At 32.5% G+C, this 62,791-nt stretch overlaps 2 protein-coding genes across 2 annotated transcripts; both read right to left on the bottom strand.

Annotated features, from left to right (window-relative positions):
• Nucleotides 1-9,841: 9,841 nt before the first annotated feature.
• Nucleotides 9,842-12,454, bottom strand: LOC149571663 (rust resistance kinase Lr10-like). Its single transcript, XM_089809581.1, has 3 exons — nt 11,842-12,454; nt 11,643-11,687; nt 9,842-11,315 (listed from the first exon to the last, which is right to left on the bottom strand). Exons 1-3 carry the CDS (start codon nt 12,440-12,442, stop codon nt 10,150-10,152), a joined length of 1,812 nt encoding a protein of 603 aa, XP_089665707.1. The 5' UTR covers nt 12,443-12,454; the 3' UTR covers nt 9,842-10,149.
• Nucleotides 12,455-16,415: 3,961 nt separating this feature from the next.
• Nucleotides 16,416-18,997, bottom strand: LOC149571662 (rust resistance kinase Lr10-like). The gene is made up of 3 exons (XM_089813098.1): nt 18,138-18,997; nt 17,975-18,004; nt 16,416-17,838 (listed from the first exon to the last, which is right to left on the bottom strand). The coding sequence occupies exons 1-3, from the start codon at nt 18,874-18,876 to the stop codon at nt 16,715-16,717; spliced, it is 1,893 nt and encodes a 630-aa protein (XP_089669224.1). The 5' UTR covers nt 18,877-18,997; the 3' UTR covers nt 16,416-16,714.
• Nucleotides 18,998-62,791: the final 43,794 nt, after the last annotated feature.

The raw sequence follows: 62,791 nt of genomic DNA, 5'->3' as shown, positions 1-62,791 counted from the left end.
TCAAGAAGGTTCAAATAAGGCACCTTCAAAGAGAAATTTTGAGCCCCAATCTGTATTTCCATAGAATCCTTAAGATCCTCGGAAAGATCAACCTCAATGCAAATGTGTCTCTAAGGGTGTGCATTAAAAAATTTCTCATGTTCCTTTGTGATAACTTTGCCAATGGTATTGGCAATAGACTCAATAAAAGGCAAACATGGCAATGGTAAACCTAGGAACTCAACCCACATAGGAACCCTAAGCTTTTTGTCATCAAAGATTGTGAAGTCTCGCAACCATTTTTAAAAAACAAGCAAGGAAGAATGCACATACCAAGGACCATTGTTAAAAACCACATTTTCTTGCAACAAGTTAGCGAAGTGAAATAAAAAAAACTCTTAGTAAGGTTTTGCATAGTGTCAAGGCAGACTCCATGAGTAGTCCAACTCTTGTTAACCCATTCTCAGAGCATAGCTTCAGGAGGAGTCCTACCCACAAAATACCTTATTAAAGTATGTTGTTCTAACCAATCACAAGTAGCATCAAGTTCTTCTAAAGGAAGGATAATATCAGGATTACCTCATGAAAAACCTTCAGGAAAAATTTGCAAGGGTATTTGTTTTGAGGAGGCGCCATGGCTATTTAAAGTAGTAGCATGAATACCACTAACTACAACTAGGTCACCACTAGTCAGGGCCATTAAAACCTAGCCTAAAAGCTCTGGTAGTAAATGCAGTCTGACAAGTGGTAATAATAGAAGGAAAGCTTAGACAAAGAGTCGTATGCAAGAAAATTGAAAGTTTGCATCACTATTGAGATGTTTCATAAAGACTACTAGAATATTTGCCAAAGTACTAACATTTTTTAGGGATAAATATTGGTGCAAGAACATAATAGCTATTAGACAATACTTTTCAAATGCAAAAAGATTCATGAATACCCAAAAGCCAAAACCTTTGCATTAAGATCTTAACTCATCTATTGAGATACCCTAAAAACAACAGTGAAATATGACTTACAATTTAGGAGTTCTATGTGCATGAAGTTAGCTTGGGTGATTAATAAGTCACCTCCCCTACATTATATGTGATATCTTTTCGAATCTCATAAAGAACAACTTGCCACCACACTTATTTTTTCTTCAAAATCTATTTGAAATACATTAATTTATGTTAATTTTTTCAAACATACATATTTATAAATATGAATAATTTATTAGTAGATGATAATAATATAAATAAATTAATTACACAAAGCTTAAAACTAGTGTATTAGTGATATAAAGGTTCTATTGGATGAGCTAATTCAAACATCAAATGGTTTTATTTATGAGAAATTACCCAAGAATATTTCTTGATTATTCAACTAAAAGAAAATCCTATAAATGTTATAACTAGTAGTTGCACTTGAAGGAGCAAAGGGTACACCAATAGCCTCTACATATATTTTTACCAAATATTCAATACAACATGAAAGGTATATAAACAAAGAAAAATAAATTAAACATTGTTAAATTGACATAGCCAATTTATAAATATTATAATAATCAATTTCATTCTTGATATAAACACAATGTAATACACATTAGATACAATATAAATATGGTAAACACCATCAATAATAAATTGACATTGGATATATGTTAATATGCATCAATAAGAGAAAATTGCATCACATCACCACAAGGGGCATCTTTTCACCATACCTATCACACAACAACTTTTATACATTAGGGAAAGATGATATTGAATTGCTTAAATGTAACCAATTTAAAAATCAATGAAGTAAATGTACATAGAATCACATATATTAAGGGAAAGTATAAACCACATCACATCACCACAAGAGGCATCTTTTCACTGTACCTATTACACAACAATTGTATACATTAGGGAGAGATGATATTGAATTGCTTAAATGTGACCAAGTAAGAAATAAGCGAATTTAACATACATAGAGTTACATACATTAAGGGAAAGTATGATACTTTGTACTTCTCCGCTCTATAGTGAGATTTGTTGCAATCACGATTCTTCCTTTATTTGGATAATGGTATATATGGATTATTTTTCATTCAAGAATATTTTTCAAAGGAGAATGGTGGCTCTATAAGTTAACTCTTGATATAGTTATAAAAGTCAAACCTTGTCGTTTTGTTATACCAATATCAACTGTTGTTTAATGAAGTGTTAGTTCTTGGGATTTATGTATTGTAAGTGCCCATGACATGGATAGTGGTATTTTCCTATGATTAACCAAGGTTATAGGTGTAATAGGTAAAATTGTTGGGTCATCTTGGTCCCAAGGTAGGCCACTATAATTATCAAACCAAAGAACCACATATAGAGGTAGTTTTGGGGGTTTACAACCTAATGTATACAAAATGTCTACCACCACCCCAAGTAGTCCATTTACCAAGCATGTTTGAATTCAAGGTTTGTTGTTAGCATTTTTCATTAGTCTTTACATAGCAAGAGTTTATTTGGAAGTCAATCAACATCAATATTGGGGTTTGGTTGAAGGTGTGTTTTTACTGCAATACTAAGTGCAACGAGACAATTAAGCAATTTCAACATTTTTTTAATTGTGTAGCCCAACTAAATTTTTTTTAGAATAAAGGTGAATCGACTGGTGAACTAAATTTTTTTCAAAAACACAAAGTGTTTTTTTTGTATGTTGCATTAGTAATTCCCAAACATGTTCATTTGATTAAGCATTGTGCATGTTTTGCAACATGTGACAAAAAGAAATTTGTATTTGAGTGTCACCTTGTTGACAAAATATGATAGTCAATGTGATAACCATTGTGAATAGCTCACAAAGGTATTTGGCATTTGAGTGTGATGCATAGATTGGTTTATCCATGATAGGGGGTAATTGGGCTAAGTCAATAACAAGAATTATAGATGTACCTCCAAAGAACATGTTTTGTTGATGGGGGAAAGCTTCTCATAACCTACTATCTATTTTAAAAAGAAGTTATGGTCCTAGATGCTAAACTCATCAATAAGGAGGTCTTTCACATCTCTCATCTCTTCTTGAAAGAATAATAGAGATTGTCCATGTAGTGGGTACACACCCAGAAGGTAGGTGGCAGGTTCGTCAAAAGAAATAACCCAAAATGTGCCTATATGATCCTCTAGTTTTAGCTACAATATGTAATTATAAATACAATCTACAAATGTGTCTTTGCACTTTGCACAAGTCCATGTTTCATCAACATTTTGAACAACCTTCTTTTTACATTGTTTACCATTTGAGCAAAGGTGGCAAGACGGATAGTAAACTTAATTTATTTTTATGAATTGAATCATTTCCTTTACAATGTAGTGAAAAGGTTGGGAGACATTCATAGATTGTTCCTCAATTTGGGCTATTTTTTTCCTTGGGATTTGTAGGGGCACATCTATAGCTTGTGTTGACAATGATAAAATGTCATTCCCATTTAGATCAAACCATAACCTTAGTTTTGTTTCCTCTTATATGTGTGGGTTTATGAAGAGTTAAGTACTAGCCAAAGTGCTTATGACCTTTCCATTGTATTTAGTGACAATTTTATAAGGTAGTTGTGAAGCATTATCCTTTTTAAGGAGATTTGTTGATGGAGAACCTAAGTTTATTGCATGTAATTCTAGGCTTTGTTCCCTGCATACATAGATGGGTTCACTAATAATATCATGATGCAAGCAAGTGATGTCCATTTCAAAAACAACAATTCACATGCAAGAGCATGTTGAGTTCAAGTATTATATATCATAACATATCAAAATAGGTGGACCAAAAACTTGATTTTGTTATTAGAAGTAGACATTATCGTATAAGATTATAGAACAATGTACCTAGATTTACAAATAGTAGGGTAACTATACCCCTTAAGTAACACTGTGGACCCCTTTATGACTTCTTTCGAGCCCACATAATCACTAAATTTCTTTGGAATTGTTGTTTTTTATTTAAAAACTCCACCAAAGAGGTCCATTCTATATCATGACATCACTTTTCAATTATCAAATGTATTACGATTATCATCTTACAAATGTATGACCTTACCTTGAATTATTCATTTTAAATTTTACACATCATACTATGTTTGTTATTGTGTTCATATATGCACACTAGAGATTCATCTTTATATCTAATTAGGAATGCCAAACCTTTTTCTTGGTGAGTCAATGAATTGTAGATTTAGACATCCACAAATAATAATATTGTGTGAAGAATACCTGATTGTGCCTTTTTTTTTTATAGCATTTAACACTAGTTATTTTTCTTTGGAAGGAACTTGTGCATGCAACAAAAGATATGACATTAACCAAGATATTTTTGAAGATAATGAGAACAACTATATTGGAAAAATAGAGAACTTGGTGGAACACAAACATGGTGGTTAATAGCAAGGTAAAATTCAAGATGATAAAAATATGACATTGACAAAACAAATCGAATTGTGCTAAAAACTATAAAGAGAAGACAATCAAAGGTTACAATGGTAATGAAAATCAAAATAGAAGATCATTTACATGATCAATTTGCAATTCATATTTTATAAAGTATCCTACATTCAATTCTCTATAGTAATTTAAAGATACTAATAATCTATGCAATCTCATAAAATACTTGACAATTTCTTTAGAAAAGAAACCTCCTTTCTATTTCAAGCGAAGTGAATCTAAATCTCTAGCTTGATAGTACTCCAATACAAAATAAGATTTCCCCACTCTTTCACAATGGAAATAGAAATGAAATATTTAAAATTCAAGGTATAATCTATTATGATATGCATAGATATTGTAAGATATCCATCATACTAGAAAATTCAATTATTGTAAATGTTGGATACAATTGTCTAATTGTGTGTTGTCTTTGATGTTACACAAATGTCATATTAGTTGGTAGATAGTACTTACCGAGCTTAGTTGGTTAGCAAGGCAATTTTTTGTGTCTACTGAGCATTCCTGGAAATTACTCTACGTAGACAGTGTCTACCGAGCTGACTCGGGTGTCAAAGCAAATTGTGGTATAAAGTAGTGTTAACCAAGCTCTCATGGTTAATAAAGGAAAGTTAGTGTGCACCTAGTTCACTCAGTCGCTCAAGGATTTTGAAGGTTCGCAATGTTAACCAAGCATCTGTTGGTCAACATAGGAAATCATATCAGGATTAGTGTTTACCGAGTTGGGCCGGCCAATGAAGGATTTTTTTAATTTGAGAAACGAAGTTTAATTATTTCAAGTATTGATTCCAGTCGACTGAGGTAATGATTATTGGTAATTGTAAGTTGTAATTGGGCCAACTTAATAATCTAAATGGTATAAATGAAATGTCAAGTTGAGATTCTAAAGAGTATTAGCATGTATGCAAGTGTATTGATTGTTTGAAGAGGAAAGTGTGAGTGAATTTGAAGGATGGTTAGATATCCTTGAGGAGTAGCAAAGTTATATTTGATCAGGAAGGATCTAGTGTGAAGCATAACATAGATCTATAATTCAGCAAATTTAGTTGCATCTCATTCAGGTCATTTCATTGTTACTTTCTTACCATTGTAGCAGTGATTCCAATATCTCTTAGCAAAGTTGGCTTAACAACTAGTTGTAAATCCTCTAACAAAGTGACAGTTCCATTGAATTGTTCTAAAGACCTCTCTCAAGGCCACTCCTTGTAGGGTGATTAAATCCTCTAATAAGGTCACACCTAATAGTGTGTTTTGTAACCTTTAACTAGGTTGGCTCCTAACAGGGCTCACTTCAGAAGAGTGAAAATTAGTAGCTAGTTACTTGGTGGTTTTTCCCATATTGGGTTTTAATGTTAAATCTAGTGTCTCATGTGTTCATGTTACTTCTTTTATGCTTGCATGTTAATCACTATGAATATTTAAATTATAACATACAGTGCATTTACCAAGTTCCATCATTTTAAGTGTGTTTACTAAGTGACAACAGTAAATAGTTTTATCAGACATCTAAGGGATATGTGGTTTATTTTTGTGGTAACTGATTCACCCCCTCACCCCCACTTGCTCTCAGTTACTCCATCTACATTTCAATAGTAAAATCATCACATTTCAATAACTTCGACAAATACAAGTGAAACCATTTGGAAGTCATCACTTCCTCATGATGTACACAGGGGGTTAAGCCTTTTAAATCACATAGTCATGATGCATATTAATGAATCACAGTCCTCTTGTCTACTACAATTTATTGATCACTAGAGAAACCATCTCAACATGGTTTCCTCCCTCTAAATCAATATGATTGAGATCACTGAAGGTTGACTCAATCACATCCTCTATCTACTCCCTCTCTTTCAAGGTTACCTAAAATGTCAGCCTCCCTTTGAATCTCATTCTTTTTTTTTATGAAATAACATTCTTAGAGGAAAAGATCAAGGTATATAGCTCATATTTCTTTAATGAAACTACTATAATACCCAAGGATAACAATTTTGCATAATAAGCTCATTTCAATATAATATAGATCTAACTTAAATCTATATTTTCAACATATTTTTCTTATTAATGCAACATATAATAATCTATATTGACCGATTTCACTTATATTATTTACAAATTATTTAGAAAATATATTTCACTTTATGTATAATCACCACACATGGATATATATATATATATATATATATATATATATATATATATATATATATATATATATATATATATATATATATATATATATATATATATATATATATATATATATATATATATATATAACCTTTTTCTATATCACTCAAAATATTTAATATTCAACATATTGAAATGGGATCATACGAATGAAATAATACAGACATATGTGAGAGTGGGCTTGTCGTTGCACCAAAAGACCAATTTGTCGATGTCTGATACAACCACTTAAATTATAGTACACAAGAGATAGTTAATCCCTTGTCATGAATATCGAGGGGAGCACTAAACAAATTTCCAATGATCTCCCCCTCATCATTACCCAAGGGTCTGAGGATTTGAACTTGTGACCAAGCTCTAATACCACTTGTTAGAGTGGGGTTTTTGTTCTACCAAAAGATTGATCTATCAATGCCCAATACAACCACTCAACTTATAGTACATAAAAGGCTATTAAGCCCTTGTTATGAATCCCAAGGGGAGTGCTGAATAAATTTTCAACAACATATGTATACTTACCGTGACCCATAAGAATTATGTATTTGGTCTACATCTCTTGCCATTGGTCAAATCCATCCTATTATTCCTAACCCCTTTAATATTATGTTTTGAACTATATTTTATAGCCCCTTTGGCCCACCAAGCAATGTGGCCTCTAAAATGTCTTACAAGGAAAAGATGTAAAAACATGTCCTCTAAGTTATCTCCAATATCAGGTTCCAAGTAATGACCTCCTCACATATGGTTTTCGTATTGAATCTTTATTTTTCAACGGTTCCAGTGGCATTACCATGTCACCTTTTGATTCTCATATCCCTTGGACCATGTGATGTTTCTAAATTGTTATATCATTTTTTTCAAGATAGCCCGTGAGCACAATGATTAAGAATGTTATCACTAAGGGCATTGTAGTGAGGCACAGTGTGTAGATGCATAATCAACAATTTAAGTCCTATATATATATATATATATATATATATATATATATATATATATATATATGTATGTATGTATGTATGTATGTATGTATGTATGTATGTATGTATGTATGTATGCATGTATATATGTATGTACATATATATATGTATGTATATATATATATATATATATATATATATATATATATATATATATATATATATATATATATATATATATATATATATATATATATATATATACATACATATATATATGTATACATATATATATACATATGTATGTATACATATACATATACATATATATATATATATGTACATATATATGTACACATGTATATATGTATATATATGTATACATGTATATATGTATACATATATGTATACATGTATATATATATACATATATATACATAGATATATATACATATATATACATATATATATATACATATATATACACATATATATATACACATACACACACACACACACACACACACACACACACACACACACACACACACACACACACACACACACACACACACACACACACATATATGTATGTATGTATGTATATATATTAGATTGTAGGTTATGACTGGATGTATATATATTAGTATGTGAGAATGAGAGGGATCTCATTTCTCTAGATCTACTCTACTACTTATGTTTTTATCTTGCTGCCATTTTATCTTCTTAAACATCTCGTAGAATATGGTCCACCTCATTTTTTATTTGGTTGGTCTATGATTCTATCTCAATTATTGATGGATGTTGTTAAGTGTTGATGCCCAACCACTCTTATATGTCTATCACATAATAGAGTATAAGTTCCATTTGATATAAGGAAGGATCCCAAATCAAACTCTCTATACACAATTCTTAAGACGGTAGTGATATTGACTTTTCAAAATCTGATTTGATGACCTTTGTCTTCATGTATTATCAACCCATCGATTAGATAAATGGATTTTGCATTTAATGTTTGTTCCCATTATTGCATGTAATGTTCTTCTTTCAATCTTCTGGTTAACTATATCGTTCAACCCCCCCCTTTGGTGGCATCTCTTATTTTTACATTTGACCTCTATTATATCTTCATGAGATCTTTAACTTTGAAGCCTTACTAGCTGTCAAAATCTCCTTTCTTGTTTTTGTTTGTATTTTTTTATTAAATCATTAGAATGTTCTCCCCTTGTCTAGTCCATAGCTTATTTGTTGACTGTAAGCCTAACTATTGCATGCTTAGTTTATGAAAGGCCAACTATTATATGCCAAATTTCTAAAATTTGAAACTATCTATCATGCCTTTGTCGCTTGCTTTGATACCATGTTGGATTTCTAGGATCGTTGCAAATGTACTAAGCATTGCCATGTATTTAGTATGGGTTCTCCAAATATCAATGACCTCTTATTTTAATTGAGAATAAGCCATGAAGATACATGTCCCATGACTGAGACATGTCGATTCATTAATTAGATAATTAAATAACCATTTATTGAAATAGGTGCTTCAACATCGATATCTTTTAGATAGATGTACAAAGATATCAAAGCTATGATATTGCTATCAGTATTTAACTTGACGTGCTACAGAAATTATCTCCTACTTATATCAAAGCTAGTTTTTTATTTTGACATATATATTGAGAAAGATCGACAAATATGAAGAAACATTTATGCAAAATTTTAATGTCTTCTTGACATTGAGCCTTATTTTGTTGACATTCAATATACTATCAAAACCTACCATAACTGGTGATCTATAGCTTCTTTTATCCAACTAAAATTTCCCATACAAAAATATTTATTGTCACAAAACTCATACATCTCTCACTTATAGGAGTGAACCCCTGATATAGTAGTACTTGGTATAAACTATATGAAGGTTAAATGAATAATACACCAACAATTTGGTAGAATAATAAACCAAAGTGAAACAAGAAATATAGAATGATGAAAATTTGATTATAAATTTTAATAATTTTTTAGCAAAAATTACTAGAAGAATTCAAACTATATCTTATAATTGATGTCAATAAATAGTAATATAGATACAATATTCTATAATATATTATTCTAAAGAAAAAAAATTCACAATTTTCTTTTTGAATCTGTCTACTAATTTTTTTTTAAACAATTAAAATACAAATTCTTATTATCTTTAAATAATTATTAATTAAAAATTATGAACAATAGAAATAGATCTTACACTATCTACGTTTCGAACCCAATAAAAATTGACCAATTGCAATCTACCACTTGTTTTGCTCATTTAAAAATAAAATTAAAAATAATAATCTGAAGTCATTTGAAGTGATATTGAGCTAGAGAAGAATATTCCCCTCTCCTTGTCTCATGTCCGAGAAAAAGACACAAATAATTATAAAATTACAGTCATGAATAATCGGTTTATTTCCATAAGATGAGACGGCTGACTAAGTCAAAGTTATATACTGTTTATTTCTGGATACAGAATCCTTAAAACAGAAATGCACAACAATCATTTCTATATAATAAATATGGCTACCTACAATAGCTCATTTGTAAATGTATAATCGTCCAATCTCTTCTTTGCGTCTCTATACAACGGATGAAGATATCTCGGTGGAAGATGTCAATGGCGCTTCACGCGCTGAGGACTGCGAGGAGTTGAACGGCAGCGGAGGATTGCTTACATCACCACCGCGTCCTTCCAGCATTTCTACTACTCTGCTCATTGACGGCCGGTCATCGGAATTGTATTGAATGCACCAAAGTCCTACTTTCGCCATTCTCCTCACCTTCTCTTCATCTTCCAATTCCATCTCTACTCCTCTGCCTCTTTCTCTCAATCTTTTCTCCAACTCCCCACTCTCTATCACTTTGAACGCCCATTCCGGAAAATACAATTGACTCGAACGACTTGCCTGAAGCTCAAGGTTCTTCCTCCTTCCGGCTATCTCCAGTAATAACATTCCATAGCTGTAAACATCCGATTTGTCCGTCACAGCTCCCAAACTTCTGGACCAAACCTCTGGCGCAGCATATCCTGGCGTCCCTCTTCCTCCCGTCATCGATACGTGGTCCTCTGCCTTCCCATACAGTTTCGCCAGACCAAAGTCAGCTACCTTGGCTGTGAAATCTTCATCCAGTAATATATTGTGAGGCTTTATGTCAAAATGAATTATGCGCCGGCTACAATCTTGGTGCAAATAAGCAATTCCACGTGCAGCTCCCAAAGCAATTGAATACAATTGATCCCAATTGAGCGTCTGTTCTAATTTTCCTTTTTCTGCAAATATAAACTTCTCTAGGGATCCATTGGCCATGTGCTCATATAAAAGTGCGCTTCTGAATCCTTCAAAACAGTAACCCATGAGGCGAACCAAATGAACGTGATGAATGGTTCCCAAAGTTGCAACCTCGTTCATAAACTGTTTCTCACTCTGTCTCGACTGATCAAGAACTTTAACGGCTACCAACAAACCGCTGCGCAGCTTTCCTTTGTAAACCACACCGAATCCCCCTTCTCCCAATTTATCTGCAAAGTTGTTGGTGATCTTCTTTAACTGAGAGAACGAATATCTGGTCGGCATTTGATGGATGTAACTTTGGAGAAAATTCTCCACTTTCACAGTAGACGCTAAATTCATCGGTTCGTTTCCACCGCATGTTTGGCTCCATTTGAAATTGGATAATCTCCTTCGATACACAATAAGAAATAGGGCTATTACCATTATGAAGGCACTTGCTCCCATAGCTATTCCTGAAATTTGTGAGTAGTAATATGTATTAGTGATTAGACGATTTTTTTAGAACTCACACAAAAGGGTTTCTTGGTCTTTACATGTTATAGTTTTGTCTGATAGTTCCCTAATTTGATCTCTGGTCTGCTTAAATATGATAAATCTTTTCAGACAGGAAACAAGAAAATTATTGAACTAACTCAGATAATACACTTTAATATGTTGTTTCTTCAAACTGTAAGAAAACTAAGCCCAATTAGGTGCTAAGATGCAAATGTAAAGATGTTAATACATGGGAAGAAGAAACTGGCAAAATTTCAGTCTCACACAACCGAGAAATCTCTCACCTATTATTGGAACATAGCTTGAATTCTTTGAGCTGTTCTTCTTGCCTGCATTTAAAATGTAAAATGCTAATCAGCTCTAAAATAAAGATGGTTCTAACAGACCGGGATAATAATCTGTCAAAGCCCACATTTTCCTTTATTATTGTCTATTCAAATTTTAAAGCTAACACGCTTAATTTGAGAGTTTCGAACCTAGTACCTGTTGAACATTGATCTGGACAGGATTCATTCCCGCAAACGCAAAGGAAGTTCTCTGGATTGGAAATATCATACCCACAAAGACCACCGCTTGAGTGACAACTGCTACACTCCTGAAACAACGGGTTTTCTGTAATATCCCAATGTGCTAATCCCCCATTAACAATCACCTGCTGCAAGGTACATGGTAGACTTAAAGATACGCCATCAAGTACACATGACAATTGAGGACACAAACGGACGGTCAGAGGAAAACTTAGTTGTCGGATACTGTCAAAGACGCTTGAATCACTCTTTAGATCAAAAAGGGTATCCGAAAATGAGCATTCTTTAAAATACTTGTCCTGAACTATTATTGAGGTTGTATTATCATAGAAGATTTTTATGAGTGTGTAATTCTGGCTATCAATCTGGATAACCGGACGGACATCATTTACACAATCGATCTGAAATTGTGGCAGACCACATCCACTCTGCCGCAGACCGAAAGGATAGTGGATCTCTGTAACACCACATTTTGTATTGTTGTTACAAGATAGCGAACAAGGGAGTAAAACTAGGGCGTAGATAATAAAGTTATAGAGGAGATTAAAACTAGACATTGGGTGATTGTATTTAAGTAATATGGACAAGAAGTGCAGCCTTTGGCATTGGCCGTATATTTGCGTGAATTCAAGTAGCATTTGAATGATCCGATTATCTAGTCAACAAACGTCAGAGTTACTCGGTCAATACGCCCCGGGATACAATATTCAAGATACGTAGGACATTTTATATCCAGGAGTTAAAGATGATTATGACATCGGAAACCGTCGGCTCCAATTTTAGCTATTAAAGAGGGCAACGTCTATACAGCCACGAAAATGCACTTCCATACGAAGGAGAGGACTTAGTTTATTTTTTGAAAAGTTAGCATTTTCGTGGCTGTATAGCCATGGGCATCAAAGAGCCTACACCCGTTTTGTGACCTGTTTCTTTTGGGGATTGAAGGGCGCACTTGTATGTGGAACCACATTGTTCATCACTTTGAGCTGTAAACTAAGTCTATGATATGCATTGCCATGACATCGAAGTGATTTCTAATAGCTACAGTAGTTGAATTGCATTTCAGCGCACAAATCCATTTATGTTATAGAATTCACAATTTTTATGTATATTATTAGGTCAATTGAATAAAAAAAAATTATTTGAAAATGATAGATAAGATAGAAATAAGAATAATTAAGAATAATTTATAGTTTATAAAAAAAAATCGATAAAATTGAACTATAAGATGAATGCTTTTCAAATATGAAATTAAATGTAAAAATAAGAATAAATTACAAGAATTTATATCATAAAAAGTTAGTTAATTAATAATAATTGATTCTAATGTATCTTTTATGCAATAGTATTTATTATGAATAGTATTTAATAATAAATTGAAGTGGAAATATTAATTTATATAATTATAGGATAAAATTTAAATTTAATTAAGTTTAATGAATTGGCAAAGGATATAGAGTAAATAGTTATGATTTTAGGAGGATTAAATGGATAAAAATAAATAGTCAATTTACTAATCATCAATCTCAAAATAAATAATAATTTTCAAAGGACAACAATGGGGAGTGATAGCTCATTTCATATGAAGGATGATTACTTCTTCAATATATATATATATATATATATATATATATATATAGTGCTTGCACCTTTGAAGGGTGCAAGGGTTAAGTCGATAGTATTGCATACTTTTGATGATGTTCGTGAATAGTTATTTTGAAACTCTCCTATTCTAATTCCTTACCTTCATATTTATAGATTTCTTATTGACGAACATAGACACTCATTTCTCCTTCTATGTCTCTATTTTATCCTACCCCTATTTTTATTTTTCTCCTTTGTATCTATATCCTATTCATATACCATAATTCATCTATTTCTCTTTCATCTACTCTATCTATCTATTTATCTATCACTATCCATGTATCACCTCATCTATCTTTATTATTCTCTCTTTTGATCTTCCCCTTCTCTTACTATTTCTCTCCCTCCCACTACCATCTTCTTTGTCTCTCACTTCATGACTATCCTCCACTTTGATCTTTGAATCTATCTACATATTTTCTCTCCCTATGTTTTACTATCTATTTTTATCTCTAGCAATCTTTTCACCTCTCTACCCCACTTTTTTCTTTATAATATTCATTTTACTCACTCCCTGAAAAGATTTGGGAGAGAATTTTGTTGGAAGACTAGTGTTAGAGTATCCCACAATATTTTTTTTTTGGTGAAGGCAAAGGACCAATGTTTATAAATATTCTTAAACTACTCAATTAATTATATTTATATTTAGGTTATCTCCTTTTAAATTGATTTATAAGAACCTACAATCAAAATATGAGATGAAAAATTATTTTATTATTATTCTCTAATGACTTTTATTTCATTCATCTATCTACCTACATAGCTACCTAACCACTCTATCACCTCATATATCCCCCCTCTCCTCTTTGTCTCTCCCTTCACCTTACCGCTCTTCCTCCTTTGTCTTCATTGTTTCTCCTTTCTTAACTACCCTCCACTTTGATATTTTATTTTGATCCATCTATTATTGATATGTTTACCTCTCTAGGTCACTGTGAACTATCTTTCTATTATTCATATTACTCCCTTCTTCTCCAATCTATCTCTTCTCATCTCTCCCTATATATCTTTATCCCTCTAACTATCATTTCCTAGATTAAATGGACAACCTCGCATTTTGAATTAATTACTTAAAATTGTCTCTATCTCGTCATCTTATTATTTATCACTACAACTCATTATCTTTTCCTATCCATCTACCCTTTTCAATCTCCACATGTCTCTATCTTTACCTATACTCACCAACATGCTCCTCTTCCCCCACTTTAAAATTTGATATATACACTCAATCCAAATATTTTAAAATAAGAAATTAATCAATCTTAAAATGCTAAAATGTCATTACTTAAGAAATGAAGCCAAGCCTCCAAGTTATGTAATCTTTGTAATAATCCATTTTTTGAGGCATTTTATTAGAGAGTTAACAACCTTGCTTTATAGTCCATGCTTTTCAAACATATCTAACATAGGTTCAACTATGTTTGAAAATTTAATGTCAAAATTTGTGTAAAGCTAATAGATATTTCATCTACAGATTGATGGAATATAGGCCATTTCATATAAGAAATGATTAACATTATATTTTTATTTAAATTTATATTAAAAAAAAATTGATTGGTAATGGGCACCCAAGACCTCCCGGATGAGAGGCTCACAAGTTTGAATTAAAATTAAAATTAAAATGAATATAAAGAATTTCAAATTTGAATTAAATGTTAAGAAGATAAATTGTTTTAATTGTTACAATTTTAGAAACAACTCTTTATAATCTAAAGACCTTTTATCATTAGTGTATACTGATTCAACATAAAATTGTCTCACATCATAAATGCTTCACTAGGGGAAACAAGCCAGTTGTCATCCAAATACACAATGACGCCACATTACCATTATCTCCCCCCCCCCCCCCCCCCCCTCAATTGCTACCGAAAAAGACACCAGTACCTGCACACAAACATGCCAAAATAAATCACCATGAACACCGATAGTCATTCCTTTTTTTCTCCAAATTTTAGTTTTCTTGATTGTTGATTGGTCCACTTGTCCAAAATGTACTATAAGGACTATTGGGGGGTCTTAGTGGCAGGTATTGGGAAAACATTTTAAATGACACTTTTAGACCACCTTGCACCCTATGAGTTCTGTATATGTGGGATAGTTGAAAGGTTAGCTTTAAGTTCTTCACTCACCTAAGAAGGTTCATAAAAAAAAATCAATAGATTTTGACATATAGATTAAGAACTGTAGGTGCATGAAGTTAGCCTGGATGACTACTGGATCGTTTCACCTCTATGAATTCTATAATTATTTAGTGGCTTATTGGTTTGTACACAACTTACATTTTGGTAATGGACCTTGTTCGTCCTCATAACTTTTTCATTCACCATAATTCAATACAAAACACACACACAAAATTACTTCACATCACAAGGTTCTGAGTGGATCAATACCAACTCCAATGCCTAGTATTAATTCTAAATAAGCTTTTTGTAATTTTGTACAAGTTAACCACATTTGTTACCTTTAGGGACTCCAAGGAAATCTCGACTGCAACATTGTTTGATCCCACATGAGTGTAGAAAATAACATAGGAGAAGAAGAGGGCATAATAAAGAAACATAGAAAAAAGAAAAAAGAAATAGAGAAAACAAAGCAATATAAGAATTTTACACAAACACACTATTTTGACATTCTTAGAGGTTGTTCTAAAATTATTAGAATAAACACTTTGTATAGAGGTTGTAGCCTTTCAAATATATTTATTTTTCCTATTTTATATTCCATGCATTTATATACATTATTTTATACATGATATATTTTTCCTATTTTATATTCCATGCATTTATATACATTATTTAATGCATTCATCATGTATTAATTATTTCAAGAAGAATTAAAGTAACTATTTACAAATTACCAAAAAATAAAATAAAATAAAACTCATGCTGCTTTCTAAATCTTTCCAAATCTTTATCATCTTATAAGTAAAATATTCCCTACATGCAAGGATGACTATACCTGTGAAAAACTATGCTGATCTATGAATTCAAGCATAGTTATCTTAACAATGAGTTGCAAATTCCTAACCTGTACCATGTCGCCAGTCTACTCTATAAAGGCTATTGGTAATTGTTTACGCTTCCTACCTCAATATGTACGGCGTATATCAGACGCTGGAAAATGACCGAATCGAAAATGAATACAATAATTATTCCGAAGTCAATGCGTGATTGTGAATGGTAGTTTTACACCGTGGAAGAAAATTCTTCGCCTTGAAACGCAGGGGCCGAGTTGAAAGGGAGGGGAGGATTGCTGACATCATCACCGTTTCCTTCCAACATTTGAACCACTCTGCTCATGTTCGGTCGATCTTGTGAGTTGTATTGAATGCACCACAATCCTACTGTGGCCAGTCTTACTGCTTTCTCCTGCATCTCTTCACATTTTGCTTCACCATTTCTTCTCAACCCCCTCTCTAACTCCCCCTTCTCCATCATCTTGAATGCCCACTCTGGAAAATACAGCTGACTCGACCGGCTTACCTGCAACTCAATGTTCTTCCTTCCTCCAGCCATCTCCAATAACACCATACCAAAGCTGTAAACATCTGATTTGTCTGTCACGGATCCCAAATTTCTATTCCATATCTCTGGAGCAGCATATCCCGGCGTTCCTCTCGCGGCTGTCATTGATATGTGATCATCTCCCCTGCCATACAATTTTGCCAGACCAAAATCAGCTATTTTGGGGGTGAAATCCTTATCTAATAATATATTGTGGGGCTTTATGTCAAAATGGATTATACGCCGCTGACAATCTTGGTGCAGATATGCGATCCCGCGGGCGGTGCCCAAAGCAATTGAATAGAGCTCGTCTCCATTCAGAATTCTTTCTTTCTTATCTCCTGCAAATATGAACTTCTCCAGAGATCCATTCACCATGTACTCATATACCAGCGCACTTCTAAATCCATCAAAACAATATCCCATCAGTCGAACCAGATGGACATGGTGGATCCTTCCAATGGTTGCAACTTCGTTCATAAACTGAGTCTCGCTGTGTCTCGACTGATCTAGAATTTTGACAGCCACCAGATTACCTCGAGCAAGTCTACCTTTATAAACCACACCGAAACCTCCTTCCCCCAATTTATCTGCGAAGTTGTTGGTGATTTTCTTCAGCTGAGAATAGGAATATCTGGTAGGCATTTCGTGGGCATAATCATCAAGGAATCGCTCCACTGTCGTAAGAGGAGGATCCATTGCCATCATGCGAAGCTGGGATTCTTTAGCGACCGACGATCTTTTGCGACAAAAACCCACAAACAATACCGTAGCTGTTAATAAAACAGAGCCTCCAATGGCTGCACCTGAAATTACATAGAGGGTTTGGGATCTCAGACACATAATCTACAGGGAAATATAGATTAAAGGTAACGGAAGTTATCTATAATTCCAAAATCTGAAAAAATGAAGCAAAACGTATGAGAAGGAAATGGGGCATACCTAAAGTAATGGCCTTCTTGCTCGACTTTTCTGCAACCAGTCAATCTAAATAATGTGAGAACTATGTAATGGAATGACAAGGGTAAAAACAACTTGCTTCAGTTTGGGGAGAAATATAGCAATATTTCGTAATTTAAATGAGAAACAGAGCTACAAGTCTTACCAGTAAAGTCACTGGAGCATTGTGAGTAGGACATAGCATCGCAGTAGCAGAAAGATGAGTATGTGAGATAAGTGCAATTTCTGTAATCTATCTGGCAATGGTCACACTCTTTGCTTGCATTCCATTCAACAGTGATCCCTTCGTCAATAATATGAGACAGAGGCTTTCCCGAATCCAACTCGGATTTATTCACGGCAATTGTAAAATTTGATTGACAAGAGCTACTCAAGTCTGGAAGACTGCCATTAAAGTATTGATGTTCATTACACATCAAATCGGACAATACTGGTCCATACGACCCATCCGTACCACTGCATGATTTCCCCAGTGTCACATTTGCGTAATCTCCTAAAATATGGAAATGTTTGGCACTCCAGAACTGATCGTAGACACTCTCTGAGAAATCGCATGCATCTTTCTCAAATTGCTTATATAATATCACAATATTCCATGAGTAAGGATTAGTTGAGGAGTAATTGTGAGGCTCCAGTAAGTAGTATTGGTAGTCCCCAATGGTAATTAAAGGCTTCTCGGTTAAATTATCACACACTAGCTGAAGCGCAGGGTCACCGCAGCCGGTGCCATATGTTCCAAAGGGAAAATCCAGAGTGTAATCCCCACAGCTGAAAACCTCACAGACTCCATTACAGCAAAAGGCCAGACATGATAATGAAATTCCGAGGAAAAAGAGGAAGTGGTGGAGTTGGAGAAGAGCGAGAACCGTGTGAAGTGGTGCCATAATAATGCAATGGAAGTGAAAGAAAGGAAGCTGGAAGCAATGTGAGAAGCAGGGGAACGTCCAAATGCATAGAAGAGTAAAGAAAGAGAAAACAGAGACGAGGACAACATGTGAAGGTCTCTCTGCGGTTTCGTCAAGGACACGTGATCGAAGAAAGGACGCGGATTGGGTAGAGTAAAGGACGCGAATTGGGTAGAGTTTAATTTCCCAGCTCTTTCCCCATTGACGTTCCGAACACGCCAAAACACGTTGCTTTTGTCACGGAGACCCATTTTAGAAAGGGTTATAAATCAATATTAGATAGTGTTCCATTATTGTTAAAGGAGTTCAACAAGAGAGGCATAGTGTCTAGTGCCCGTGGCTATACAGCCACGAAAATGCGCTTCCTTTACATTGCTTTTTCTAACTTTTTAAAAAAATTAACTAAGTCCTCTCCTTCGTATGGAAGTGCATTTTCGTAGCTGTATAGACGTTGCCGTGTCTAGTTCCTCTCTTGATAAACACAGAAGTTTACAATTGAAGCACTACGAATTGTGTAACGAATATATTTATATTTAGGCTATTGGTAACATATAGACATGTACTTGTAAAGATGAGAAGCCAAGTACTCGTTCTTGCATTTAATATTTGTAACAACATACTTTCAAAAACACCACAACAATATTTAGAGGACAATATTGTTTAATATATACAACTCAATGAGTACATTATTTTTTGTTTAATATGCAACTCTCTTATACAAGTATTTATTTTTATATAGAGATTAAATCTTCAAAATATCCTAATTTATAAAAAGATTGTAATGTAGGAAAATAAATTTAGATTATTTTTAATAGAACTAGAATGTAATAATTGTAAGATAATTACATTGATAAATGCTACAAAACAAATTGATATCTTTTGAATGCTACAAAACTAATAATGGTGATTTTTTTATTTTTTATTTTTTATTATTTAATAATATATATCAAATTTTTGTTCTTTTGGTTGTTGATTAGTCTATTTGTACACCACTATTGAGAGATTTCATAAAAGACTACTAGAATATTTGCCAAAGTACTAACATTTTTTAGGGACAAATATTGGTGCAAGAACATAACAGGTATTAGACAATACTTTTGAAATGCAGAAAGATTCATAAATATCCAAAAGCCAAAACCTTAGCTTTAAGATCTTAACTCATCTATTGAGATACACTAAAAGTATCATTGAAATGTGACTTACAATTTAGGAGTTCTATGTGCACGAAGTTAGCCTGGGTCACTAGTAAGTCACCTCCCATACATTATATGTGATATCTTTTAGAATCTCACAAAGAACAACTTACCACCACACTTTATTTTCTTCAAAATCTATTTGAAATACATTGAATTGTGTTCAATTTTTCAAACATATGATATTTATAAATATGAATAATCTACTAGTAGATGATAACAATATAAATTAATTAATTACACTAAGCTTAAAACTTGTGTATTAGTGATATAAAGGTTCTATTAGATGAGCTAATTCAAACATCAAATGGTTTTATTTACTAGCAATTGCCCAAAAATATTTCTTGGTTATATAACTAAAAGAAAAGCCTATAAATGTTATGACTAGCACTTGCACTCGAATGAGCAAGGGGTACGCCATTAGCCTCTACATATATTTTTACCAAATTTTCAATACAACATGAAAGGTATATAAACAAAGACAAACAAATTAAACATTGTTAAATTGACATAGCCAATTTATAAATATTATAATAATTAGTTTCATTCAATATAAACATCAAGTAATACACCTTAGATTCAATAGAAATATGGTAAACACCATTAGTAATAGCTAACATTGGATATATGTTAATATGCATCAATCGGAGAAAATTACGTTACATCACCAAAAGGGGCATCTTTTCACCATACCTATTACACACCAACTTTATACATTAGGGAAAGATGATATTGAATTCCTTAAATGCAACCAAGTAAAAGAAAAATGAATTTAACATACATAGAGTTACATACATTAAGGGAAAGTATGATACTTTGTACCTCTCTACTCTATAGTGAGAGTTGTTGCAATCATGATTCTTCCTTAATTCTGATAATAGTATATGGATTATTTTTCATTCAAGAACATTGTTCAAAGGAGAATGGTGGCTCTATACGTTAATTCTTGATGTAGCTATAAAAGTCAAACCTTATCACTTCATTGTACCAATATCAATTATTATTTACTAAAGTGTTAGTCCTTAGGACTTATGTATTGTGAGTGCCCATGACATGGATAGTGGTATTTGTCTATGATTAACCAAGGTTAAAGGTGTAATAGGTAAAAAAAATTGGTTCATCTTGGTCCCAAGGTGGGCCACTGCAATTATCAAACCGAACAACCACATATAAAGGTAGTTTTGGTGATTTACAACTTGATGTATACAAAATGTCTACCACCTCCCCAAGTGATCCATTTACTAGGCCTATTTGAATCCAAAGGTTTGTCATTAACATTGTTTGTTGGCCTTTACATAGAAAGAGTTTTTTTGAAAGTCAATCGACATCAATATTGGGGTTTGGTTAAAGGTGGTTTTTAGTGCAATACTAAGTGCCATGAGACAGTTGAGTAATTTCAACATTTTTATTATGGAGCCCAACTAAATTGTTTGTAGAGTAAAGGTGAATTGACTGGTGAAATGCAATTTTTTCAAAAACACGTAGTGTTTTATTTGTACATTACATTCGTAATTCCCAATCATGTTCATTTGATTATACATTGCACATGTTTTGCAACATGCATTTGTATTTGAGCGTCACCTTGTTGACGAAATATTGTAGTCAATGTGATAACCATTGTGAATAGCTAACAAAGGTATTTGGCATTTGAGTGTGATGCATAGATTGGTTTATCCATGACAGGAGGTAGTTGGGCTAAATCACTAACAAGAATTATAGATGTACCTCCAAAGAACATGTTTTGTTGATGGGGGAAAGCTTCACGCAATCTACTATATATTTTAATTTAAGAAGATATGGTCCTAGAAGCTAAAATCATCAATAAGGAGGTCTTTCAAATATTTCATCTCTTCTTGAAAGACCAATAAAAAATGTCCACGTACTGGGTACATACCTAGAAGGTAGGTGGCAGGTTCATCAAAAGAAACAACCCAAAGTGCGCATATATGATCTACGAGTTTTAACTGCAATATGTACCTATAAATACAATCTGCAAATGTGCCTTTTGTTGTGATGTGGAGCCTAATCAGATTCAAAAGTTTATTTGGTGTAGTTTCCCTCTAGATTATTTCTACGGGGGTTTGGGGGCAGTGCCCCAGCTGCACTCCTTGTTCCAGTACAAGGTGGGGTTGAGGGGCAACGCCCCCATGGGGGTTTTTAGGGGCAGTGCCCTAGGTGCGGTCCTTATTGCAGTATAGGGTGGGGTCGAGGGGCAACACCCCCCCAAGGGTTTTCAGGGGCAGCACTCTCGAAGCCAAAAATGACCTTATATTGTGAAAGCCATTAGCTACTATTTTCCTATTATTCTAGCGCTAATTTTGTAAGCAACAAAAATTTTGTATAAAAAAGCTTGAGGTTAGGGATTTTCATAATGTGTGATGCAAAAATTGGTTCTTGTAGCTGTATTGAGTTGTAATGGATTATGAATTGTAATCAGGTTGTAATTATTGGATAATAATAATATTGGACTTGTTGTTGGTGGATGTAGCCCAAGGATTGGGTGAACCATTTTAAATCTTGGTGTCTTGTGTTCTCTTATGTGTGATCTATTATTTTATTATATTGGTTATATTTTTGGGTAACTCAAGTTATTTCTATTTGAGATTAATCCCAACAAGTGGTATTAGGGTCAGATGATCACCATTTTTATAGCCAGATTATCTTTTTTCAAGTGATCCTCTACAGGAAGGTCTCGCGGTTGAGTGGGAGTGATGGCAGACAAGGGTAAGCTGAGAGTTGACAAGTTTAATGGGCAAAACTTTCAGTTATAGAAGATGCAAATGGAGGACTATCTCTATTAGAAGGATTTATGGAAGTCGTTGGAAGGAAAAATAAAAACCAAGGAACTATGACAAATGAGGAATGGGAGATTTTAGATAGAAAGGCACTTGGAAGCATTTAATTATGTCTAGCACCATCGGGAATATTTAAGATTACAATTGTGAAGATGATGGAAGAGTTGTTGGAAACCCTAGCAAAATTGTATGAAAAGCCATCTGCTTCAAATAAGTTATTTCTCATGAAGCATTTATTTAATATGAAAATGGCAGAAGGTAGATCTATTGCAGATCATTTAAATGAGTTTAATACTATTACTAGTTAGTTCTCTTTTATGTGTATTAATTTTGATGAAAAAATTAGCGCTCTCTTGATTTTGTGTTCTTTGCCCAAAAGCTAGAATGGCTTGGTAATGGCTGTGACTAATTTTGTTTATGGATCTAATACCCTAAAATATAATGATGTGATTGGTGTTATTTTGAGTGAGGAAACTCATAGGAAATCCTCAGGTGGATCTACATCAGGAAGTGCTTTAAATGCACAAAGCAAAGGCAAAATGACTAAGAGAGGAAATAATTCTAGAAATCATGGAAAATCAAGAGGAAAGTCAAAGGGGAAGAGGTCTCAATGTAGAGGACTGAGAGATTGTTGGTACTATGGTAAAATAGGGCATAAGAAGAAAGATTGTTAGACTCAAAAGAACAATGAAGGAGATAAACTAGAAGGGAACAAGGAGGGAAATGTGATAAGTAAAAAATTCGAAGAGGATGCTTTTCTTCTTTCTTTAGAAAGTATTGATGATTCATGTGTTTTAGATTCTGGCGCTTCATTTCATGCTACACCTCATAGAGGTTATTTCATTGATTATGTCCAAGGGGATTTTGGGCTTGTTTATTTGGGGGATAATGAACCCTGTTAGATTGTTGGAAAGGGAAACATTAGGATTAAGTTGCAGAATGGGAATCATTGGCTACTACATGAGGTAAGACATATTCCAAGGCTAAATAGGAATTTAATTTCAATAGGGAAACTCGGTGATGAGGGTTGTGTAGTTACTTTTAATGATAAAAATTGGAAGGTTTCAAAAGGTTCCCTTGTAGTATTAAAATGTGTGAAATTAGACACCTTATATCTTTGTATAGGTCATTTTGTTCCTTCTACTTTGATTATTTCAAAGAAAAATGAATGTTCATAAATATTTGATGCAGTTGATTAGGGAGAACAAATAACTCTTTTGTAGATTTTGATACAACACTATGGCACAATAGACTTTGGCACATGATTGAGAAAGGTATGAAATTACTTCATTCAAAGAAAGTTTTACCAAGTTTGAAATGTGTTAATATGGATTTTTGTGAAAGTTATAGGTATGGAAAACAAAAGAGAGTGAGTTTTGTGAAGACTGGGAAGGAAAAGAAAAGTGAGAGATTAGAGCTTGTGCATACAGATGTATGGGGACTAGCTCAGGTATCTTCCCTTGGTGGCTCTCATTATTATGTTACATTTATTGATGATGCAACTACAAAAGTATGGGTTTATTTCCTTAGACAAAAATCAGATGTATTTCAAACTTTTAAGAAATGGAAATGCTTGGTTGAAAATGAGACTGGAAAGAAATTAAAATGTATTAGATTTGATAATGGTGGTTAGTATTGCAGTCATGAATTTGAAGATTATTGATTCGCTAATAGTATTCGTAGATAGAAAATTGTTCCAAGGACTCCACAGGAAAATGGAGTGGCTGAACGCATGAACAAGACAATAATGGAGCGTGCAAGGAGCATGAGGTTACATGTTGGGTTGCCCATAAACATGTGGGAATAGGCTATCAATACTACTGTATATTTGATTAATAAAGCTCTCTCTACTCCTTTGGGCTATAATATTCCAAAGAAAGCATGGACTGCTAAGAAGGCGAGTTATTCTTTTCTCAAAACCTTCAGTTGTGAAGCATTTTGCTCATATAGATTCTGAAAATAGAACCAAGTTGGAAGCTAAGTCAAAGAAATATGAATTTTTTGGATATGACATTAATGAATTTGGTTATAGGCTTTGGGATTTTGAAAATCATAAAATTGTAAGAAGCAAGGATGTCATATTCAATGAGAAAGTGTTGTACAAAGATCTATTGTAACAACATGAGAATAAAAAAAATGATTATGTAGTATTGGATGATACTTCAAAAGCTAATGTTCCAACAATTCCTCATGATCTGCAACAACCACAACAACAAATACCACACACCCCAATGAATGTTAGACAATCAACAAGGCTAAGTAGACCTCAAGAAAGATTTTCTCCTTCTTTGTATTCTATTTTCCTTACTAATGTTGGTGATCTGAATGTTATGATGAAGTTGTGTAGGTGGATACTAAGATTCAGTGGGAGTTTGCAATGAAAGAAGAAATTGACTCTTTGCTGAAAAATAAGACATGAAAGTTATGCAAGTTGCCTGCAGGTAAAAAGGCTTTATAGAATAAATGGGTTTATAGGTTAAAAGAAGATGATGAGGGTAAGAAAAGATTTGAAGCCAGGTTAGTTTTAAAAGGATTCACACATAAAAAGGGCATTGATTTTGATGAGATATTTTATTCTGTTGTTAAAATGACTTCTATTCGTACTATTTTAAGTATTGTGGTTACTGAAGCTTTGCATTTGGAGCAGCTTAATGTTAAAACAACTTTCCTTCATGGTGATTTGGATGAAGAGATATCTATGACACAACCCTAGGGATTCAAGGTCAAAGGTAAGGAGAACTTAGTGTGTATATTGAAGAAAAAATTATATGGCTTGAAGCAAGCACCTTGACAATTATATCTAAAATTTGATAGGTTTATGCATGAGCAAGGATACATATTAGAATAGGTGTCATTTAGATCATTGTGTTTATTTTAAGAGGTTGGATGATGATAGCTACATTATTTTATGTTTATATGTTGATGATATGTTTTTTTTTGGGTCTAACATTGATCACATTAAGAAGTTGAAACACCAGTTAGCAAATGCATTTGCTATGAAGGATTTGGGGGCAGCAAAATAAATCTTTGGTATGAATATTTGTAGAGATAAGATGAAAAAGAAATTGACTTTATCTCAGGCTGATTATATTGAGGTGTTGCAACATTTCTCTATGGAGAATGCTAAAGTTGTCAACACACCTTTACCTAGTCATTTGAAGTTGACTAAGGAGATGTGTCCCAAGACATAAGAAGAGGAGGAAAAGATGTCTAAGGTACCTTATGCTTCAACTGTAGGAAGATTGATGTATGCTATGTTATGTACAAGGCTAGATATTGCACATGAAATCATAGTTGTTAGTAGGTATATGAGTCATCTAGGGCTTGAGCATTGGAATTTAGTTAAATGAATTCTCAGATATTTGAGAGGAACATCCAGTAAGTGTTTACATTTTGGGGGCCCTACTACTAATTTATAGGGCTACGTTGACTCAAATTTGGTAGGGGATATTGATACTAGGTGGAGTACTACATGTTATGTATTTACTATTGGTGGGGTTATCATGAGCTAAGTTTATAGGTTATAGAAGGTTAATGCTTTATCGACTATAGATACAAAGTATGTTGCTACTACAGAGGGAATCAAGAAGATGATATGGCTTCAATTATTCTTGAAAGAATTGGGATACCCTTGGAAAGATAATTATTCTCTTACAGATAGTCAAAGTGCCATTCATCTTTGCATTCAAAGACAAAACACATATAGCTGCAACACCATTTCATTCAATTAGTTTTGAATGATGGACATTTAAGGTTGGAGAAGATACATATAGATGATAATCAAATATATATGTTTACCAAGGTAGTAACAAGGGAGAAGCTGAACTCCTCTCCAACTTCAGTTGGTCTTCTAGACTGAACAAAATAAAAGAAAAACTAAGTCTAAGGTGGTTTGATATATTCTAGTGGGAGCTATAGGTTTAATAGTACTATGATTATTCTCCAAGTGGGAGGTTATTATTGTGGAGTTTGATCAATATCCAAATGGGAGATTGTTGTGATGTGGAGTCTAATCAGATTCAAAGGTTTATTTGGTACAACTTCCCTCCAGATTATTTCTATGGGGGTTTTGGGGTTAGTGCCCCCAAGATAGGGTCAAGGGGCAACTCCCCTTTGGGGTCCTAGGGCAGTGCCCTAGGTGCACTCCCTATCGTAGTACTGGGTGGGGTCAATAGGCAATGCCTCGCGGGGGTTAAAGCCAAAAATGACCTTATATTGTAAAAGGCATCAGCTACTATTTTTCTATTATTCTAGCCCTAATTTTGTAAGTGGAAAAAAGCTTGTATAAAAAAGCTCAGGTTTAATAATTTTCATAATGTGTGATGTGAAAATTGGTTCTTGTGGTGGTATTGAGCTGTAAGGGATTATGGATTATAATCAAGTTGTAATCACTGGATAATAATAATATTGGACTTTTTGTTGGTGGACGTAGCCCAAGGATTGGGTGAACCACGTTAAATCTTGGCATCTTGTGTTCTCTTATGTGCGATCTATTATTTTTTGATATTGGTTATATTTACATGTAACTGTTATTTCTATTTGAGGTTAATCCTAACATCTTTGCACTTTGTACAAGTTCATGTTTCATCAACATTTTGAACAATCTTCTTTTTGTACATTGTTTTCCATTTGAGCGAAGGGGGCAAGATGGATAGTAAACTAAATTTGTTTTTATGAATTGAGTCATTTCCTTTACAATCTAGTGAAAAGGTTGGGAGACATTCATAGATTGTTCCTCAATTTCAGCTTCTTCTTTTTTGGGATTTGTAGGGGCACATCTATAGCTTTTTTCGATAATGATAAAATACCCTTCCCATTTAGATCAAACCATAACCTTAGTTTTGTTTCCTCTTCTATGTGTGAGTTTTTGAATAGTTAAGTACTAGACAAAGTGCTTATGACCTTTCCATTGTATTCAGTGGCTTTTCTAGATTTATCTGCAAGAAAAACAACATTGTGCAAATGGTATAGTTCTTGGAGTCGTGTCCCCTCTTTCCAAGTGGATGGTCCCCATAAAGTTGCATTTATAATAGACGAAGCCATATCCATCAATTTTACACTCCTTCTAAGAACTGATGTATCATCAAACCTTTGTATTGTGGTACATGGATCCATACAAAAAGCTATTTTTATTACATCAACAAGGGAATAATTTTCGGTATGCATAATTTCATCAAAAGGGGCAAAAGAAAATTGATGTCTTGGAATTGTGAGGTCATCATCTATGAGAGAAACCATTGAATTGTCTTCCAAAAAAATTTCAAGCTGGTTATTAAGTTTGTTGTAGAGCCTATTTGATGTCTTAATAGTACCACAGTCTATGGTGTATATACATCCTACTTGGATATTCAAGTAATGAAGATGTACAATCTTGTTGAAGCAAGTGATGAGTACCTCAATTTTCTCACAATCTATAATATCAATGGAGAAGGCTTCTCCTTCTCTATTTTGGGTCTTAAATTAGTGAATCTCCTTTTTCATGATAACACACCCTTATACAAGCCACCTTATTTGATATGGATTCAAGTTTTTAATTGGAGTAATAGTAGGGTTGATTTCTTTATTCTTTAAAGATGATGTTTTCCTAAGCTCGTGATTTTGGAAGGGAGTTGTACAACATCATCCTTTTAAAGGACATTTTTCGGTGGAGAACCTAAGTCTATTACATGTAATTCTATGCTTTGTTCCTTGGATACATAGATGAGTTCACCAATAATATCATGATGCAAGAAAATGATGTCCATTTCAGAAACAACAATTCACCTGCAAGAGCATATTGAGTTCAAGTATTATATATTGTAACATATCACAACAGGTGGACCAAAAATTGATTTTTCTATTAGAAGTAGACATTATTGGATAAGCTTATAGAAGAACCTACCTAGATTTGTAAATAGTAGGGTAACTATACCCCTCAAGTAACACCATGAACCCCTTTATGATTTCTTCTAAGCCCACATAATCACTAAATTCCTTTGTAAAATTTTCCTTTTATTTAAAAACTCCACCAGAGAGGTCCATTTTGTATCATGGCATCACTTTGCAATTATCACATATATTACAATTATCATCTTGCAAATGTATGACATTAGCATGTATGATTCATTTTGAATTCTATACATCATACTATGTTTGTTGTTGTGTTCATATATGCACACTAGAGATTCATCTTTATATCTATTCAGGAATGCAAAACCTTTTTCTTGGTGAGTCAATGAATTGTAGATTTAGACATCCACAAACAATAATATTGTGTGAAGAATACCTAATTGTGCATTTTTTTTTATAGAATTCAACAGTTATTTTTCTTTGGAAGACACCTGTGCATGCAACAAAGGATATGACATTAACCAAGATATTTTTCAAGATAATGAAAGCAACTATATTGACAAAATAGAGAACTTGGTAGAACATGAACACGGTGGTTAATAATAAGGTAAAATTCAAGATGATAAAAATATGACATTGACGAAATAAATCAAATTGTGCTAAAAAAATATAAAGAGAAGACAATCAAAGGTTACAATGGTAATGAAAATCAAAATAGAAGATTTTTTACACAATCAATTCAGAATTCATATTTATCTAGTAACATGAAGCCACCAATAAAGAAACTCTCTCTCTCTCTCTCTCTCTCTCTCTCTCTCTATATATATATATATATATATATATATATATATATATATATATATATATATATATATATATTGTAAATAATCAATTAAATTAGTGTAGAATTATAACTATATTTTATAAATTATCATACATTAAGTTCTCTATAGTAATATGGAGATACTAATAATAGATATGCAATCTCATAAAATACTTGGCGATTTCTTTGGAAAAAAACCTCCTTTCTATTTCAAGCGAAGTGAATCTAAATCTCTAGCTCAAGAGTAATCCAATACAAAATAAGATCTCCCTACTCTTTCGCAATGGAAATACAAAGTGGGGATAAGTAGATTGTCCAGTATTTGCAGCAACTCTAACTTGTTGTTCACCCATCTCACAATACTATTGCCAATCATCCACATCTTAGAGCACACAAGAAAAATCATTCTTAGATATAGAAAACTTGTCTCAAATACAAAACATTCACATGAGGGCATATAATTGGTGCCTTAATGATGTTCACCATGCAACATGTAAAGATTTGGGTACTCAAAGGAAGGATTTTCACAATTTCCATACAACAGGAGAGGAGAAAAATCTTAAATGTTGTATCTATAGAGAAAGGTGTAAGAGAGTGAAATAATGAATTTCATATTAAAAGACCAATATGATACAATTTATGGAAAATATTCCTTGAGATGGAGTTAAAGGCCTTCAACCCTCAAAAGATCAAACATAAAAGACACTAGAAAATTGATGCAGAGAAATGAGTCTTTGAAACATGCTTAACGGCTTTGAGGAAAAATGTGTTATTCATGGATATGACCAACCTAATTTGTCGCTTTTGGAAAATTTCCTCCATCATTGGTTCCTTGTCATCCAAGTTTTTTCTCTTGGCTCTATGAAATCTCAGATGGGGGTTGTTAGCCAGCTCACTATTCTTCCTACTATTTTTTTCTATAAATTTTGAAGCACTAGATTTCATCCAAAGATCATTTTGATTTGAAAAATGAATTTCTTCTTATAGGTTTCCAAATAAATCTAGGGCTTCTTCTAAGGCTTATCAACTATAGGTTGGTTTCAAACACTTGGGAAGATTTTCTTGATCATATGTTCAAGCACCTCAAGTTTATTGCTATCAAATAGGATCAATTGATATTTCAAATTTTTTATGTAGGTGTATACAACCTTTATGTGTGCCAATGCAATTTGATGGAAAGCATAAATTAAACCAAAACCAATCTTTAATAAGTATAACAAACACCTACACAATTAATAAACTAGATGATACATTAAACAACCAAACCTTAGATAAATAGATGCATCAATGGTAATCCATTCTTCATACTCAATATTAGTGGACTTACTCGAATGACAAGGATAACTCAAAAATATCTCTGATATCCAAGATTCTAGCTATGTTAAAAATGTTTACATCATTCACAAATATGTTTTATGTTTTTTCCAGACCATATTTATAGAAAAATCCATGGTGAATTTATTTACAGATCTTACTGATCATCAAAAGATCTGTCAAAATATATAAAGATGTGCAGATCTAAAATTGTGAAATAAATACAGTCAATGAACAAGATTGAAACATATTTGCATGGATAAATATATAAATAAATATGGCTAGCAATCATGATTGAAACAAGATTTCCACTAACTAATATCCAATAGTTTTCAATAGAGAAAACCACAAACGGTATCTGGTTTACATGAATGGATAGGTTTGGACTAAAATGTCCATCCATAATAGCCTAGCAGCTAAAAATTAGTTAAAGAAACTTGTTGAAAGTGAAAATGTTAAAGTGCATGGAAGCTATTAGATATAAGGAATATATTATGGTTATGAATTAGATCATGAGGAAGGTGATTAAACTATGGTCAAACAGAACCATAACAGGAGTGGATCAATTAAATAGGTTGAAGAAAGTGGTGGCAATGAGATTACTATACGAGGATCAACAATTTAAACGACCCCAAAGTATGTAAATCTAAATCTTATAGAAAATTAAATATTTGGTGATAAGAATCATACAATTATGACTAGAGGAAGGATTGCTAGGACTGAAATTTTCTTAATTCTTGAAGTTGAACCTACCAATGTTAGTAAAGAATGCAAAAATGAAGCTTGGATTAAAGCTATGAAGGAAGAATTGGATCAAAGTGAAAAGAGATAGATATGGATTTTGGTTCCAAAACCTAAAGATAATAATGTTGTAGCAATTAAATGGGATTTTTAGAATAAATTGAATGAATATGGTATGGTTATAGGGAATAAAGCTATATTAGTTTACAAAGGATGTTCACAAATGCAAGATATATACTTTGAAGAGACATTTGTCCCTGTTGCTAGAATTGAAGTAGTTGGAGTGTTTCTTGCATATGTCATCTTTAAATATTCCAAATTATATCAAATGGATGTTAAATCAAGATTTCTAAATGGTAATTTAGAAAAGGAAGTTTATGTCAAAAAATATGATGGCTTCCCTTTGATCAAGATCATAATTATATCATTTTTTATTCAAGAAAGTCTTCTATGGATTGAAACAAGCCTCTACATATTGGTATACAATGTTAGATAAGTATTAATTAAAGCTTAGTTTTAGTAAAGGAACTATAGAAAGTAATTTATAGTTCAAGATTGACATTGATAATATATTGGTTATTGAAGTATTTGTGGATGATATCATTTTTAGTACAAATGACAAGATGAGAAAATATTTTGCTAATGAGACATGACTTTTTTTTGAGATGTCTATAATAAGTGAGATCAAAATTTTCTTTGGTTTACAAATTGTATAACTAAGAACTAGATTTTGCATATTGCACTCTAAGTATGTAAAGGAGATGTTAAAGAAACTTTGTATGGATGATTCAAAGCATGTTGGAAATCCTATGGTAATTGGTTGCAAATTGACAAAGTATGATGATTCACCTAATGCCATGGTGCCCCATAGTAGTGGGTTATACTTTTTAAGACATGCTGATTTTTTATGAAATAACACATTTTTAAAAAATACTGATATAAGCCTTTAGAGGTCCCCTTTCAATGAATTAATTAGTAATGGTTAGATCAAAGCCTCTTAGATCAATATTTGATATGACCTCTTTGCTCCGCAATCATACTTGTATTGACTTCACTTCAACTATGTAATCATTTAGCAACGACATGCATCCAAAAGTTGAAGGGTAAAAGTACAAACTTGTATCACACTTTTACAAAAGAAAATGCTAACAAAATAAAAAATGTTAAACTTCCACAATATAAAAGTGACATATTTGTTTAGGGTTTGAAGATGGTGGAAACTGATGAGATGCGTTGATTTGGATAAAGTTATTTTTAAAATTTTTTTTGAAGAAATTAAAAAATTAAAATTAAAAAATTCAATGCCCATTTTTGAGTTGATGAAAAATACTACAAATTAGAGGGTTTAGTTCCCACCAAAAAAGTATATGTAAACAAAGGTCTTTCATGTAATTTTAAAATATTTTTTAGATGACATACGTAGCTAGTGCAATAAAGAAGAAAGATTGAATTTTGATGTATATTTTATCTATTATAGCTATTTAAATTTGATGTTCTTAGAAATTGATTATTTTCATCTCCCACCATATTTCCTTTATCAAATCTATATCAATCAACAAAAATATATATATTCTTAAAGAGGACTCTCTCCTCTAGTGCAATGTAAATTTTTTAAATTTTATTGATATCACTCAGTATTTTTTCTTTTTACAAATAAGCATCTTCTCAATCATTAAAATACCTACTTGTAATACATTATAATTATATTATATCTACTTAAAATTTGATAAAATTTATATATGAGCATAATTCTAACTCTAAGTTCGACAAGGGTATTTTAAAAGTTTTTATAAACCTAAAATTTGATGTTGAAATAGGTCCCTGAAGTCTACAATTTTTCATTTTTGTAAATTGGTGATTTGGCTGCCATATGACATGCCACATTGATAGTTTTAGTCAAAACCAATTTCAGCCAAAACTCTTTTGGCTAAGCTAAGTTCTATTGAAATATGATCAAAGTGACAAGATCCCATGGGTGACCAAGCACTTATGTTTAGGCATATTTATTTTATAACCAAATTAACAATGTAACTTAAATTATTTTATTATGTTAAAAAAAATCATTTTAAATTAATTTAAATTAATTTATTTTATTTAAATAGTTTGATATTTAAATTAATTTAAAGTATTATTATTATTATTTGGCAAAAGTGAGAAAACCACTAAATATATATTAATAATAAATCAAATTCATATGCTCATTAACAAAAGAAACTAGAAATAAAACCCTAAATTAGCTTATGAAACCATTGAATAATAAACCTATTGAGCAATATGCTAACCAACTTATGTATAAATTAAAATTATTAATTTTATTTATTTACTTTTATAGAATTTTTATTTCATTTTTCATTTTAAATTGTTTTTTAATTTAAGTTAGAATCAATTATTTATAATGTTAAAAGTATTTATTATAAGTTCATTTTTTTATTTAAATCAAATAATTAATTTAAATATTTTTTGATTTATTTAGATTAATTATTTAATATAAATAAAATAAAAGAACTCATATATATTTTTTGATTGGTAATGGGCAAAAGCCTAGATCAATTATTATTATTTGTTGTAATTAATTAATTTTATGTATTAAGCTTGAGAAGACTTGAACTTAAGGCCTCCCACATGAGAAGCTCACAAGTTATTGTTGTTTTGTGGGCTCTTGCCTAAAAAGTACTCAAATAATTGACATAATTCAATTATTTGATTTAAAAAAGAAAAATAAGCTCATTGTGTACTTTATGATTTTATTATATTTTGTATCATATCTACTTTTCTTTATCTAGGTGAATTGAAGTATTTTGTATGCAAGTGATTTGAAGCTCTCACTTTTAGTTTTTTGTGCAATGGGGAGCCAAAGGTAAAGATCAATATTGTATGATTGAAAAAGAGATGACACGTGAATCATTGACACAATGTATTTAATAGTGTTAGTGAATATATTTATCCTTAAGAAATAAATACATGAACCAAATCCAAATGTCTAGAAGGAAGAATGTTTACTAGTACTAATAGTGGGACAAATTATCATTAAGTTGATAAGCTTCCTCTCAATCGAGAGGTACAACTCCTTCAATTTCAAATTTGCATTAAAAATAATTCCACCTCTTTAGGAAAGAGATAATTACAACCAAAATAGATAGGCACATTTATCAATAGCACAAAGTCCATTGATAATCAAGAAAATGAAACAAATACCTATCAATGAGAATGTATGTAAACATTGACAGTACATAGCCTCTACATATATTCATAAATCTTCAAATACATATTGTAGACACTTAAAATTGTCCTAAACACTATATTAATTGATTTAATATCTCCCTTGACACTATAATTAATTCATTATTAATTAATTTTATATTTGTCATGTTCCTCTACTTATTTAATTGAATAGGTTCACTTTCCTAATGTATTTAAATTTAATTTAAATGCATCCCCTCTAATCTATTAAATTTATTTAATGCATGGTGCTCCATAAATCCCCTTTTAAATAAATCTCAATTTATTTAGTTCCCTCCACTTTATTAAATTCTTTAATCCTATGATTAAGTTAAATCCTACTTAATTTAATCATAATTCTATCCTAAAACCTAGTCTACACCCATCACTCTCATCCTTCTAAGCCTACCCATTAATTAATCCCACTTAATTATCCTAAATCCCCTTCTAAACACCTTTTTATCCCTAAATATTTTCTTACACATGTGTGAACAACTCAAGATCTAATAAAGCTTCCATTTTATTTTATTCACACCTCTTACACCTCTTACACATTTGTCCCACTTTCTTTTCTCTAAGGTTTCTCACACACGTGTGAGCAAACCTTGAACCATCACTTTCATCCAAAAGGCTTATGTTGACCTTTGCATGGCTTGTCCCCTTAGCCCATGTGTCTCCCTTGTGGCACCTATGTGGATGCCGCATAGATGCCACCTCCCCAAGGCCTCTTTGAAGCCTATAAATAAAGCTCTTGTCTCAAGCATTTTCCATCTCCCTCATTTGCATTGTTATCATGCTAGTATAGCTCTAGAGCTTTTAGAGATTTGATACATTTCTACTAACCTTTGGTAGTTGCTATTTTATTTGTATTTGCATTATTAGCTTAGTTTATTTCTTGCATCAATAATCACTTTCCTTGAAGTGTTTTGAACATGGTTGTATCCATAGTCATTTTTTGAAACACTCTCTCCATATCTAGTTAGTTCATACACTTTGCATTTCATTTATAACATATTGGGATTCAAGAGTTGTGTTTGGGAGAGCACATTCACATCCCTCTAATCTAAAGCATACCAATAAGGCCTCTTATGGGTGCCCTTGTTGAGTTACTTTGAGGTTGCATGAGGACATTTCTTTTTGGTTGTATCAAGTTGTAAAACTCAAGCATAGTGTTAGTTGTATTTTATTTTCTTTTGGATATTTGATATACATGTCCAACTAATGTTTTCTTTTTTATGCTTGCTCTTGACATGTTAGTTTTCTTGCATACATTTTGGCATGCTCGATTTTCCATTAGCAAAATCGATTTAAAAAAACTCTGCATTTTATGTTAAAAACTACGAACTATCATCTCCATTAGGATGTAGCATCATCTATGAAGATGCTTCACCATCTTTGCAGATTGTCATCTTTATGTTTTGGTGTCAGTGCTAAAGACAGAGTTTAAAACCACTTCAAACTATAAATAATTTCTATTATGTCATCTTTGTTGTTTTGTCATCTCCACATCTTTATCTATGAGCTCCCCAATTTTTTCTATTCTATCATTTGCATTGTGGATGGCTATAATATGCACATTTTGTTATCTCTACCCTTGAACTAGCATCTCTGCATTTGGATCATCGTTTGTGATTTCTCGATGACCTACTATTTTGGCATTTGCGAGTTTCTGGCAACTCCTAGTTTTGTTGTCTGTAATTTTTCTGACTACTACAAGTTCTTTCAGCTACATGGTTTGGCATCTTTGACCATATTCTGTCATCTATGAATATGAAGTATAAGTAAAAGGTATATCATACTGGCTTCTATTCTATCATTTTTGATTTTATCGACTCTACATGCATTCTGTCATCTACAATTTTTTTTTTTTAAAGAGTATAAATCAAAATTTGCCTTTTAGTGGTTTTGTGAGATTGGAGTCATTCTAAGCTTATTTACATATTAAAAAAAAACAAAAAAGTTAAAATACATTTTCGCATAGTTTTCATTTTTTTTGGATTTTGTTGAAGCTAATCAAGTTGTTTAATGTATCTTTTGTAGATTTAAGCATCCTAGAAACAACTAATCATGTTTCTTGCAGGTTTTGCTTAATGTTTTATTACTCTTGGAAATGAACTTGTATGAATTAATCACTTGTCCTAGGAATGCATGTTGCAATTAATACCAAAGACTAAACAAACTCTTGAATGTATTTAAGGTGACATTACAGATACACACTCCTAAATGCCTTAAGGAATGAGCAATATTTTCATTGGAATTGCTATGTAGAGTAGAAAAATGCAATCTTGAGTGCCTTAAGGAATTGACATGCTTTTCATTGGAATGAATGGTTAGATAGAAAATACACTCTTGAATGCATAAGGGTCAAAGAACAATGCTATGATACACATTTTAATTTGGGTTTAAAATGAATCTCATCAAATCTTGAATGCTTAAGGTTCAAAGAACATTGCAATGAATATTTGGATTTGGTGCTTAAAAAAAACACTCACTCAATCTTGAATGCATAAAAGAATTGATTCTTTCCTTATTGAATTTCTTATGTTGATGAAGCTCAATTTTCTTATGTTGGTGAACTCTTGAGTTTTATTATGTTGATGACATTGTCAAGTTGGAAAGAACATTGTATGCTAAAAAAATGAGTGTCTTCAAGAGTAGATCAAAAATCTAAAGATTCATTGGAAAAGAAAAAGTGTCTTTTAAACCCCAAGACCACTTATGTATTCACTCTTGCACCTTCAAGTGATCTTGAGTGCGCTAGAAATAAGCGGCCTTATTTTATACTTTTTAAGAGGCTTGCTTGGGGATTTCATCACCCCTTAGGATGACCTCAACTCTAGTGTTGTGGTGGAGTATAAATATCAGGAGGTGAATCGAAAGACACCTCTCTTGGAAATAAAATCTTGTCACTCTTAGCTAAGCACCAAAGTACTTTATACCTTTGGGAAGTGAAGGTGGAGATTTGGGTTACTATCTCCTCCTGACTGTGTGGCATTATTTTCTTTCATTTATAGATTTCGGTCTCACATACCTTGCATATATCAAGAACACCCCTAGTTGAGCTTGTATATCCTAGTCAAATCCTTATAGGATTGTTGGTGTGTTTGATGTGCTAAGTGTTCAAAAACCTCCCCATTTGAAGAGGATGCACCATCTAAAATTTTCTTCTATATATTTCATTTTTTGCATTATATGTTTCAAAAAATCCAAAAAAATCATAAAAATTTAAAATCCAAAAACATTTCAGAAAACAAAAAAACAAAAAGATGCTCTTGCTTTCCACATCACTTATTCTATTCATGCATTTTTCCACACTCTTCAAAATCTTAACCATCCTAATCATTACCTCATTTTCTTAATCATTCAATCAAATCCCTACTCTTCATCCTAGTCGTGATTCATAATCCACATCAACATCCAATTTCCCTATTCAGTGATTCATCCTCATGATTCTTAATCCAATCCCTTGTCAAATTCATTCCTTTCTAATTGATTCCTAATTCAATCCATTTACATCTTCAATCCAAAATCAATTAATCTTTCTTCATCTATCCATGGACTTAGGAGCACAATCATAATCCTTGGACTTCAATCCTGGTTATCTTGAATGACCCATATTGTATCACGGTTATCTCAAACCTTCATCCAATATCAAATCAAATCAAATCAAATCAAATCAAATCAATATCAAGTCAAAATCCAATCCAAATCAAATACAATAAAGAGTCTAAAATTGCTCCTAGTCTTAAGGTCATATTTCATCCATCATCAAATCTTTCATCACTCTTCATCTAAGCTCCATGGATAAGAATTGGCCTAACCAAATGGTTGGAGATCTTCAAAGTCAATCTAGAGTTATACCTCCTATTCAACCTATGTATCAAATCAATGCTCAAAAATTCATATCTAATTCTAATGTTCATTATTCTTTCACCTTTGACAAGGGAAATCAACCTCATTATCCTTCAACAACATATGATTCCATTCCCAGGTCACACAATTCCTCAAATAGAAATGTCATTGCCAAAGAAATTGAGGAACTCAAGAATTCTATCTTGAGCCTAGCAAATCAAAATAAAAAATCTACCTTCCATGACATATGTCCTCTTCCCCCATGTTTCAAAGACCATAATCCTCATGTCCTATCCAACCTAAATCTTCCATGTAATTACCCATACTTCTAGCTTAATGTCCAAAACCATCATCCTAATCCCCTACCCATGTCTCAACCTCCACACAATCCTAATCCACCAAAATCAAAATCATCCCCACCTTGTAATAGGTTAATCTCACTAGAAACCTTGCTTAAGTACAAAACTAAAAATAAAGTGATCCAATCATCCATAGTCATACACCCAATTCCATCTCAAGACCTTCCTCCAAAGCATGTCAGTATGGATTCCTTTTCCCTTCTAGATCTGAGCATTTCTCCATACCATAATTCCCTTATTCCTCAAAATCCATTTATCCCTCTTAGTCCATCTCATGACCCCCTTCCTAATCAAGATCAAGACATTCCATGTACAATGCACATTACTAATTCCCATCCATCTCAAGAGTCAGCATCCATAAATTCTCCACTTCATGAAGATGCTCCTTCCACTCTGTTCACTAATACTCCTCTATGTCAAGATTAGATCACTCCATCTCATGGTTTTGTTCCCTCCACTCCATTATATGATTCTATGCTATCTCATGATCCAATTATTCCACCACATGATCCTCTTATAAGTCAAGATCAAAGTACCCCTTCATGTGCATTTCATGATCCCAATCCATCTAATGATCCTATTATCCCTTATGATTCCTCTCATGATACTAATCCTCCACAAGACCTTGGCACAACTATCCAATCCTCTCAAGAACCCCCTACACATGGACTCACATCTTGTATTGAAAATGATAAGTATTCCATTGAAGAAATAATGTCTCAAGATGTTGGTACACCTTCCACTCCTTCCAAACCTAAAATTCCTCAATTCAAACCTAAATGTTCCCATCATCCATATTCCCATTCCTTCCTCATTTATATTCATTTTGGGTCCTTATGTTCCAAAGAAAACCCTTCATCCCTTCCATCCATTTTGGGTCCTTACATACATCCACCAATCATATGCAATTATTCCATTTCATCCCCTCATGCTTCTAATAAAGATCAACAAAGGCACACATCCTTGAATTCCTTCCAATGTTCACTATCCATACTTTCATCCACTGTCTCTCCATACCATTTATCTTCATACACCCTTCCCATGGCTAATGGAAGCAAATTGGATGCCAAAGATAAAGTGAATGAAGCCAAAAATCTACAAAAATCCAAGGATCAATATGTCCCCTCTAAATGGCATGCTCAAGAAAAGAAAAATATGATCCAAAATACAAAAAAAATCAAAAGGTCACAAAGGCTCAAAATGAAATATTCAAAATTCATGTGGATTCCAAAGCTATTTAATGAAGCAATGTATCTAAAAGAAAAATTTTAAATGGCATCCAATCCTGCTAATTCAAAGGCTTCCTTCATTCATAAATCCTCAAAACTTCCATTTTCCAAATACATTTTGGGTCCTTATGTCCCAAATCCACCATCCACCATCCTGAATCCATTATCCCCTTTATCTATTTTGGGTCCTTATATCCCAAAATTCAAACTTTCTCCTACATATCCTCCAAAGTTTCCACCTTTATATCACCCTTCAAGGTGTGTGTCAATGATGATCTTTCCACTTCCTTTATCCACTCATTCACAAGTCTTCCAACCTAGCATCCATCAACCATCTCTTCCTCTCAACCATGCCACCCCCTTGATCCAAACCTTTTCATATGTCCTTGACCTCCATTTCCCAACCCATTTCACCCTTCTTTTCATTATCCTACCAACATCTATGTGAAAATAGAAAAAATTCCTTGAAAATAACAAAGAAAGAGAAATAAATATCAAGGGATACCATCCATGTAAATAGATGCTTGAGTCCTCCCTCCATTTCCCTATCATGTATCCACCATCTTTTGAATTCATATATCCAGTTATTCACTTGTCTACTTCCACTTACACTCTACACTGGGGGCCAGCTCTAGCCATACCACACTACATTATATATCTTCCATACTTTCATCTACCATTCATCATCCTTTTCCATCTTTGATCTTGACTATCATTTACCTTCCATCCATCCATATGCTCACTTGACATATCCCTTGTGCATTATCCATACATTATCCTATATACTCCCATAATTCTTTCATATATTTGATCTTGACATTTTATCCATATCTTGCATCCCATTGTCCTTGTCATGTTCATTTCATCCATTCTCCATCCATACTCCTACATACTTCCATCCTTCTTTCATATGTCCTTGATCTTGGTTATCCCATCCATTTCATATCCCACATTTCATCCATACTCTTCATATCATTATCCATATATCATACCCTCTCTCCCGTATCCCTTATTCATTCCACTTTCATGCATATGCTTGTGATCAATACTAGAAGGACAACAAAAAAATGTTCATCCATGCTTTGGACATCCACATGCCCTCATTTCCTCCATACAATAGCCTTTGCACCATCTTTCCATTTACACACATTCTTTCCCACCATATTTCCTTCCACTTTTATATCCTTGGTATGGGGCATTTGAACTCCTTTGAAACATTGTCCTTGGTTCCCCATTGTTTGATACCTTATCCTTTGGTCCCCCATAATTTGCCTTTTGAGGAGAAAAACTTTAGAATATAAAAGAACAAACAAGTCAATAGAGAACCAAATTTGCATGGATAATTCTTTGAAGTCCTAATGCTTTGCATATTCTTGTTCAACTATTTCAACATCAAATTTGCTAGGTCATATTCCAAATTCTTCTTAACAACCTTATAAGCTAGGTCCATAGCTTCACGCAACACACTATTGAGTCAACTTGAGCTGTAAATCTTATGAGCTATGATATGAATTCCAAATTTGAGTTCCACATCAAATACATTGCTAATTTTCATTCCTCTACCATCCCACTCAGCAAGTGTTTTCTTCTGAAGCTCATCTTGACCTAGGGTTTTTGTGACTTTTGCCTTGTTAAGCATAGGGAGACCAGTAATACAATGAATCATTTTCTTTGTAATCAGAATTGGCTGCTCTATCCACAATTGACCATTATGGACTCGGCCCAAGATATGCCTAATCCATTTAATCTAAAAGTTTCATGGCAGGTGAGGAATATGGGTTAAGCCTTTCTCTTCTAGGTGTTTATGCTTAGGCTTAAGAATTCCATCCACACAGAGTTCACCTAGTGCACTATCCATTTCTAGGGTTCCTATCTCCCATACAACATATTTAAAATGAGTTTTAATGTCATTGATAAGAAGTACCTTTGGTGGAATCTGTGACTGAGCTCCATTCAGGTGGAGGGATTCTACAATTGCTGGCACCAATTTGAAATTTAGAGCTTTCCACTCAACACCTCGCACCAACATTTTCGATCCTTTCTTCTCCTTGTTGCTTTTTTTGTTGGATGCCAAGATCACTTGGTAAACTGAGAATTCTTCAAAAAACTTCTACTACAATTTATGCTCAAGATCGTTAGAATGCTCTACAAGTTGCTCTACTCTAAATATGTTGAAATCATGGTGGAAATAAAGTGAAATTCCTGCCTTTTGATAAACATTTCCCATTAATGCTCAGTATGATGATAGCCATAATGACATAGTGCTTGATAGGCTGTCATCCACTATCTACTTAGACTTCTTGGTAGAAGCTTGTAACTCAACAACAAAACAAAACCTTGTTACTCTAGACTTCGCTCGGTATGACCCAACCTTACTCGATGATTACTGATGTCGAACTCTTGTGATCCCTCTATATCTAAATACTACTTTGGCTCTTTTCTTCCTTTCAATTGGATCTTTTTAAGATGTAACTTTGAATACAGTTCCAGTTCTTCCTTAAGAACTTGATTGGAAATGCTGGAGTCACCCACTTATTGAGTGACATCATGACTTGAACTATCTTGCTCAATAGATTTAGGAATCCACTACTATCTCATCTGCTTCCTAATGTTATCAACTTTTTCTTTCTTTTCATCTTCAACTCTACCTATATTCATACAATTTTCAGCTATATGACCAAGTTCAATACATGTGTAACATCTTATTGTAGTATCCTTTCTTCTCAAGTGATGCCAAGCATAGTTTATGCCAATGTGTCCATATTTTCCATAGTAATGACATCTACACCAAGTATTGTAGTCCCAAAAAAAATTGCCTTTATAAATTGTTCAACTGGATTGAATGGTTTAGATCTGCATTCAGATGCCTTATGACCTTGTTTCTTGCATTTGTGACACTTGCCTTCAAACTTTGGTTTCTCCTTGAATTCATTAGCCTTGTGACCATGCTGACTGCAATTGTAGCATTTTCCATTGAATTTTTCCTTTCCATTACTCCAACATTTTTTTGATGTATGACCTAGCTTACCATAGTAATTGCAAGTAGGTATTTGATTACTTTAAGTACCTTGTTTGGAGGATTCACCTTCTTCTTTGTATCCAAGTCCTACTTTTCCCTTTTGCCTATATAGATTCTACTCATTTTGTTGATTCAATTGATTCCTACCCACTTGGGATTTCATTATTCTTTCATTAAGTTGCTTCTCATAATTTAGATCAACTTTCAACCTTTCATTGATTTTCTTTTTAGTGCTTAAATCATTCCTTAACCTTTCATTTTCAGTTCTCAGACTCATGATTTCTTCATTTACATTGGAGACCTAATCAATGAGATTTTCTTGTTGAAGGTATTGATTTTGCATTTCATTGTTCCTTGCCTCCAAGTCTTCTTTCACCTTATTTCTCTATTCCAAAATTTCACACAATCTTATTGTCTGAATTTCTTGTTCTCTTTTCAATTTTCTTACCTCTTCTTGCAAGGAGCCATTCTTTTCTAGGAGTTCTTTGATTGCATCATTTGCTTCGTCTGAACTACTTTAGGGGGAAAAGTCTTCAATCTTCTCTTCAACATACTGGTGGCCATTCATCTATTTTGCAAGTTCCTTCCTTCTTTTTAGGGATTGGGAAAGATGCTCTTTTTCTTCCTTGAGTTGAGCTATGGCCATCTCCAGATCTAGCTTTTCATTATCAACAACTTTATCAAGTCTAAATATCTCCATTGTCCTTGATCTCTGCTCAAGCTGTCAAACTTTAACTTTAGAACCACAATTCTCTGATACCAATTGTTGGAAATAATTAAGACTAGCTAGGTTACTGAGAGGAGAGGGGTGAATCAGCAACCTCAAAAACTTTTATTAAATTCAACACTTAAGTAACATGATCCTATTATCATTAATAGATCTAATCTACTACATACATGAGAAATAAAAGTAGAAAGCACTTTGAACACAATATTTTGGTGACCCAGGAACCTTCCAAATAGAAAGTAAAACTAGGGTGGGGATGATACCCATAAAAATTTAATACTGCGGTATAAAGTTGTCTTATTAAGGCTTACAATGATCACTTTTGATTATCTACTCTATTAGGAGAAATTAGGACTGCTAGGTGCACCTTTTTAGAGGTTTTACAAACATACAATGAAGTATGCACCCGGTAAAGAGATTTAAAGAAACGACTGTTAAGTCTACCTTATTAAAGGATTTGGAGCTGATTCACCTTTTAGGATGAAATAGTAGATCTGACTTACAACTGGATTACTGATTAAGATCTTTGAAGTACTGATCACCTCTTTGTGATAGATGAAACTTGACTACTCCTAATTTTGACCTTGCTATCCACTTTTCTCTGATGCTAATTCGCATTTGCATTCTCATGCATCAAACATCACTAACATTATGATTGTGCATGATTAAATAAATTACATATATACCAACCCAGTTCTCATAATTATAAGGTCAGCCAAAATACGAGATAACACGAATATTATTGAGTCGGCCCAAATTTATAAACTCGAGTTCTGAAAGCTTACTTGGTGAATTTATGTTACATGACATCCACTACATTACTCAACATCATCATTCATTTGGTAGAAGTAGAGGCTTAGTCCATACTAATCACTCAACATAGCTTCAAACTCGGTATACACTGGAGAGTCGGTAGATACTGTGTTACTTGGTAGAAACTGAATTCCATGTTTACCATGCCTGCATTTGGTAAACACCACTCATCCCATCACTTAGTTAACACTAACTTCACATCACAAGAACTGATGACTTGGTAGACACTAAGAAACTTGGTAACCATTGAACTGCTTGATAAGAACTAAACTACTCAGTCTAAACTATTGCACTTCACACTGCCTATATTCGCTTGGTAACCACTAGGAATGCTCAGTATGAACGGTGAAACTTGGTAACCACTGAATTTTTTGGAAAACACCTGAGACTGATTGAAGAGCTTGGTAACCATACAAAATTTGAACAAGTGTTGTCACTAATAAAAAACATGACTTAATGCCAACAATCTCCCCCTTTGGCATTAGTGACAAAAACAATTATCAGCCAAAACTTATGTACAACATAGTGTGATACTGACTTGATATGGCATGTTTATTTTTTGATTTTTCAAAATTTGTCTTTGTAAATTTTTTGTATATACATTTTGCATATATCTCCCCCATACAATTTATATATCATATTAGGCATGATAACATATTGAGTGTATATAAAAATATCTCTCTTCCTTATATACATGTCTCTCTCCCTATTTTTGACAATAATGCAAAAGATTTATACACAATCTACTTATATAGGGACACCAAAATTTGAGAGAAACTTAGAATGTGCCTTAAGAATAAGAGTTAAGGTCTTGTCCTAGTTTTCTTGAAAATTTTTGTAGGTTTGAAGTGCAACTTGGATTTTTGCACAGAGTTCAATCATATGATCTGCAATTGAAAAGTTATTGTCATGGATCAATGGTTTAAAATAAGCAATGTGCTTCTATATTGTATCCATGATAGGAAGGATCATGTTCTAGATGTCTATAAGTGTAGACCAGATCCTTGCTTCCTCTCTTAATAACTCTGCCTACATATCTTATAAGAATCTGATCCTCATGTGGTGTGTAGAGCTTGAACTGAGGTCAAGCTGTAACTTCTATGCATTGGCCTTTAGATCCTCATCAATCTTACTCAATTTGCCCTTAATTTTGTTTGTATACTCGATAAAATCACATAACTTAGCAAAAAGAGATGTTACATTTGTGTATGAGGATTCAAGATTTGACAAAATTGAAGAAAGTTCTACCTTCTCAATAGCTATTTTCTGAGCAATGTGCTCAAGCACTTTATTGTCAAACTTCTTCTCTGCCTTCTCCATTAGCTTTTCCTAGCTACTAGAATCCTCATTGAGTCTATTAACTATGTCTCTTAATTGTAACAAAATGTGTTGAGAAGAGTCAGGGTGATCCCACAATAATGGGTTCCACTTTTTGACCAATTTTGACACTGAAATCAATATTTTTGCAACAAGCATCATGTTCAAGTGACTATATCTCCAAAACTATAAATAATTTCAAGATGACATAAACTAGTGATTTGAGTACTTTGTTCCTACTTTGTAACCATATTTTTTAATCTAAAAAGAAATTTTATTTATGTCAATTTTTTTTTATCCCCTCCAAAAAGTGGTATATAATAAAATTCAGTATTTTAAAAAGTGACAGCCTGTTTGACACACATAACTTTTTTTCTAGAAATGATAATGAAGTAATTCTTTCGGCGTTAGATTTGTAACATCAATATCTAGTGTTTGCATTTGGTTTGATTTATTTTTGTTGAATATTGTATAGTTTATGAAGTTTTGAAATGACATGAACTGTAATTCAGACATACATTCCGTTTGACACAGATAATTTGAAGTCAATTTATCATAAACCATTTTTTTTTTTTTTTGAATAGAAAGGTATCTCAATAAGCTAGTGCCTCCATACTTTTCAAAAAAAATTTGACCTAATTTACTAATTTTCCCGAGGTGTCAAAGTTGGTTGATGTTCAATCGGTAATGAACCTATAATGAGTTAAACTCATATTTGAAAGTCTTAATGATTAAATTATGTAATAAAATTATGTAATAAAATTATAGTCGTTGGAAAGCTTGCTTCGAGCAGCACATTTTGAATTTTTTAATTTTACAGTAGGAGATCATTCTCCTACAATTATGGCAATCAAAAGAGCAAAAAAAGAAAAAAAGAAAAAAAGGTTAAATTTTTTGTGATTTTGCATGTTCGTGCGAACATGGCGTTCACGCGAACACGTTTACCATGTTCGCGTGAACGTATGTTCGCGTGAACATGCAAATCATGTTTGCTCGAACATATAAATCAATTTCTCATTTTGCAATTTTTTTCATTTTTGTTCATCCCACTAAAGTGGAACCCATTATTGTGGTTCACCCGTCAACATCAACACCTATAGCCTCTATCAAAATGTTCTTGGCACTCTCTATAATTATGAATTCTCTATCTCTTTCTTCTCTTAGTTTCTTCTACTTGGCTTTCTATTCAAGAAGCTAATTAACTAATCTCATCTGCTCTACAGTAGTATTGTCAAAATCTAATTTGGGAATCTCAATATCCTTGTCTAGATATATATCTTCCTCAATTTATTTTCCACTAATTAGAGGTTTTAGTGGTGTCTTTGGTTCAACTTTTGATATTAATGCCTTAGATTTTGAAACAGAAACAATAGTGGAAACAATAGGGCTTGCAGAAAAAAACTTGTATAGTGCCTATTGATGGAAAACTTACTGGAATACTTGAAGAATCCAAAACTGTAGAACATGAAATTGTACTTACTACTGATGAACCAGACTTGAGCATTGAAGAAGTAGAAGGCTACAACTCAGTATATGAAGTGGTATACACTTCCTTTACAGATACCTAGAGCTGAGAGGGAGCAAAGAGTGATTGGACAGTTGATGTGTCTACTATGGTCACAATCATACTTGCTGAAGCTATCTCCATGCTTGATGATATTGCAGTTTTTGGTGGAGAGTGAGGAAGGGAGGCTATGAATTCTAGTGCTATCTTAACTGGATCACTTTCTTCTTCTTCTTGCCCATCTTCCTCTTCAGCTTCATCCTCTTTATCTTCTTCACCATACTTCATCAACTCCTAATAATCTTCAACATCAATGGTGACACAAGGAGTATCGTCTTCTTCATTTTCTTCATCCTTGTGATTGTCATCATCATCATCATCTTTAATCTCAACTAGATTCTCACTTGGTTTGTGTAGATGATAGATATTCTTCCACATAGATGTAGCATCCTTGACTACATGCTCTATGTCTTTTACCAAAATTAAGCAAGAATAAAATCCGATGGTCATCTTGTCTTCATTTTTCTTCATGGCTTCTTTTACCTTAGCATTGATAATGCTTGGTAATAACTATCTCAAAGATTGTTCATATATGTCCTTTGTTGTTTGCATGGCTAATTCCCATCTTGGCTTTAACCTTATTAATAGCTCCTTGGAAATCTGAGGTGCAATTTGATCAAGGGAATATTTCCATTTTCCCATCTTTGTTAGTAACAACTCCTCAATCTGCATCTTCTCTACATTAGTTCTAGTTTCATAATTTAATGCTTTGAAATTTGTAATACCAGCACCTTCTCCCAATTGCTAAAGGTGAGAGGGGACTTACTAAACACAACTTTGCTGCCATCCTTCTTCTTAGATCTTCTGGTGAATATAGCTATGGAGGGCTTGGGTGGCTTGGTGATAATCACCTTTCCTTTCTTTCTTATAGGCTCTTCCTCCTTTTCAGATTCCTCTCCTTTTTCAAATTCTTCTTCATCTTCACCTTTGCCCTCAGTAATCAGAAAAGGGGCATTTGCTATTTTTAGTTTTAAAATCCTCCTCTTACCTTTATTTACTACTTGTGGAAGCTTAATCTCAAGTTCTATTTTGGCTTTAGCTTCATCATATGTTCCAAAGATAGGTGCCTTTAGATCTACAGGCTCATTCACCAGGGCTTCAATTATCTCTTTTGTCTCATCAATATTAACCTCATAAGGAAGAGGTTTTACCCACAACATTCTAGGCCTTATTGCCTAGATGTATACCCTATCACTATCAACCATAAAACAAACATCATCCTTATAATCTTCAACCAATTTTTGTGGAATCTGGAACCTTATATTCATCTTTTCCTTAAAAGCTTCAAAATAATTGTCCATGATCCTGTCAAAATTCTCGCCCATTTTAGCTATGAACTCATTTATCTAATACAAGATTGGTATGTCCTTTTTCCATACCACTATGCCTTTTGAGGGGAAAATCTTTTGAACATAAAAGAACAAACAAGTCAAAAAAGAACCACATTTGGATGGATTATTCTTTGAAGTTCCAATGCTTTCCATATTCTTGTTTAACTATTTCAACATCAAATCTACTAGGGCATATTCCAAATTCTTCTTAACAACCTTATAAGCTAGGTCAACAGCTTCACATGACACACTATTGAGTCAAATTGAGATGTAAATCTTATGAGCTATGATATGAATGCCAAATTTGAGTTCCACATTAGATACATTGCTAATTTTTATTCCTCTGCCATCCCACTCAGCTAGGGTTTTCTTTTGAAGCTCATCCTGACCTAGGGTTTTTGTGACTTTTTCCTTGTTAAGCATAGGGAGACCAGTAATACAAAAAATTATTTTCTTTGTAATTAGAACTGGCTTCTCTAACCACAATTGACCATTATGGACTCGACTTAAGATATTCCTAATCCATTTAATCTAAAAGTTTCATGGCAGGTGAGGAATATGGGTTTAAGTCTTTCTCTTCTAGTTGTTTATGCTCAGGCTTAAAAATTCCATCCACACAAAGTTCACCTAGGTCACTATCCAATTCTAGGGTTCCTATCTTTTGTACAACACATTTAAAATAAGTTTAAATGTCATTGATAAGAAGTACCTTTGGTGGAATCTACAACTAAGATCCATTCAGGTCGAGGGATTCTACAATTGCCGGCACCAATTTGAAACTCAGACCTTTCCACTCAACACCTTGCACCAACATTTCTAATCCTTTCTTCTCCTTGCTGCTACTACTGCTGGATGCCATGATCACTTGGTAAACTAAGAATTCTTCAAAAAACTTCTGCTGCAAATTATGCTCAAGATCACAGGAATGCTCTACAAGCCACTCTACTGTGAATATGCTAAAATCACGGTGGAAATGAAGTCAAATTCCTACCTTTTGATAAAATCTTTCCCATTAGTGCTCAATATAATGAGAGCCATAATGACATAGTGCTTGATAGGCTATCATCCACTATCTCCTCAGATTGCTTGGTAGAAGCTTGTAACTCGACAACAAAACAAATCCTTGTTACTCCTGACTTCGCTCGGTATGACCCAAGCTTACTTGGTGATTACTGATGCTGAACTCTTGTGATCCCTCTATATCTAAATACTAATTTGGATCTTTTCTTCCTTTCAATTGGAACTATTTAAAATGTGACTTTGAAAATACAGTTCTAGCTCTTCCTTAAGAACTTAATTGGAAATGATGGAGTCACCCACTTCTTGAGTGACATCGTCACTTGAACTAGCTTGCTCAGTAGATTTAGGAATCCACTGGTGTCTCATCTACTTCCTGATGTTATTAGCTTTTTCTTTCTTTTCATCTTAAACTCTATTTATATTCATGCAATTTCTAGCTATATGACCAAGTTTAGTACATGTGTAACATCTTATTGTAGTATCCTTTCTTCTCAAGTGATGTCTAGCACATTTTATGCCAATGTGTCCATATTATCTATAGTAATGACATCTACACCAAGTATTGTAGTCCCAATAAAATATTTCCTTTATAAATTGTTCAACTAGATTGAATGGTTTAGATCTGCATTCAGATGCCTTGTGACCTTGTTTCTTGCATTTGTGACACTTGCCTTCAAACTTATGTTTCTCCTTGCATTCATTAGCCTTGTGACCATGCTGATTGCAATTGTAGCATTTTCCATTGAATTTTTCCTTTCCATTACTCTAACATTTTTTTGATGTATGACCTATCTTACCATAGTAATTGCAAGTAGGTCTTTGATTACTTTAAGTACCTTGTTTGGAGGATTCACCTTCTTCTTTGTATCCAAGTCCTGCTTTGCCCTTTTGCTTATATAGATTCTGCTCATTTTGCTGATTCAATTGATCCATGTCCACTTGGGATTTCATTATTCTTTCATTAAGTTGCTTCTCATAATTTAGATTAACTTTCAACCTTTCATTGATTTGCTTTTCAGTGCTTAAATCATTCCTTAACCTTTCATTTTCAATTCTCAGACTCATGATTTCTTCATTTGCATTGGAGAGCTGATCAATGAGATTTTCTTGCTGAAGGTATTGATTTTTCATTTCATTTTTCCTTGCCTCCAAGTCTTCTTTCGCCTTATTTCTCTATTCCTAAATTTTACACAATCTTATTGTATGCATTTCTTGTTCTCTTTTTAATTTTCTTACCTCTTCTTGCAAGGAGCCATTCTTTTCTAGGAGTTCTTTGATTGCATCATTTGGTTCATCTAAATTGCTTTAGGGGAAAAAGTTTTCAATCTTCTCTTCAACATACTGGTGGTCATTCATCTATTTTTCAAGTTCCTCCCTTCTTTCTAGGGATTGGGAAAGATGCTCTTTTGCTTCCTTGACTTGAGCTATGGCCATCTCCAGATCTAGCTTTTCATTATCAATAGCTTTGTCAAGTCTGAATATCTTCATTGTCATTGATCTTTGCTCAAGCTACCAAACTTTATCTTGAGAACCATAATACTCTGATACTAATTGTTGGAAATAATCAAGACTAGCTAGGTTACTAAGAGGGGAGGGGTGAATCAGTAACCTCAATTTTTTTTGACAAAATGAACACTTAATTAACATGATCCAATTATTATTAATAGATCTAATCTACTACATGCATGAGAATTTGAAAGCACAAAACACTTTGAACACAATATTTTGGTGACCCAAAAACCTTCCAAATAGAAAGTAAAACTAGGGTGGGGATGATACCCACAAAACTTCAATACTGTAGTATAAAGTTGGCCTATTAAGGCTTATAATGATCACTTTTGATGATCTGTTATTTTTGGAGCAACTAGGATTGCTAGGTGCACCTTGTTAGAGGTTTTACAAACATATAATGAAGTATGGACTCGGTAAAGAGATTTAAAGAAAAGATTTTTAAGTCTACCTTGTTAAAGGATTTGAAGTTGATTTATCTGTTAGGATGAAATAGTAGATCTGACTTACAACTGGATTGCTAATTAAGATCTTTAAAGTACTGATCATCTCTTTTTGATAGATGAAACTTGACTGCTCCTAATTTTAACCTTGCTATCCACTTTTCTCTATTGCTAATTCACATTCACATTCTCATGCATCAAACATTACTACAATTATGATTGGGTATGATACAATACATTACATATATACCAACCCAATTCTCATAATTACAAGGTCGGCCAAAACACAAGATAACACCAATACTACTGAGTCAGCCTAAATGTATAAACTCAAGTTCTAAAGGTTGACTTGGTGAATTTTTGATACATGGTGTCCACTACATTACTCAACATCATCATGCATTCGATAGAAGTAGAGGCTCAGTCCATACTAATCACTTAATGTAGCTTCAAACTCAGTATACAATGGAGACTTGATAGATACTATATTACTTAGTAGAAACTGAATTCCATGTTTATCATGCTTGCACTTAGTAAAAACAACTCATCCCATGAATCGATTAACACTAACTTCACATCACAAGAACTAATGACTCGATAGACACTTTGAAGGTTGGTAACCACTTAACTGCTCAGTAAGAACTGAACTGCTGGACTATGCACTACCTGTATTCAATTGGTAACCACTTGGAATGCTTGGTATGAACTATGAAACTTGGTAACCACTGAATTGCTCAACAAACATTGGAGACTGATCGAAGAACTTAGTAACTATAAAAAATTTGAATAAGTGTTGTCACTAATAAAAAACATGACTTAATGTAGTCATTGTTAGATTAGTTTATATCTTGCATCCATATTCACTTTCCTTGAAGTGTTTTCAACAAGGTTGTATCCATAGCCATTGTTCGAAACACTCTCTCCATATCCAATTAGTTCATACACTTTGCATTTCATTTCAAACATATTGAGATTCAATAGTTGTGTTTGGGAGAGGACATTCACATCCCTCCAATCTAAAGCACACCAACAAGGCCTCTTATGGGTGCCCTTGTTGAGCTACTTTGAGATTGAATGAGGACATTTCTTTTTAGTTGTATCAAGTTGTAAAACTCATGCATAGTGTTAGTTGTATTTTTCTTTGTTTTGGATATTTGATATACATGTGCAACTAATGTTTACTTTTTTATGAATGCTCCTGATAGGTTAGGTTTTCTTGCATATACATATTTAGTAAATATTGATAAGATATAGTTCTTCAATATTATTTCATATTAGTGACTCACATATCACTTCTTTTTCATAGGACATAAACAATTAAAATAAATGAATGCATGAAAAATTATTTATTTCAATGAAAGACTAAATTTTGGTTACATAACCCTTATTTTTTTTCAGAGAAGGAGAGTCTCCCTACATAATGAAATTATTCTCCTCTTAAATCTAAATACCCACACGTTAAGTTGTTGGGTAGTTTCCCTATAACTTTCTCTTTCCAAGATTCTTTATAAATTAACCTTTTTTGATAATGCCTTTCCATTTACCAGAACTTAGCATATTGTGTGAAATAATATTTTCACATTTTAAATCAAAATTAATTGTGAAATATAAAGTTTTGTAACTCAACTTCACCTACACATATTTAAATGTTTTAATTACTTTGCACATTATAATAAATATTTAATATTCTAAGTAATTAAATATTTAAATGCAAAATAAAAAATTAGCTGAATATGTAGACAAATTTTTTCTTTTGCAACACTGGCTCTATCTGGGGACTACATTCTATACCATAATGTAGAGGACCACATAATCTCTAGGATAGTTTAGTGATTTAACCATTGGGCTTAGAGCCACTATTAACACTCCTATTTAGGTGATTTGGATTTCTTTATTTGTTAATCCTTGGCTAGAACATCAATGGCTTGATAGATGTCGTTTATCCCTATTGAAAGGTAGGACCTCTAGATACATTTAGGGGACCTTTTTTCTTATCTGCGCACTTTAAGCATTAATAAAATGGATACCAAATGTGTTGGCACTACTACATGGAGGGTTCTTTAAAGATAATTATTGCAAAAATTCTTTATGTAAATTATCTTTATTGGAGACAAAATCAAACTTGTGAATTGTCACAAATATCATCTTTAAGTGAGTGTCTTAAATTTTGTCTTAAAAAATTATCTTATAAAGACAATTAAAAGCAACAACCTTATCATCTCTTGAAGGACAATTTCACTTTTGTCTCTAATAGAGATGAAATGTGTTTAATCTCTCTAAAAACAATATTCTCATTAGAAACAATATCACTTTTGTTTCTCTAAAAAAATATAAAATAATGAATTTAAAAAAATTTCTATTAAAATAAATAAATATAAATATTCATTATAATATGACAAATTAATTCATGTTAGGGCATGATGGAATTGAACAATCAACCTTATGCTTGTAAAGAAGATGCTCTTCCACTAAGCTAAAATGCTTTAAAGAATAAATATATCATTCACAATCTCTAAGTTGCTACTAAACATATTTTTCACAACATCCATTATTATTTTTTTATTATCATAGGAAAACCATTATTATATGTGTCAGTCTTCCTCTCATAGTTGTAGATTCTAATTTAGTTACCTCTCCTTCAAACTAATTGATTGTATGGATTGACAAAAGAGGAAAAAAACAAGAATAATAAAATAACAATTCATCTAGCTTTGGAAGTACCACTTATAAAATACAAAATTCAAGAAATGATCTATTTTGATTCCCCTATTTTGTTGTGGAAAAATCTATTTTAATTGATAGCTTCAACAAAAATAAATAAAAATTCTAAAACAAGTAAAATATTGTGATCTTTTCTCTTAATCATGGATAAGAATTTGATGTTGTTTATCTTCAGCTATCTCATTCAATGTAGGTGGCTAAAACCCTCAACCTACTATTTTTTTCTTTGCAAAGTGTGTGTTGGTTTTTTTGTATTTCTTTGACACATAGCATTGATATGATTACTTTGGGTAGAAATCCCTTGCTAACTTCATTTTTTATCACCTTCTATTATCCCCCTTCCATGCAAGTGGCTACAACAATAAAATTGACTCTAATGAATAATATGACCCCAAACTTTCTCAATTATAAACTCACTACTACAACAACAATCAACTATAGAGATGCAAAAATTGGCTTTACAATCTTTATGTAACTTTTAACAATTTAAACTAGAAAATTCCTCAAACCAGGCTCTCATTTCATGGGTAGGTAATTGTTCTATGCATCAATGGAAGAGAAAATGTCAACCACGTGCTTGCTTGAATGATTTGTAGTCTACAAAGTATTTGTTTACAGAGAGACATCAAAAACTAATTACCTGCCTGAGAGTTTAGCAACCTCTTTTTTATGCACATACATGAAGAATTCAATGCCAAGTCTAGTAGGCAAGACTTTGGAAGAAAATTTCATTACTATCTTATAGTAAGTTTGACCATATCAAACTTATAGATCCCTAATAAACTCCATATATGTAGATTTCCAATTCTTAGAATAATTATAATCTCCTATATAGATCAAATCTAATTAATTCATGTAAAATTTGGAGCATAATAGATATACAATAGGAAAAAAAGTTTTAAAATGATGAATTATGTTTGAAGAACCTCAAGTTGAGAATCATGTAGAAAAAGAGGGTGGATTAGATAGGAGAGTTCTAAAATACAAAAAGAATATGATAGTTCTATGCCATTAGATGCTAGCAATCTAAACTAGCAATGTTGATGTTGTTCTTTAACACTTCTCTATTTCCTTGAATAATTAAGAATTTTGTAAGAAAAATATAATATAATGTTTCTTACACATATTGAAACCTAATGAAGCATAAGAACTTTTAAACAAAAATAAGAAACATTCTAAAAACTCTAATAACAAAGAAAATAGGTATCAAAGTTTGCAATAGTAATGTACATTACCTCATACATAGTGAACTAAAGTCTCACCCACTTTCAACACCTATGTTATATCATTATTGAGAAGATCCTTTTCTCCTTATATTAGCTGAGTTGTTATTTCAATTATTTGTACATAAGAGAAAGTTGACTTTAGATTGATTCTAAAAGCCTTCAAATTTTTAGAAGATATTGTGTTATATCAACATGAAACATTAATATAGTTTACAAGAAATGAGAGATTATACATTGTCCCTTTTTGGAGATTGTTTATCATAAAAATAAAAATAAAAAATTATTCAAAAGTATGTATTACAAGTATCCCATCTTGCAGTGTATTTTCTAAAAGAGTTTTTAGACCATTCAAATCTCATGCTATAATATTATGGAAGATTACTTCCAACAAAGTAACTTCGTAACCATGGATAATACTAATATCTTAAAAAAGATACTACAATAAACTTTGAAAATTGATGAAACCCCATGAGTGTACTTCCCAGTGATAATTTTGATTATAGTTTCATAAATCTTCCTATGGAGATAAGACTTTGGATGAAACATGTGCTTAAATTTGAGCAATCATTTTTTTATCATTTTGAACCCAATGTCTCTTGCCCACTCATGGGATAAAATGGATGAAATCAATTAAATAATAGTTTCATTTTTGGCATTAGTACTTGTAACACTCATTAAATAAAAAAAAACTAAAGAATTGATGGAAAAAAATATAAAATGAGCACCACTTGATTCATGCCATGAGGAGTAGTAGGAAATCTTGCTCCATTTGGGAGCACCCTTACAAGAGGGTTATTTGAAAGAGTTGGTGCTCAAGGTCCACTTGATGGTACACATGTATGATTTACAAAAATTGTCTTGATGCTAGGATTGTGTGAAGGGTTGTTACAAAGCTAATGTTGTCAATTTAGACCAAGGACAAGAAAATATAGCATTAGGTTTTAGTGTATGATTAACCTTGACTAAACCCCTATTTTACATAATCCTTTATGATCTACATAATGAAATTAGTAAATAATAAATACTATTCAATTTTTTCCATGTCGCTATCCTTAACTAATATGAAAACCCCTTGCATTTTAATAATTACCAATATGAATGTTCTCATAAAAATTAAATGACTCAACAAAATGCATTTACATTCCCCTCTCTACCCCACCAAATGAGAGTTATAATCCATTTTAATAAATATTTTTCTATTAGAAAACACTCATATGATTAATATTATCAAAAATATATTTAGAGAAAATATAAATAGTTATTCTAATCCCCTAAAGGAATAATGAATGCTAAAGAAGCTTTGAGAAAACAAAAACAAAAGTAATACCCGAAGTTCTCCAAACTAAGATATTGTGTGTTCTACTTGAACATCTCTTTATTGAAAAGGAAAAATTCTTTGAGAACCTTCATATGTATGTTGGTATATTTGTCCCTATCATGCATAAGGAAAGAATGAGAAAGAAAATCAAATTTAAGACAACTATAACCTCATATGTCTTTGAATTAATATTACCAACCATTGTGATGAGTAAGAAAATTTTATAATGAAGAAATTGTGAAAGAAACAAAATAGAGAGGGAAATTATAGGCATAGAGAAGACTTTTAGCCAATTCTCATTTTCCATAGGCAAAAGGGTAAAGCGAGGGAAACAATACCCATTCTAGTGAAACAAAACCAGTAGCCTCTCCAACTTGGAGCCCAAAAGAAGCCAACCTCTCAACCAATTCAACCTTCACATGTGTTGGAACTATGTTCTTATTATGTAATCCATATCTTGGTCCAACTTTAAAAACCTTCACAAATTTGGGTATAACCTTTAATAGCTATAAAATTACACATAGTCACTCAAAGTGAAATATATATTTAATACCATTATAATATCGTTAATGTATGAAAAGCATACTTATCATTTTTACCCATAAATGTTATTTGATGTTACTATGCACATCTAGTTACATAGCAAAAAGATGCCAATTTCAAAACATGTCATTTCTTCAAATCAGTACAAAAATAGATCCATCTTAAGCAGAATATGAAATGCATTACGAGATATCCAAAAGATAAAGACAACAATCCCTCTATTTTATACTTCCAAAGGGATGGTTTTCACATCTCAAGCTTTCTAAATATCCCTTGCAACAAAATTTACAATGTCACAATATGCCATTAACCTAAACTAATCTTAATGCATATAATATGTCCTAAGTTTCTTTCATTCAAGACCAATTAGAGAGAGGACATGCAAATAAGAAGTATCACTCAGATGATAATGGAGACTAGAATAAAGAAATTGATGTGCACAACAAAATAAGAATCAATATATTGAGGATGATAGAATAGAGATTTGCCACTGAGCATCATGCACATCAATGAGGTGAGATCAATGAAACCTCCCCGAATCTAATTTTGAAATGAATCTCCTACAGGTACACATCTAGGATTTGTGAATTTAAATGTTGCAATGTTTAGTGATTCTATTTTGATCTTTTAGATATTTTAAGGATCTAAACTACTAATTAGTGAGCTATTCCCATTCCTAACTCAGAAACTTAGATATTATATGCTAGATATAGAAAAAAAACACCTTGGAGTGTTATTTTGTAATTATTAATGTATTAGGTATTTGAGCTTTTGGTTAATCTTCACCCATGTGGTAGAGGCTAAAAATAGTGATCATACTAATTACAGTGACAATAGATTCATGTAGGATGATGATCAAGTCGACCATAGTTCTATTGTGAAAGTTGAAGTTGTTGATATAAAGAATGTTAACCATGTTGAGTCAAAGTGTGCTAATATTAGGCTACAATTTGAATAAAAGACAAGTTCAGAGTTGAGAATTGATTGTTAAAAAACATTAAAGCAGCTACACAATACATAAGATAGAACAAGCAGAAAAAAAACATGATTTGGATCCCAAGGATACTTTAAAGGACAATACATAAAAAATCTAGTTATCTTATAGAAAGAAGCAATGCTAACAAGTTGATAGTGAATCAAATATCATAAAAAATAAATGAGTCATGAAAAGATTGAAGTGAAAAGAAAGCTCTATAAATAACATACTCTTGAACAAAGACTATAATATTGTTGAGTTGAACAAACATGTTCTGTTCCAAATTGTTTACAAAAAAAAAGCTACACCAGTTAATTTGTCCTCAGACATCTACTCACATACCATGTATATGCATATAAAAAATAAATATAAGTGAAACAATTATCTTTATCATACAATTTAGTCAACAATATAATGCTTGGTATAGGGATGATCCATGAGGTTTGCACCCTTACCTTTAGATTAAGTTAATGCAAGACCATCAAAAAACAACAATAGATCTACGAATTCCTAATGAGAAAGTAAAACAATGTGATACAAAGACCAACAGTAAAATAATTTAATATTCAACATATATAATCATGGGCTAATTAGGATAACGATATCAAAATAGACTACATTATCCTTCCCTCTAGACTACTTGGAGTTCTTTTGACCCAACTCAAATGCAAAATGAAGGATGGGATGGGGAAGGAAAGAAGGGATCCATAAAGAAGCTGTTGTTACTAAAGGATTTGCAAAATTGCCACTTCTACTTAATAATTACATGTAGAAACCATTTATTCAAAAACTTTTAGATACCTTTCCTTTCTAAGGAAAATATAAAAGTGTTGTAGGCTGAGATACATTAGAATAATTCTTCCTACAATTTAAAAAAAAAAGTTTCCCTTGTAACATCTTCATACAAACCTTTTCTTTTAATGGATGCTTCTAATTCTGATAACTTCCTAATTATTTCAACTACTTTTTATTTATTGTAAGCCCTTTCTTTGTTGTTTACTAGATTTTTCATTCCTTTATCTTTGCGATCTAAACTAGACCATGAGCATTCATAAATTTAGCTGATTTATTGTTTTGTTTGATTATGCAATCTTAACTTGAAATTCTTTTGATACAACAAAACTCACTAAAGAGCAAATGCTAAAATTATCTAGGGATCCACAAAGGTTGTAGATTGTTCTATGGTAAAACTCAAGAATAAGGTGTGGAATATGAGTAAAGTGTTTCTTTGGAAAAATAAAAATTGTGCAAGTGCAAATTTGGCAACAACAAAAATATAAAATACAATATGATGGAAGAGAACCATTGGTTGCAGCAGGGTTGTGGCTACAAAATCACCATGGCAATTTTATCCTTAAAGTTGTGTTTATACTCTATCTTGTGTGATCTATTTTTTTCAAGGGGTAGGAAATCACTCCTCTTCTCACTCATTCCTATCCCCATTCTAGGATAAAAATGAAAATTTGGATCTCGCTTTCTTTTCTATTTTTTTTTTTGAATTGTTTAACGATACCATCTATGGCCCACCCTTACTTTCAATTGTATTTCATTATTAGTGAATATTTGAAGAAGGCATAATTTGAGAGATTGTTAGTCAATAAAACCTCTACAAATAATGCACCCAATTGCCAATTTAGGGCCTTTTAACTACACATCATGTTGATGACCAGTTTAGGGTCCTTATTTATCAGCAACTTTAGCAACAATTTATAAATATTTGATTGTTTAAAAGGAGGACTCTGGCATTTTGACTTGATTACCAAATTAAATTTAAAGTTCAAGATAAATTTGAGTGATAACACCCTTACTATAGTCTCAGAAGTTCTCTTGCTCCCTAATTTCCTCCCTTCGTACATTGAATTTTAACTTGATTTAAGAAAATCTATAGTCTTCTTTATCACTATAGGTTTATGGATTTTATTCTATTTAGTTGTTTCATAGATTCCATGTAGTAACTCATTTTGATCTGCATGGATTCCTTTCTACTTTGTTCTTGTAATTTTTTCTAATGTCTAGAGTACAATATTTCAAATATTGTTGTTTCTATGTCCATATCATATGCTTTTAGTAATTTACAATTTTTATTTAATATACTCTTATCTCTTTAAGGTTGAATAAGGTCCATACAATTGTTAATAGAGTGATCACTGAGATTATGCATTCTCCATTAGTTAGTTTCTCAACAGCTCATTCACACTTGTTTTTGTATCAAGTCTAAACATTTGTATAGTTGAGGTCTTCTCTTTGACAATATTTTGAAGAGTTGCACAAGGATTACATGTTTTAAATTATATACATACTTCAAATGATATACTTAATGGTTTTGTTTTTCATTGCTATTTTCTTCTTCAAGTAGATCAATTGAGAACAATTACAAAAATTATTGCACAGGATGTAAAGCCGATTTCTTTTGATTCGGTAAGTTCTCCATTTGGAATTAGCTCTTTTTAAGCTAGTAAGTTTCACCCAATCTATAATTTCTCTTCAATAAGGCATTCAGAGAAATTGTGTATAAGGTTTTTATAATTAACTAATCAGGTCATGCTTTGTTAACCATCCTTAGGTTGTAAAAGATGTGATGGGTTACAAAGTGTGTTGTGAAACTCTGATGAGAGAAAATCTTCTACACAATTTTTCTAAAAACTTTGTTAAGCTAGCTTCAATGTTTTCCACATACTACTTTTGCAAGAACACTATAGAATCTTATTTTGCATAATATTTTAGTTTCCCTATTTATTATACTAGAAATGGGGAATATGATTTTATGCAATTTTTTAATTCATTAGTTGTTCACTTCAAGTCACTCATTGTGATCACAACATGAATAAGGTTGAGAATTGAGATATCATTATAGAATTTATCACACTAGAGATTTTTATTCAAGGTCTTCTTTGATCTCTCTTGCGAAGGAATGAGGTACAAGATACACTAGCCTAGATAATGTACTAGTTGCATTGGTATAAAACATAAAACATTGTAATATTTTCTATTTATTCATTTTTGTATCTTTAGTTCCTTTTACCTTTAGATTACAAGTATGGTTGGGGTTATATTTGAATTTGGTATCATATTCTTATTTCGTCAATAAATATGAACTTTCCTCCCACTTAGACAACTTTCCCTAAAAAGAAAAAAATGGTAATAAAAAATGAATGATTCAAATTATTATCAGGTCACCATGTAGCCCTGATGAGCATATGGTAGGCTAGATTATATGGATCTATGTTAGATCAAATCCTTTCTCACAAGAAGAACTTTAAGCATCTTTCTCAGAAAATGAACTTTAAGAATTCAATGGGCATAAATTTTGCATCTAAAGAAATTGCTATTTTGTATTAGTTTAAGGATAAACTACTTTGATTCTCAAGTAAACTATAAATATGATGATATCATATTTTGAATCAAAACATAGTTTGAATTGCTAACCAATTCATTTGAAATAAATTCCAAATTAAATTTCCAACCAAATTAGATGACTTTTTCTTCTTTTGTACAGTTCCATAATATGTTTATGGCAAACTCTACTCTTTTTAACTGATAAAATTTCTACACAATCTTGAAGTATGCCATTTTCATGGTTTCAATGTATTTTTTGGGTAATCAATACACAATAAAGCATTTTTTATGCTTGTTATAATTTAAAACAACTATACAATTTTGTTAGATGGAGGCATTGGCTCTGTGGTTTAATCTATGACTATTTTTAGCATTGATCTACTATTGTGGCATTTGATGATAAAAAAGTCAAAGATATTAATTTTTTATTTTTTGTTTTATAAATGCTAATTCTTATTCCTTTCTGACAGAATATTCTTGACACAATAGTTATAAAGGGAAATAGCATTTCTAAAACCTCCCCATAAGATGTTAAATAGATGGGTACAAAGTTTGTACCATGATGGAAGCATTATATTATATTTTGGAAATTTTTTAATATGGTTTAAACAATCTTTACTACCTATTAGTTTTTGCAATTTGACAATATTAAGGAATTTAAATTTTAGGCTTTGCCC

Source organism: Cupressus sempervirens, chromosome 2, assembly GCF_028749045.1.
Source record: "Cupressus sempervirens isolate cs-2001-9-10 chromosome 2, ASM2874904v1, whole genome shotgun sequence".
In the NCBI taxonomy this organism is placed as follows: Eukaryota; Viridiplantae; Streptophyta; class Pinopsida; order Cupressales; family Cupressaceae; genus Cupressus; species Cupressus sempervirens.
This window is presented reverse-complemented; position numbering and strand designations above follow the sequence as displayed.

Excerpts from the sequence above, each read along its gene's own strand:
- LOC149571663 (XM_089809581.1), bottom strand. The coding sequence starts at position 12,442 with ATGTCTAGTTTTAATCTCCTCTATAACTTTATTATCTACGCCCTAGTT. Across the intron at positions 11,688-11,841 it reads TCCAGATCAATGTTCAACAG|GCAAGAAGAACAGCTCAAAG; the intron begins GTACTAGGTTCG and ends TTTTAAATGCAG. Across the intron at positions 11,316-11,642 it reads AAGCTATGTTCCAATAATAG|GAATAGCTATGGGAGCAAGT; the intron begins GTGAGAGATTTC and ends CACAAATTTCAG.
- LOC149571662 (XM_089813098.1), bottom strand. The coding sequence starts at position 18,876 with ATGGCACCACTTCACACGGTTCTCGCTCTTCTCCAACTCCACCACTTC. Across the intron at positions 18,005-18,137 it reads ATGCTCCAGTGACTTTACTG|AAAAGTCGAGCAAGAAGGCC; the intron begins GTAAGACTTGTA and ends GACTGGTTGCAG. Across the intron at positions 17,839-17,974 it reads CAAGAAGGCCATTACTTTAG|GTGCAGCCATTGGAGGCTCT; the intron begins GTATGCCCCATT and ends ATGTAATTTCAG.